Source organism: Buteo buteo, chromosome 6 (genome assembly GCF_964188355.1).
Source record: "Buteo buteo chromosome 6, bButBut1.hap1.1, whole genome shotgun sequence".
In the NCBI taxonomy this organism is placed as follows: Eukaryota; Metazoa; Chordata; class Aves; order Accipitriformes; family Accipitridae; genus Buteo; species Buteo buteo.
In genome coordinates this window covers 5,701,153-5,762,100 of record NC_134176.1, presented here as the reverse complement: position 1 = coordinate 5,762,100, position 60,948 = coordinate 5,701,153, and the positions used below count along the sequence as shown (strand labels likewise).

The 60,948-nt window shown below is 40.1% G+C and overlaps 2 protein-coding genes across 6 annotated transcripts; one reads left to right on the top strand and one right to left on the bottom strand.

The window, feature by feature from the left end:
• Positions 1-372: 372 nt before the first annotated feature.
• Positions 373-10,345, bottom strand: AP5M1 (adaptor related protein complex 5 subunit mu 1). Of its 2 annotated transcripts, none has more exons than XR_012650614.1 (8): positions 10,185-10,334; positions 5,538-6,183; positions 3,762-3,989; positions 3,073-3,212; positions 2,233-2,318; positions 2,014-2,148; positions 1,648-1,744; positions 373-550 (listed from the first exon to the last, which is right to left on the bottom strand). XR_012650614.1 is itself a non-coding variant. In XM_075029545.1 (8 exons), the coding sequence occupies exons 1-8, from the start codon at positions 10,250-10,252 to the stop codon at positions 468-470; spliced, it is 1,464 nt and encodes a 487-aa protein (XP_074885646.1). In that variant the 5' UTR covers positions 10,253-10,345; the 3' UTR covers positions 373-467. The 2 variants fall into 2 exon arrangements, 1 of the variants encoding a protein (XP_074885646.1); XM_075029545.1 differs by having other exon boundaries at positions 2,014-2,129; positions 10,185-10,345.
• Positions 10,346-10,388: 43 nt separating this feature from the next.
• EXOC5 (exocyst complex component 5) lies at positions 10,389-39,433 on the top strand. 4 transcript variants are annotated; one of them, XM_075029541.1, is made up of 19 exons: positions 10,389-10,536; positions 15,348-15,439; positions 18,777-18,924; positions 19,332-19,526; positions 23,710-23,774; positions 24,212-24,240; positions 24,394-24,503; positions 24,987-25,031; positions 25,131-25,271; positions 26,379-26,461; positions 26,917-27,126; positions 27,395-27,430; positions 28,325-28,472; positions 30,663-30,771; positions 31,489-31,609; positions 32,407-32,493; positions 35,180-35,288; positions 36,346-36,561; positions 37,031-39,433. In XM_075029541.1, the coding sequence occupies exons 1-19, from the start codon at positions 10,510-10,512 to the stop codon at positions 37,217-37,219; spliced, it is 2,160 nt and encodes a 719-aa protein (XP_074885642.1). In that variant the 5' UTR covers positions 10,389-10,509; the 3' UTR covers positions 37,220-39,433. The 4 variants fall into 4 exon arrangements, with proteins under 4 accessions (XP_074885642.1, XP_074885643.1, XP_074885644.1 ...); XM_075029542.1 differs by lacking the exon at positions 27,395-27,430; XM_075029543.1 differs by lacking the exon at positions 32,407-32,493.
• Positions 39,434-60,948: the final 21,515 nt, after the last annotated feature.

Here is a 60,948-nt window from a genome sequence, read left to right as displayed (position 1 = left end):
TATACGCATCTTGTGAAAATAACAGAACTCTTGCTTTTAACTGTCCTGTTAATCTGGGGTCTAATCAGATTCTTGTGACTTCAGGCCAGGAGTGAGACACTGAAAGCTTTCATGTCCCGTGAGCTCTCTGGTTTACAAAACCAGTGAAGTAACTGGGAGTTCTCCTGGAAGACATGCCCAGTCATACCAGCCTGTATCTGTATCACCAGTTACCGTTAGAAGGGAAAGTAAAAGTGGCCACAGCAAGTACATTTCAAATTGTCTTGTCTAAGCTGCTATCCAGGACTAAACAATTTAAAACCAACTTATGTATTTAAGAAAGTGACCTCTTCTTTTTTTCCTCCACAGAAATTTTTAAGCAAACATACCAAGTACAAGTGCTAGAGAATATTTATTGTCACTGTATCATGACATTACTCTCATTAGCTGTCTGTTTTGTTTAAATACAAAAATCATTCACAAGCAAATCAGTCAAATAAGGTTTTGTACACCATGGGTGCTGGTGCTTTGGAATTCCAGATGTAGTAATTGGAAGAAATCAGTTCCCGGGCTAAAAGAAAAAAAACAGGCAAGAAAAATAAAGGATTATAGGGTGCCTTACAATCAGACATTCCTTCATCCAAGTTAAGAGATGACTAATCCATCCTTACTAGTTTACAGAAAAGGTATAATGGCCTCTTTAAACTGTAAGGCTCTTATTATTATTTGAAAATCATTTCTGATAATAAGACATTAAAGTCTCAGCTTCAATTACCTTTACTAATGTATCAGTCATGAGCTTAAAATTCAAACAGAGGTTAAGTCAAAAGCAGGTGGATGGGTTGGACTTTGTTCAATGAATATAAATTGCATACTAGATAGAAAACATACACTATGACAATGTTGCTTTTTTGTGTTACAATTTAGCACTGAATGTGACCTGTCACAAAATTAACAGTGTAGATCAGAGTTTTCAAAAGGCATTTACAGACTTCTGCTAACATGACTGACAGAAGTTGCAACAGATAGCTACGAATAAAAAAGCTTCCATTAGACAGTACTGCTCAGATTTAATGAGTGCCTACTGTGTTCCCAATTAGTGTATTTTTGGTGCAGACTTGGAAGTAGTCATGTGTTAACTCAAGAATAAGCAGATTTGGTCTGCTCCACAGATACAACGTGGAGCCACATCCTCCAAGGGATGTTGGTGTGGTGACACTGGCAGCAACAGTCTCACCTTGCATGCCAGGGCCGAGTTCTATAGCTGGGTATTGCCAATCCATGCCTCTCTGACAAAGCGTCCTAAACAAGGGGCCAGACTATGGAGAAGCATTCTCTGCCCCCCCCCACCCCAGTAAAAGTTCTGACATTATGCAGAGCATAGTAAAACATCACAGGGTGAATGGGAGAGAGCCCAAGAGACACTGACTTTGTAACTGAGTAATAAGAGCTTTCATCTGAAAGGGAGATGCCAGTCCCTAGTCCAGCAATGTTTTAAGCATCACAAAAGAAAAAAACACAAAGCAGAGAACAAAATTTCTCAGATGTCGCAAGCAAATCAGGAAAAAGCTTTGTCCAACTTTAGCCACGTAATTTTAGTCATTGACATCCAGTTCATAAGTTCAGTACACAGTTTCAGTTAAATAAATTATATTTTTAGCAACTCACATGCAGTAATTTTGGGTTTTCCTGGTACAAAGATCTGAACAGAATGCTGGTCTACGTAACATCCAGTAAGTGTAAAGTCTGGGATCCTAAAACACAGCTATAGAAAGAGAGGGAAAACATGACCAGATGCATATTGTCATGCTTGCTGTGCAAATATTGGCAATCTGTGTTGCACACTCTTGGTGTGCAAGTACACTCCAAAATGACAGGATGTCAAATCCTGTAAGCAAGAAAACAGAAAACTCCATGCTGAGAACAAAGAGGCTAATAATTATGTCTGATTTAAAATCAAGGTATCTTCATTGCCAATTTAAGATAATAAAAAAATGACTACTAAGGCCTCTTTTGACAGAGCCTGTGACTTACTTTTACATAAGCAGTGTTCCCAGAGCAAACGTAATCAGTTGGGTGCTCTTTGCCTGCGGTGCCAAAAGACACGTTTCCAGTCAGAGAAACTTCCAAAGATTTAGGGAACTTCTGTCCTAAAGCCAGAAAAAGCACCTGTAAGAAATTATACAGCTGTGCCTACACTATACAAAACTGACTTCGGAAGGAAGTAAGAGTGCATGGGGGTATTCTGCTTACCGATGACCCAAACCAGTAGGCTCTTCTCTCGTGACAAATCCAGTTGGCCATAACTAACTTTGTACTCTAATTGAGCGATTGGGCCCCTACAGTATGACAGAGGAGAAATAAAACCATTGGAATTAGTATAATTCAGTATTTGTTAACACCCATTTTGTTAAAGAAAGCAACAAAATGCTGAAAGACATTATTTATGTGCATACAGACAAATCATACCTATCTGAGCACACTGCTAATTTATTTAAAGAAATTACAGAGCAGGAGAAAATGACTGTGGTCTTAACCTAGTAATCATAAAAGAGCTGTTCATATTTTACTGTCTTTAGATCACCGATAGCATTTTACTAACACTATGATCATCAGCAGCAACTTTGTATCGTTTCATCTTTAAATTTTCATTATAATTATGTGACAGCATAGTCATGGCAGTTGTCAGAAAGGCTTAAATGAAAACTATCGTTTTAATTTTAAATAACTATATTTTTGATAAGCTGATCTGTAGCTAGGATTAGCAGTCTTAAGGAAGAGGTAACCCTGGGCTGGAAGTGATTTCAAGACTTAATCCACCTGGAGAATCATGGCAGTGTTTCACATCAAAAAATACCACAAGGAAACAGGAGGCACAACAGAAGTATTCAGAACATTACCAAATATTCTGGTACAATTGTGCATTCTGGAACTTAGGAGCAATTCCAAGGGGGCTTCCCGATATGTGCAAGGTCAGTGTCCACTGGTAGTACTTTGATGGAGCATAATCTGTTCTATTGACTCCTGATAGGTTCACTTCAGGAAGATCACAGAGAAATGGAAGAAATTTATTTAGGTTTTCTTTATTCTTACCTGTTGAAGAAAGGTATATGAGCTTCACAGTACTCAAAAGAATTCTTCACACTTTCATGAAGCTTTAAATTGACTGTTATTTTTAACTGTGATCCCTCTTCAATGAGTTGATAACATCCCAAAATTGGTGGAACAGGAACCTGGGAAAAACTATATTCATTCTCAAGATAAATTAACACCATCATCATAAGATCAATTACATACTGTTTTCATTGCTGAAGTACTTTAAAAAATAACAAATGCATATTAATTGCTGACTGTGCCAAACTCTTCAGGCCACTTGCAATACATAGATTTGTGGTATATGCACTTGACATCTCAGCCTGGATTCATTTTGTCTAATTCAGGCATCTAAGTGGTTCATTTAAAGTAAGAAAAGCTATGCCAAGCAGTCAAAGGTACTGGCACCTCGTGAACGTGACTCAGATGACTCAAGTCCTGAATTGCTTTCCAAGTAGTTCATTATATAAAAAACATTCTACCCGCTCATTCTCCTCAACTAGTAGAAGACATGCATATATCAGACCACTCTTCTGAAAAACAAGCACAGGCCAAAGATCTCCTCCTTCGGTGCAAACTGAATATACCGCCCATATCGGACTGAAACTCATTCAGACATGTTCAACAACACAGGGATTTTCTTTCCCATTTGAAGACTGGAAAACAACAAGGGTCAGGGATGCTATTACCTGGGAAGTGTAGTAACACAAGTTGAATGAATCTGAAGGAGGAATGAAAGGAAATTTGTAAGGTCCGTTATACACAGAATCATCCAGTGGCTCAGCACTACTGGACATCAGCATGGCAGGGTCAACGGAAGTCACACAATGATGGACCACGATATCTTGGAGCGGAGGACCGTTAGTCGGGAGATTCAAAGTGAGGGTTACGTTTGGTGCAGATCCCTCTATGTCACACTTGAAAAAATGAAGTCAAGAAGTTATTCTAAAATATCTCACTCAAGTCAGAATCAGATGTTCAAAAATCGAATACGAGCATTAAAAAAAAAACCAACAAAAAACACACACTAAAAATTTTCAGCTGGCTTCATACATTAGTACTGACAAATACTTTCAAAACAAAGTCCTTTTCCCATTTCTGTAGCCTTTCCCACAGTAGGACTAGTGATGCACTCTTAGCTAAATGTCCCTTAATTGACAAGTACTCTTTAGCAAGAAAATACCAGATAAGCAAGCCCAGGACTTGCTGTATAGCTACATCATTATGAATGTTACATAAACACACTTGGTGATAGTCTAATTAATTCAGTTACTTTTACAACATCCGCTTAATGGATTCAAGCATGCTATTAAAGGCCACTGTGGTCCCATGTCAGCTTTCTCATGGCAACCACGTGCAGTGCATCCATTGTCGCGTCCCTCCGTGTGCCAGCTCAGCAGTGCACGATTACACCAGGGCTTTCTTCTTATGTAAGGCCATCCACCCTGCGAGATGACCTAGAAACTTGTCCCTCTGAGAGCAGGAAGCTGTTCACCCCCATAATCCCTACCAGCATGGCTGGCGGGAAATAACCCAGTCTTTGGAAGCGCAGTACTTAGGTTGGCTTCCTTCGGAGATGAGTATCTCACCTCCTGCAAATAATTAAATTACCAAGATCCACTTTATTAGAAGGTCTTTCTCCTCTTAAAACACTGGCAGTTACAAATACAGTGTACTGGGATAATATAGTGTGCTTCCTAAGCATAATTCAGAACAAAGAATGGTAAATACATCAATTTCAGAAAACACAAATTTTAACGTGTTTCATAATTATTATTGATCTATTTAGTCAATATTCCCCAATTTTTAATATTAAACAATGAATACCATCGTCACATACAAAACCATTCAAAATAATTATACAACCAGTTTCTTTCACCAGATTCTCTATCAACTGTTCTTATGTCAGCCAAACAAACAACATTTGTGGATTCAAAACGTTGTTGTAATAGCATAAAGCAGGATAGAAGATTAAACTTTTGTTTGGTAGGAAAATTAATTAAAAATGCTCATGTACAGACACTTGTGGAAGACTCATTCAAAAATTCTGTTTCTAATCATTATTTAACACATTGCTTATTAGATAGCTGAAAATAAACTTGGTGTTAGCACTACAATTTCTTAGTCTCTGTATGCAAAGACTGTATGAAATGATTTCTCCCTATTTCATTTAAAATAAGAAAAATTTGGTGAAATACATGCAATGAGACTACTGCTGGAAATTAGAGTCTCATAAATAGTTACTGAAAAAATGCATGAAGCGTGTGGGGAAAAAAACCAGTAAAGATCAAAATAAAAACCAGTAACGCATCAGTCTAATATGTAATAGTTTGTTACACTTTGAAATATTATAGTATCAGAAATTTACTCATCACATACCGAAGTAAAATGGCATGAGTATTTACTTTCCGAGTGTGCTTGCGTGAAAAGTACTTTGGTCAGACTTGCACATAAAATGCTCTCACCTTGCAGGTTACAGCTCCATAAACTTGCCACATGTCCACAACATCTCTTTTGTCATACTGCATACACTTGACTTTTTCGGTGATACCGACATTAACCTGAGGTTTGCCTTTATATGTGTTGGATCTCCAAGCTGGTTGACTCTCATCTGTAGGCATTTCCTGAATGTCATCAAACGAGCTGTTTAAGCTGCGTATGTTTGTGTTTAAGGGGGTGCCGAGTGGACAGGCCTGTATAAGCAAATTTCGAAGCTGGCCTATTTTCGCACTCATCTCAGCTTCATTTTTCCGACTTGGAGAGATGTAGTCCACAATGCCTAACAAAAGAGCCAGTCCTTGCGAGAGCCCACTAACGGTAAGGAGGGGTGGCCGTGGCTCCAGGGTCTCCTCAACTAGTGGAAGACACGCATATATCAGACCACTCTTCTGAAAGGCAAGCACGGGCCAGAGATCCCCTCCTTCAGTGCGAACTGAATATACCGATGAATGATTGATGCGAGTACAAGTATCTCGATGCTCCACAAAAATATGGTCATCTATGAGTCTCAGTTCAAAAAGCAAGGCTTTAAGAAAAGCGCTGTCAGACGGTACAGGCACATGTGTTGACCCATTGAATGTCTCGGCGCGTATTTCAACGGTGGGGTAACGTCTGTGACATGGAAATAAGAGCCTCTTAATGCTACGCATCTTTTCCCACCCAAAATGTCATACCAACAGAGCTCCTAGAAGCAGAACCACACAACTCCTTTTCTGGCTATCAGAGAATGCAAAAGCATTATAAATATTGATATAATCAAGGATGGGTTTCTCTTAGGTATTCAGGTAACTCGCAAAGGCCCCCCGGTCCTAAAAGTAACCTTGTGTAAGTGGAAGCCAGCAGCGTCCTGGTAGAAACAGTGATGGGATCAGAATCTAAATCTTTGTCAATAAAACTATTTTATGAGTAACTAGGATTCATTCTAGCAGGTGAATTTTTACTGGAAACTTTGAGCAAATACAGTCATTTTTTTAATCAAATGTGAATCTGTCTGTCTACCCCTCCTGTTGCACAAAGGTATAGGATATTTAAATGACACTAATGAACCCAAGCATGACTCACACCAGTGCAGCGAAACTTCAAGAGCAAAATATTTCTAAGAGGCGAGATCACACTGAAGACAAGTTTTCAGACATTTAAGAAAACAGATGTCCCACGTAATAAAATTCAACAGCTTTTTGCTAGATATAGTATGCTACTGCTGCAGCTTTGCTACTCTACTAAATACTATATTTACAAGACGGTATCATACAAATTACTTATATACAGGTTTTTCATTGCTCTTCTGAGCTTACACAATTGATCTGCAGCAGTTGCTTTAATTGATTAACAAGATTAACTAAAAACCTTTACAATATTATAAATCCAAAAAGATTTCACTGTACATAAGTCCAATTTTTCCAGTGAGGGCTGCATGGTTTGGCGGGGGTGAGAGGGGAGCGAAATGGATTCCACACCGCATGTGCAATATATGTGACTTAAAGCTTTTATGACTGTTTCATAATTTCATTTTTTCAAGTAGTGAGATGTAATCAAATGTCAGAGAGACACAAGGTTTTGTGTATTTTAAAACTGCTATGTTGCATCAACATATATATTTCATCATACTAGCTGTTTAATGCTACATCTAGGATTTTTTTCTTCTGAAGCAGTATTATTTTTTAAAGGAGAGAGGGATGAATTTCTTCTCAAGCTAACCTAAATCTATCAAGAGGAACTGAAGAGTTGTCTTTTAATAAATAGCCGAGAAAAGAAAAATTATTACTTCTATTAATGGATTGGTTTTCATCCTTTTTTGAAACTGCAGACTCCCCTGCATCTCTCTTACATTAAGTTTGATAACAGGCTAGCTTTTCTACATTCTCTTTTGTGGATTCCCTTGGTAGTTATCCATGGACCTTCAAAGTGCATATCACAGGTTACACGCCAGGCAGCTAGTTAAATCACTTTATGAATCATCTTGTAGCAGATCTGTTCTCAGGCTGCATGTTTGTTTGTGCTCAGAGCCATGCTTACACACAAACATGGGAGAAAAACATGCACAGATATACAAATGCCTTCATTTAGTCTCCTTTTTATACCATCTTTTTAAGGACACGTTGACAGTCTGTTTCTTAAATTGCCATGGAACTCGTAATCCCAGCAATGTGGTACTTTGTTTTATCTATGACCTCCATATGTAGCATCCCCCTTCTGCTCCTGAACACTTGCATGGTTCTTATCCTGTTGTCTCTAAGTCCCACCTACACCATCTTTTCTTAACTGAGTAGCAGAGTCTCTTGCCGGAGGCAGCTACACTTCCTCAGGCTTATTTTCAATGACTGTGCTTTTTTGTTTGATTCTTAATCAGGCATCTACAGCTTTTTTTTTTCTTTTTTTTTTTTTTCCAGTAAGGAAAAAGCAAGCATAGGCAGAGAGAAGCCAGAGCTATGAGATCCGTAAACAGGATACAGATGACAGTAAAATGCCTCCCTACAGTCTTGTGTCTATTTTGTAGACCAAGGAAACAGAGTGGTTTTGCAGCTTGAAAATTTATGAAGACTTCCAGTGCAAGGTTGTTGGTTAGAGGCTACATGTAACCTTGGTAAGCACCTCCTATTTTTGGTCGATGTTTTAAAAACAAAGGAAGAGGAGATACTTCAGTCTAGTTTTGTCTTACTTATGGCCTAATCTGCCTGCTCCATTTGCTGAAGCTGTCCCCACACCACAGCAATCTTCTCCTCCTCCCACTGAATCTTCCCAGCTTTAGCCGAGTCATTAGATGATTAGTTAGCCCTTCAGATCTCAGTTTTTCAGTATTGTCTTCTAGAAAGTCATGAAAACTTAAAAAGATGAAAGTTTCCAGGGACGAATGAGCTTTGGTGATTCAAGAGAGAGACCATACTTGTTGCCTGAATTAAGTTATGATCAGCTCAAAAAAAGTGGAATGCTTTGATGTCCCAGATGTCTTCTCTGAGGTTAAAGATCAGGGCTCACGTATCTCCAGCTGAGTGTGTAAGTCCCGAAACCAACAGTTTCCATGTGATCCGGCATTCTTTATATTGTCTGTGCGCTTTGTTGAATTTAAGGTCAGTTAGGAGGATAAACCTGGGGTTTCCACAGCCCTATTATTTCCTCTGGGAACTTGAAAGATCTAAGTCTGGAAATCACTTGAAGTATCAAGTCTAGTTTGCCCTTTTCAAAGGAGCACTATTCCTTGTCTCTGCTGCTTACTGTGTGACAAGTTACTTCACATATCCCTGTCACCAGCCCCCCCTTCATCCATGGTGATTACACTCTCAGATTTTTTGGGACAAGGCTTTCTCTTTCTCTGTGTTTGTAGAGGGGAGGCCTCATCTCTAGTCTTGTAGGTAATACAAGGACTATAATACTAATCCTAAAACAATCAGAGGAATGTCCAATGTAGAGATCTGTCTGCACCTGAAGATGGAAGACAGTCTACTTGCTCTTCCCCCCCCCCCCCCCTTCCTTCTAGGTTCTCTTTTCAGTTTTACTGAATTCAGACTAGGATTGTAGGTCATGTCTACTATCCAGGTCTCTGTATTTTTCCTTTCCCTATCCCCCAGGTATTTTTCCTCTCATTCTTTGGAATTGTGTCCTCAGAAATCACAGAGAATACAAGGAAATGGCAACAATTTTTGCCAGACCAACAAGAGCAGCCTGCCTAGCCCAAAGTCTTGCTTAAAACTCTGTAAGAGTTCTGAATAAAAAGTCGTCCTTCGGTTCACTAACTTAAAAAACCCCTGTCTTTGTATGCAAAAACTTAAAATCAAATGGAAAGTTCAATTTCTGCCTGAAATTACCTCTGCACTGCCAGTTGCTCTGCTTCCATTGCTGTAACCACCCCCACAGGGCATTTGCCACCATCCATGAGTCAGTATAGAGATAGAGCACTGGCCACTTTTCTCTTTCAGCAATATCTAATGCTAGCTGGATGGCTTTCACCTCTGCAAACTGACTCGATTCACCTTCTCCTGTACTTTTCGCACAGTTACATAACAATACGAAGAGCAAATAAGCAAAATACATGCTTTCTACTTTTCCCATTTTGTTCATCTCACAGTATTTTGTAATAACTACCTTATCCTTCTCCATGCTAGGACAGAGAAGAGGTAAGTAAAATCTTTACAGTAGCTAACAAAAAGAGGAACAGAGAAAGGAAAGCCATGCGCCAAACGCAGAAGTTGCAAAAGAAAACAATAAAAAAAAAGATATAGTTAAAAGCGCATTATCCGAACCCAGAAATTTTCAAAATCGGGTTCAGAAACGTACAGCGGCCAAGCGGCGCGCTGGCGAGCGAAGGGATTTATTCAGCATCGGACTATTTCGCTATCTGAAGGGCATCTGTTTTCGGGGCCCGGGGGCAGCCCCGGCTGCTCTGAAAACACCGTCCCCTCCGATTCGACCCCGCCACCCTTCTCCTCTCTCTTCCCAACCTTTACCGGCGCCGGGGAGCGGCCAGAAACCCCCCCCACACCCCCACCCCCGCCGCGGGCCGCCCCGCCGAGCCCCGGCCCGACCCTCGGGCCTACCCAGGCGGCCGGGCCCGCGCTCCGTCCCCGCCTTCCCCCCCTCCCCACACCCCCCCCCCGGCCCGGCCCGCACGCCGTTACCTGGAGAAGAGCACGGCACCGCCGGCCCCGGGGTCGTGCCTGAGGAGCCAGAGCGCCCGCAGGGCCATGGCGGGGTCGCTGCGAAGGGGCGGCCGCCGCCGCCTCCACCGCCACCACCGCGGCCGCCACAGCCGTGCGCAGCTCCCGGCCCCTCCCCGGCGGCGGCCGCCCGGCGCAGGCCCATTTCCGGCGGGCGGAGGCGGCGCCGCGGCGGCTGCTGCTGCTGCTGCTGCTGCCGGGGCGGCGGGACACAATGGGCGGTAGCGGCGGTGGGCCGCCGAGGAGAGAGACCCGCTGAGGAGAGCCGCTGCCTTCCCCTGCGGCCATGGCTACCACGGCCGAGCTCTTCGAGGTGAGCGCGGGCTTCTGTGGGCTTGGGGGGAGGCGGTGGCGGGGCCGGCCGGTTCTCTGAGGGGATGCGTCGGCCTCCCGCCGCGGCCGGGGCGCTGCTTCTCCCGGCCAGCTCCTCCTCGGGCGGGGAGGGAAACAACGGGCCCTGCCGCCCGGGGTGAGGGCGGGGGCGAGGGGTGCCGGGACCTGAGGGAACGGGGCGTCGGGGTGAGGGGCTGGGGGGAGAGCGGGGGTGGTGCGGGATGAAGTCCCTCTCCTTCCCTCGGGCGAGGGCTGGCGGCGCACCCTCACGCGTGGGCCTCCTTCCCCCGGGTCTTCGCAGCGGATGGGGTGCCGCTCTCAAAGCGGGGTGACAGGCCACGCCAGGCCCGGCCGCCGCTCTCCTTCTCCCGAAGGCACGGATTCAGTTGACCCCGGCACCGTGGTATCTGAGCGCGGCTTCTACTTTTTCTGGCGTCGGGAAATAACTTCGCCCTCCCTTTAGCCGCTGCGGAACTGAGGCACGAAGGAACCGAATAGCTCGCCCAAGGCCGCGCAGGAGCAGGGCAGGAATATAGCAGGAGTCTGCCAAATTCTGCTACCACGGGCTCTCATGATATGACCTGGCATTAAGAGAAAGTCTTTGTCCCCACTTGTTAGCGCTTGGGGATGTGGTATCGTTACCAGGTATCCTGTATTTGCTCTCTGAGTCACTCAAGAGCCGGTTGTTCATTTGGTGTTTTAACACCAGGACATGCTTTGCCCAGCCTTCAGGAAAGCTCTTCCTGTTTTTCTGAAGGATCCTATATCTGTGGTTTATACGAATGCATTGTGTGCACTTGTATTTATGAATCACTGTTATGACACATGAGTGTTATGACTCACATCTTTTGGCTTGCATGGTTTAAAAAAATAGCAAGGCTAATATACCATCTTCCAAGTAGCCAGATGCCAGGTTTTATACCCTCTCTACACCTCCCTAACTGCCCTAGGAGTCTGTTGATTTCTCAACGTGATGACAATGTGGTTCTGTTCTTTGTGGGAGGTTGGATGTGGGAAGAAAACTGTATGTTTTGGCTGCTTTGGGTCATGCAACAATTTGTTCCATTTTGCAATAGCAATAAAGATGAAGCTGCAAAATAGGTGAGACCTTTGCCTAGATAGGGCTTGAAATGATGTTTTCCATTATGGAAGCCAGTATTTCTTTCTCTCCTGCTTTTGCTTCTCTTTCACTCCAAAGGCAAGAGAGGTTTTGTTGATGTTCACTAAATTAACGTTGCCTACTATGATAGTTTGAAGTCACTGCCATATAGCTTAGAATCTGAAAATGTGCTTATTATGGGAGTAATCCTTAGCTGTATACTGAGAGTGGTACTTGATTGCCATGTTTTCATGAATGTGTGTTCAAAAGTAATTCTCAATATAGATATGTGACTGTGTAGAAGGAGCTGTGCTGAAATCGGACACAACATGGACTTAATTCTCCCTCAGATAACTCAAAGTGTAATTTAACAATGATTACTTCTAAACTGGTTTTTAATGTGGCTAGGTCCACTTAAGTTTCATTTATACAGAGCAGATCAAACCAAGTTACCATTTACTTCAGGCATATCTCTTATTAAATCAGTACTATTGGCTGAATGGATAGGATCAGGTTAATTCATCTAGAGCTAGAGGGAAGTTCAAAGCTGTGGAGAAATTGACTGTTGGGGCTCATCTGATAACAGGCAAAGGACTTGCAAATGACATTTGTAATAGCTGATTTTCAGCAATTTCTGCAGAACTGGATAGGAGACTTAATGTAGGAATTAGGCTGTCAGCTATAGGTAACCGTATTATCAAGACAGCATTAAAAAGAGCAAATGTATATGGAAGATACGATATACAAACAAAAATAAAAGTTTTGGATTTGCAGTGGAACCTGTGAAATCATGTCTTAAGAAGACACTGTTGAACTTAATTTATTCCTTATAAATCAAGTAGATTATTTTTAGCACATCCTTTGTGAAAATTTGGAGGGAAAAGCTCATTTTGTTTCTCTGTTGGTCAGTATTCTGCACATAATAATATTCCCTGCAGTTACTATTTCTTAAATAATAGAGAACAGGGGTTATATGATTAAAAAGCTGAAGGACACATCTCCTATGTCAGTGTTCTTGAAAAACAGGTATTTTCCAGCTTATTCCCCTTTAAAATATTGCTACACCTGCATATAGCAGTGATTCTGCCATCATTTAGTCTAACTAAACTAATTAACACTCTTTGCTGACGTGTCAGATTGTTGAAACAAAATGCAGGTTTATAAGTTTTTCAGAATAGCAGATGTTGCAGGAGGAGAGAGGCAGACTGGGAGACGGGATGGGCATTGCGGAAGAGGGGGAACTCACGTGAGTGCCCACGCTGTGGGAAGGGCAGCAGAGGGGACTGGGCTGCTGCCGGTTCAGTTTGGCCTCATGGCGGGTTGGGTGGCACTGAGTTTTGGGGTCAACCACAGCATTTGTTGCCAAGTGCCTGGCTGGTTTTGGGGATGCAGGGGAGGAAGCTGCAGGTACTCTCTGTACACATGCACTTGAGAGCTTTAGAGGAGTATAGAGGCATAATGGATAGAGAAAAATTGGTGTGGGCTTTTTTTTTTTTTTGAGCATCTAGGGCATGTGTATCAGATTTCCTTCGGAGATGAGGCTTTGCTAGGCTTACAGAAAAAACTGTAAATGTTGTTTTTGGAAAAAAAAAGTTTTCAAAGTTATGTGTGTGTATGTGAATTATCTTTTAGTGCGAACATCTGAAGGAAGGGAGAAATCTAGAAAGTGTTATATACACACACAGAGCATCAGTTAACAGTGCACCCTTTATATAGGGTTCTTCCATAGCGCTGTACCTGACATTGGTATCCTTGCAACTAGAGTGGTACTCCAGCTGAATTACGGGATCTTCAGAGGAAAGATTATGTTTGTGATTTTCATATAAAGGAGAAGTGCTGCAAAGAGCAATAAGGTAACTGGGAAGCTGGAGGACTCCCCTGAAGGGAATGTTACTGTATTGAATGGCTCATTTCACCTATAATTAAAATTACAAAAATGTTCCCAAACATTTAGATGTAATGATGACCTAAGGAGAGAATTTATACTTGGTCTGAAAACACTGCATTATAACTTTTGATGAAAAGGATTCGCATAAAGGAAACTTAACGTTGTGTATCACGAAGAACTGGGTTAAAGAGATGAGTGACTTGCAGAGAAATGGTTTGTGTGTGGTATCATCCAGTTATATTTGAAGCTTAACCAGGGAGGCTGAGCAAAACACGGTTCCTCTAGTCAGTCTTTGGATGAGGAGTTACTGGGTGATCTGTTGAAAGGGTGAAACTTCTGTCCTGTCTAGCAGGATTCAGGGCATTGCAAAGTATATTTTAAAAACTTTTATCCTTCTGTTTAACAGCTGGGCCTGACTAGATGGGGCATAATGTGTTTCTGAGGAATGACAAACCTTGAACTGGCAATATTTGCTTTTCAACCCTTGGTTTTAGTTAAATTAAATTAAAATAACACTATAATGCTGTTTTTTCCCCTCCTTATTACTTCTGAGAAGGTTTCAGACCTATTGATACAGGAACCAATTTGATACCTGTGAAGGTCTGTTTATTTTTTTTTTAATTCTTTTTTTAAACGAAGCTTTATCAAAAGCAGTGGTCACATGTTTCACTATCAGAAATGAGTTGTGGCAAATACCACTATTAACCAGAGCCGCTCCCAGCTCTGTGTTGGGTTGTGTTTCACAGTTTTAGAATCATTGCTGCATGTAATTTAAAAGCTTTCCATGAAATCCTGGTGGTTGTGAAAACACTTTGCTTACTGATCTTAGATGTGCTTATGTTAGCATCTAAACAATGCTGCTAGATTACCAATGAAACTGAAGTGATAAATACTAGTTTTTTAAAGGATAGGTATTGGACTGTGTTTTGAGTATTTAGTATTAACTAAGTGAAGAAATGTTTGAGCTGGTTTAAGTGTTAGGCCAACTAAAATAGGAGGTCTTGGTTTTATAATGAGGTTTCTGCCTTCAGAAAACATTGCTGGGTGGAGAAATAATCTTAACTCTTCACCATTGTGTGGTGTTTTTATGGAAGATACAGCAAATATGGAAGAAACTTGAGTAACCTTGTGTTTTCAGATCAGTCATGCCATGTTTTTCCTTCTTGGGAAAGTCAAGTGCATCATCTGTTTTTATGCTTGCTTTGTTTTTTTTTCCTTCTTATCCGCTTTGTTTCTGCAGCTGCAGTTTGATGTTGCATAGTGTCGAGTGGCAATCTCTCACTGCTTTTGCTACGGGGCAGTGCCTTGGTCAGTTCTGTTTGTGATGCCGTGTTGTGAACTGCATCAGAGAGTTGAACACCTGCAAAGAAAACTTACTTTGTGACACAATTTTTCGGACAGATCAGTTCTCCTGTCTGATTTGCTGCACAGCTGATGGCTGGGTCTTGTGATGTAATATCTCAAATCACTGTAGCTGCTGCATGGTTCAGACACTTTGTAATGACAAGCCATAAGCTCACCTGGAAATAAGGACAGGTAATGTACAGGCAACTCTTCAGAGACCTGCAGCAAATTCTTTGCGAGTAGTCTGGCAATATATAGACTAGGTGTTCAAACCCACCATATTAAGAACGGTGTTCTCTATATTAAATATGTAAACATAAGAGGTGATGGGGCAATTGTCAGTACTGTACTTGCTCTTATTGTAGTAAAGCTTCTAAACGCTTTCAAAATGATGTGTAAGCAGCTGCTTAGGGAACAACCTGCTGTGGCACATCATAAGGAGTTTTTATTCTGTGGCTAGGAGCCTTTTGTGGCAGATGAATACATTGAACGCCTGGCATGGAGAACACCTGGAGGAGGTTCCAGAGGTGGAGAAGCTTTTGATCCGAAAAGGTAAAATAAAATTGCTTAATGGTCCAAGTGAATGCATCTCTAATTGTACTGTTTTGTTACACATATACCAGAAAGCCTGTATGTAGTGTTGGTGTGTGTCCAAGGAGGTTTTCATTTGGGAGAATTGCTAGAATTTGTGACCATAAGCCAATTATTCAGAACCGATTATTCAGTAACAAGAGTAGGGAAAGGCACTTTCTGATTTAGACCTTTTGAATGAAGGAGAGAATTGATGTTGTTTGTCCTTGTCAGACATGAATGTTCCAAAGCACTAGAGCTGCCAGATTAAAGCATAATATGAGGCTTCATTGCTATGATAGTTAAGTCAATTTAATGAGTTTCTTGCTAGTTTAGCTCCCTGAGCTGGCTTGTAAGACCCAGTGGTTTACAGTTTTGGTGCAAATAAAGAGCACAAACAGGTAGTATGGGAAGAAAAGTGGGAACGTGGCAACGTTGACTTACATTGTTTTGAAATGAATTTGTGTGGTATAGTTTGAATCCAATGAACAGCTTGCTGCTGTGGAATGGAGATGATGGGCTTGTGCCCCTCATCCTTTCTCTTAGCTGCACACTGTGATGGCTCATCTTGAGCTAGGTCTAGGCACTTGATCTCATGATAAGCTAATCTAACTTACTAAAATGCCAGAAAACTAACCTGACAAGAAAAAAAAAAAAAGAAGAGCTTTTTTCTAGTTGTGTTAGCAATTTTGTGGCACTAGAAAAGCCTGGGAGCAGGTGCAAAGGGAAAAGAGGTCGTGTATCTGTGAGCCGGGGGTGAGAAGGAATGTGGGTGTGAAAAGGAGCAAGGCTGGGGAAGTGAGGAAGGAGGAGGTAGTGCAGGACCTTCTTGTGTTTGTGGTGAGCTGGCTTGGCTCCGTTGAGAAACCTCACCCTAAGAAGCCAGATCTCTTGTTACTGGCCTGGCATTGGGTGGTCCATTGGTAACTCAGATGCACAATTTCATACAGCAGTGTTCACATCTAAGCTTCTGTGCTCCAAAGCTCTGAATCTACTTTTGTTTTGAAAAGAGTAATTCTTTCACATAGTGCTACTATTTAGCTTTTGTACCAGTATTGGTAGCCTTTTGAGAGACATAATCAACTTTTCACATGATTGTAACTCGGGAGATGAGCAAGTGCAATAGCTGTTCCTTAGTGACTTCTCATCCACGTGATCTTATTCCAGATTGAGATTGTTTGTAGTAACCTGAGCTAGAACTCTTAAGTTTAGGAATTACTAACTTCATTCTGGGGCCTGTATCCTATGCAGAGCTTTAAAGGTGCTTTAAGTGAGAGGAAGCCTGGAAATATACATTGCTTCCTGTGGGTCTTTCTTCACAGCTGTGCCTAGTATGTACTTTAGGGTAGTTAATGATTTGTACCAATACCAACTCAATTTAACCTATCTTCTATATTTCTGCTGGTTTGCTTGTGTTAACTTCTGTGATGCACTTTCATATTTTTCAGGACAAGTGGGAGAATCCTGCAACAGTAAATATTTTTCCTGTGGGATCTTCTAGTATTGGGCAGGAAGCCAAAATTAATATCAAAAAGAAACAGACCTTTTGGTGTATGTTTTTTCTTTTCTGTTTGTAGAAGATGATGATTTGGTTTCGTAGAAAGAATGTTGGAGTCTTTATTTCTGTTCTGAGAAACCTGACCAGCAGCTACCTCTTCTACTTGAGCATTCTTTCCTCTCTCAGTATATTGAGTACTCTTGCTGAATAAGTGCTGAGTTGGCACAATACCTGTTTAAAAAACAAACCCCAAACTGAACTGAATCAGCTTGTTAAAATGAATAGAAACTGTCTGCACTTCTCTAGGTTTTTCTTTGAAAGTATGCTTTGTGTCACTTACTGTCATTTAAATTTTATTTTAAATATACTTCTGTAAACTTAAGTCTGTTCCTTGTGGTTTTGTGTGGAATCTAATGCAACATGCTTACTCTTGGGCTTCTGGCAAGCAGGAAGTGGAGGAAAGAAGTCATAAACAGCTGCCCCAATCCAGTTTTCTTTAATAAGTTGTGCCTTTAAGTCACTTACTGTTGTAAGGATATCACTTGAAATAGATTTTTAGACCTATACGGTGAAGAAAAAGGCAGTTCGCATGCTCTGAGCAGTAGGGTAAAAGCCAGTCATTTTAGCAGCAGAAGTTAAAACTGAAAATGCAGTGACCCTCCATGCAACTAAAGAGAATCACATTAGTATCATTTAGGTGTTGCTTGGAGAAAGCTCTAGTTGTTGGCCAAGAGAGGTACTGTAGTTGTTACTGGGAAGGAGTCGTGTGAGGGTAGAACAATACGTTCTACTTTTTCCTTCTGGTTGCTGAGCCTCTAGCCTGTGCATGGGGAGCTGAGAGAGGAACACCATGCTCATTCTGCCTTTCAGCTGCAGTATACGTTCTGAACAGAGTACATGTAAAAATGCATATTCCTGAGTAGTCTAGAAATAGTTCCCTGGAAGGGATTCTCATTTCCTCTCCTCTTCTGCTTTGACATTAAACCTGGACAGCAGATTCTCAAATCTTTAATATGTTTTTGGATATTAGCATGAGTTTTATGGCTGTGGAGGATCTGGGAATAATCCATTCCCTGAGCATCAGTGACTGGTACGTTTACAAAAGTGTAAGCTGAAAAGATGACTGGAATTGGATAGAGTGGACAAGAAGAGGAATGAGAGAGAGAGATTGAGAATGGAATGAAAAAGAATAGAGGAAATTTAAGAATGCATTCAGATGTACTGTGTTTGCGAAGAGTAAAATGTGAGTCTGAAAGAAAAATCAAAGTGGTGGGAAGGGGCAGGAAAAAAACCCCTTAAAATGGTATGTGTTACAAGAAGAAAAGAAGTGAAGTCAGGAAGCAACATGGTTATAACCAAAACAACATTATGAGACTATATGATTGTATTCATTGCCTATTAATAGGATGCTGATTTAGAAATTTACAGTAACATGTACAGGGGAAAATATTTTCCTGTTATAGCCTACACATTGAAGGGATGTAGTGGCCTAAGCTCTCTTTGCCCTGATGAGACTTATTTAGGGAAGATGGGGATATAGGGATTTTTGTACCTGTGGCAGAGCCATGTTCTTAAGTGATTGGTATATAGGTATTCCCATCTCCCCTGGCCTACTTTTTATGTGATCACATAGGTTTTTATGTAGGCATAGAGTTCTACACAAGCAGGGCAATGCAATTTAAAACAAAATGGCATTTGTAAGTTAGACATGATTGTATCAGCCTTGTAGGCAAGTTCTTTTCTTAAAGTTTTTTAAGCTCTCTGCAGAAGACAATGTCTTTCGAACTAAATCCTGCTTTCCTGTATTTTATTTTAAATCAGATTATTGGAAGAATTTGTAAATCATATCCAAGAATTACAGGTAATGGATGAAAGGATCCAGAGAAAAGTGGAGAAACTAGAACAGCAATGCCAAAAGGAAGCAAAGGAATTTGCCAAGAAAGTACAAGAGCTGCAGAAAAGCAACCAGGTAAAATCTAACGAGTATAGTTGGTGCTGAGCTGTGCAAGTTTTAAAAGCATCACATGCTCTATTAACATTTCTTGGTACAGCATGCTACTGTTTGAGATAAGAATAAAGAGAGTTTGATGGAAAACAATTTCCCCTGTCAAAGGGGGCTTATCTGCATGTTCCATTAATGAGTGTTAGCTATTCTGAAAGTAGCTAGTCTTCACAATAGTTTAAAGGAAGATACTAAACTTTAAGCAGTTTTGTGTTCTTAATTAGTGGTTCTGAGTAGTTCTGTAGTTCTGAGACACAGCACCTGGAAAGCTGATGCCTGCGTTCACTATGCTTCTTACTGAAGTAAATCTGGTGTTTCCTAAAGTACAGTAAGTGGAAATCATGAGTTTTGTGTCCCTGTCTATGTTCTCCCAGGTTGCCTTCCAACATTTCCAAGAACTAGATGAGCACATCAGCTATGTAGCAACTAAGGTCTGTCACCTTGGCGACCAACTGGAGGGGGTAAACACGCCACGGCAACGGGCTGTGGAGGCTCAGAAGCTGATGAAATACTTTAATGAGTTTCTGGATGGAGAGCTGAAGTCTGATGTTTTTACAAACTCTGAAAAGGTAAGGGCTGTCAGCGGGATGAAAGCAGTTCAAAGCAATAAGCAGTACTGCCCTAATTACAAGCTGCTACCATGACTTACCATGGTCAGACTTCAAACCAGTGAGTGACTGACTTGTTAAAGTTTCATTGTTCTGAAATGTAAATTAACAACACTAGGCTGCAGATTGCTGATAAAGCATTTGTATTCAGTGATGCTTAATGTGGCAATGTTGGCATTTTTCATTTTATGAAATTATTAGAGATTTGAGAAACGCTGGGAGGGCAACTTTAGAGTGCATACAATATCTGCCTTTTTCCTTTGAACCCCTTGCTTCAGATCCACCCTGTAATGCAGAACGTTTCTGAATACAACTTCTTTGTGAAACTTTACTCTGTTGGGTCAGTCCACTGGCCTTGGATACCTTTTTGTCACAGCATGCCTTTGGGCTTTGTATAGTCCTGTGGTTATGTCTCCACCCTCTGAATTTAGAGGAACCGGGCAGGAAAACTTCAAAGAAATGTTAAAGCATTTTGTTTTTCTTATGCTTCAAGAGTATGTTCATAAAGCAAATATAATCTGAATGGTGTGGCTAATAGAAATAAACTGAAGGAAAAGTGTCCAGCTGCAAGCAAAAAGGCACATGTAAAGTTGTTGGTTTGGGTTTTTTTTTGAGGTGTGTCCTAAAGAATTTTCCCGCTCTCCTTAAATTCTGTGCAGTGGTATGATTGTAGTCAGGAAAAAGTTACAGTATATGAGAACAGCAAAAACTTGGTTTGCACATTCAGCAAAAAATATGTGCTTGAAATGCAGCTCATAAAGTACCCGTGAATAGGTTAATAGTCATCCCCTCTCTACTGAGCTGAAGGTATCTCTCAGGGAAATGAAAAACTAATCATTTCATATAGTTGTATTCCCAAGAAGTCAGCTGCATAGTGACTTTCGTTTCATGGTCTGTGGGTATATGGTAATTACCCGTTGATAGTTTGCCCTAATCAAAGAGGGAGCACATAAAAACTTCTTGGACTTCAAGGAAAACAGAAACGTTCCAACGTAACAAAAGTTCTTCTATGGACAGCCTTTTCCAGATCTGTGTAAGTTAGTCTTTTTTTTTTTTCTTTTCTCCCTAAGTAGAAATAAAACATGCATTTTAAAAATATTTAATGGCAATATGGTAAACAACAAAGCATAAGTTAAAAAGAATTATGCCTGCTGAAGAGTCTCATATAGAATTCAACTTTCACTCTACTTATAACTTAAAGTTTCATAATACTTTCTGTTGGAGGATCTGAAAAAACTGGTAGATAAATAGGGTAAACCTGGAAATTGGTAAACAAATTAATCTTTATATACCCTGAAGAATAATAAGATATTCAGCAAATCTGGAGGAAGACAAATGTAGCAAAGGCCAGAAGTCTTGCGTCAGTCTGCAGAGGAAGTGTGTGGGAACATGAACAAGATTTTCTGGATACAAGTTATCTTACTGAGACTAATTTCAGTCAAGGTAGGTTAGTACTGTTCTGTAACTTTTTGCCTCCTGGTTTAAATAGTAAGTAAAGTAGTGTTTATAAAAGAACCTGCCTAGACATGTGTTATCACATCTTAATGCATCTTTGAACTAAGAATAGTTTTAAAGTATGAGATAGTAATAGGTATTCTTAAATGTAAAACCTTAATGCTTTGTCAGTGTCTTCTGATCTTCAAACTGATGTGGGTTTTAGTGTTTTGGAGTATGTTACAATTTTTTGTACTATCGCATCCCTCACAAGTGTGGGTTTTTCTTTGAGACATTGAGGGCAGGGGATACTGTGAAAGGAGAGGCAAGAAAAGAATTATAATGCAGTTATTTCCTAGGTCAGTTCTTAAAATCTGTTGGATTCCTTTTTTTCGCCTACACTCAAGTTGTTGCTTCCCATATTACTTTCTTCTAGCTGTACTGAGCAATTTTTAACTTATCGTCTCTGTGAAGGTTTTTCCTTGCTAGCTTTCCTGTGTTATGTATTGAGTGTCTTCATCCTCTGAATCCTTATCATTTCCCTTGCACTGCCAGCTAACAAGTCCCTCTCCTGTGCTGAAGAGTCTTGAAGTGAGCAGATCCCTCCAGTTAAAACAATTAAGCTATCAAAACAATCTAACAGCTCACTTGTTTATCATGCAATAGCATTGTCCTGTGTTTAATGTTTACTATTATTCTTACATCCTTTTTGCTATTTATGTTCTGCACTCAACATTATTCCGTTATGCCTTTTAACTTGTTCGTAAAAGTATTTTGTTTTAAAATTCTCTCTTGCCATTATTTGTCCACGATTTTTCAGATTTTTTTCCAGATATGTTATAGCCTTTAAGTTGTATTTTATAGAATCTATATTTATTTTGGTTTAATAGTTTACAGAAGCTTGATACAATTAAAAATGAAATATGTCTTGATTTAAGCAGAAACCATGGAGAATTGATTTGTCATGGCTTCTGTTGTGCATAAGAAAAGGCCCTGAATTCAATAAAATCTAAGTTAGTTAATAGCTATTGTGTGAAGAGGAGACAAAGAAAATGTTGTGTTTGTGGGGTGATTTGTTTGGTGGGGTTTTTTTGTTTTTGTTTTTTTTTGTAACATTGGTGAATAACTGCTAATATATACACTATTCTAATGACATCAGTATTGATCACAATTGTTAGGTATTAAAGTTACTGTAAGCTAATAGAAATAGCTGCTGTTTCATTGGATTTATTTGAGGAGCGTAGCTGCTTTTGACTTAAGAGGCTATTGTAAGCTGACAGTTCAAAACATAAGCTGCTCTTAATAAGCAGAATGGATATAATTTATGAGAGCCCCTATTTTTGCTGAACAACCAATCTAGCATGATGTGCTCTGTATTCTTACCTGTGTCTCTTGTTCTATTCTTGAAAAGTTTTAATCCCAACCTGCTCTAAGTGGTGGGAGAATAGGATTTCATTACTTCTCTTACTCTCACTCCAGTTCCCTGGAACATGACTAACAGGAAAAACAAGATAAACTGTATGTTCTCCATGTTCTCTGTTGTATCAACTTATAAAGGTTTTGCTGAATGTAGTAGCTAGAGCTTTCATCGCCCCCTTCGAGGTGCTTTCCAATCACCAAGACAGCATAATAAAGCCTGTAATACAGCCATCCCAGAGCTGTGTCCGGTTTGGGCCAGTCAACACTGTGTGCTTAAATCCACTGAACTTCAGTTGCAACCAGCTGTGTTCCCCACATTTTCAACTTGCTGCTTTTTATAGTTTCAGTCAGCCTAGTGAAACGGTCACTAAGCTCTACTGAGGTGCACTTCCCATGCTGATTGATCGTGGAAGAATAAATGATAAAAGGTTTTGCTGTCCAGGACAGAGCAGAAATTTGCATGCTGCATTAACTTTATTTGGTAGCTTTTGTATTCATGTGACTTTCTTCTTGGTCTTTGCTTTGGTCCTCAGAGTTTATAGTTTCGAATATAGCTTCCATTTCTCCTTCCTTGGGAGAATGTGAGGTACTCCAACTATGCTCTGCTTTGATCCCCTTTTTGCCCTTCCTCCCCTCTCCATGCCGAGCATTGTCATGGCTTTTCTGGATACAGCTACACAGCTAATTTCATCAATTGCAAAGAATTCCCCAGTGCATTTCCCGACATGTATGAAAGGGTTGCTAGCCATTTCACTTCTGAGTTCAACAGAGATCTCTTCTACTTGGGTGTGATTCACTAAGACTTTTATCCTAATCCCTTGTAAAGTATAATGTTGCAGTTCAGCCAGCTCTGTGTTACAGCCATATATTTTATTCCCAAATGGAAGTGTGCAAATTTTCATGAGATTGCTTTAGCCGCATTCTGATCTAATCAGCCCTGAGGAATCTTTGGTCTGCAAGCTGTACAGCTACGTCGGCATAGTGTGGTGATGAGTTACTTGTCCAGGTAGCTTAGACACCTACATAGACATGCAATGTTAACATATAATAAAAGACTTTTAATTATGTTTTGACCTATATAATTTTATGTTAAAAAAAACCCCAAAACCTTAAGCATCGTAAAAGTACATACAGGAAGTTAAAGGGGGTGATCTCTTCCACAGGTATATCAACTCAACCAGCTTTAGTTATAGGAATGGCATGTATGAAAATTGGACAGTGGAGGGAGAGGAGAGGAATAGCCCACAATCAGACCTCCTTTAATAATTCTGTCATGTTTTATTCTTAACAGATTAAAGAGGCAGCTGATATTATTCAGAAACTGCATTTGATTGCACAGGAACTGCCTTTTGACAGGTAAAATTCTATCTGAACATCTTTAAAAAGAAAAAAAAATCTTCGCATAGCTATAATTTTCTGATGCTTCCCTTGTCTACTTTTTTGGTGCTTTACTTAGTGATTCATTTAGCTTTTGAGATGGATTGTGTGCTTATTTCTGTCTCCTCTATTCTCAGATTTGTGTTCACAAACTCATGTTGTAGGATCATCTTTACGTACACATCCTAAACTGCTTAGCAGACTTTTAATGGGATAATTTTGCTGTGCTGACTTAATGCTAGATTTGAATTAGATGCTTGTAGGTTTTTATGGATATAAAGCATAACACAAAGATGACAGAAAAGTTACACGTTTTCATTTTTAAGTAGAGTGCCTGTTACTTGTGATCTAGCATGTCTGTGATTTCTTTTGTGATGTGGATTTGAATTTAATCATGGTGTTTTTGTTGTTAACAGGTTTTCTGAAGTAAAATCAAAGATAGCAAGTAAGTTATCTATGCGGTTCAATCCATATTCCTGTATTTGAATTGTTAAAGGTGATTAAAGAAGTCTGCAACACTGTCAGTATTACAGTTTTTGTCAGTGCTTGTATTATGTAGCCTGATGGGTTTTTGTTGTTATCCCCTTTCCCTCTCCAGGTAAGTACCATGATTTAGAGTGCCAGCTAATTCAAGAGTTCACCAGTGCACAGCGGAGAGGCGAAATCTCAAGAATGAGAGAAGTAGCAGCAGTTTTGCTTCATTTTAAGGTAAAAACTGAGGAGTTTAATTTAAATGCATACATAAAACAACCCACGATACAATAAGTGCCTGTTTTAAATGAGCATATTTGCATGGGCACAACCACCATATTGGATAATACATGTAACTTTAAAAATACTGAGATGTTCCATCTGAAACCAAATGCAGGGGAATAAAAGAGGCAGATGATGGGGATTGGAGGCAGTGTCAGTAGAGCCCATTCTGAGATAATATTTTCTTGTATGTGTGTGAACTGACTTTCATGCTTGAGAAAGAGTATTGAAACCTGTGGTGTATATCCATGTAGAGTGGGTGATAAGTGATGTTACCTTAGGTTTGTGACAAAAATGGGTTTGAAAGAGTCTACGCTTTTGATGAATCTATTTTTTTTGCAATAACTTTTTCATGGGGGTTGTATTTCCTTGATTTCATTCTATACTGAAAGCATGGAGAACCTCCTTTAACACTGAGTTGTTTTGCTCCTTCCATAGGGCTATTCCCATTGCGTTGATGTGTACATAAAACAGTGTCAAGAGGTAATGCATTTTGTTTTACATGTATCTCTTTGGGTGTTGATTTATTTAGTCATATAGGTGGTTGTAAATATATTATGAAATGTGCTTCTAAAACCCTAGGGTGCATTCCTGAGGAACGACGTCTTTGAAGATGCAGCCATTCTCTGCCAGCGAGTGAATAAGCAAGTCGGAGAAGTCTTTAGCAATCCAGAGACTGTGCTAGCCAAACTAATTCAAAATATCTTTGAAGTTAAACTTCAGGTATTTCAATTTTTAACGCTCTGAAGTTCATTGAGGAAGCTTATAATCCAAAAATATTCTATCTAGTAATAACAATTAATGAGAATTTACAATATTTGTAACCTTGTATAAGGATGTAGAATCACAGCTGATTGCTCTGTGATAATTCAGACAGATAATCAAGCCTATATCAAATAAAGCAGCTTGTACTCTGAATACAGTGCAACTGAAGATACTCAAATTGAATATGTAAAATTATAAGAGAATCAGTGTGTTCGTTAGCTAATTTACAAGATGTCATACGCATATTTGATTTCTTCTGTATGCCCCCTACCAAGACTATGTCAGGAAAAGAAGTTTAACATTTAATAAGTATCTTTAATCTGTTAATTCTTGGAATTGAGTTTCATGTGTGAGGTTAGCATTGAATAAGCAAAAATAACTTACGTTGTGAATGCTGTCTCGCAGCTAATGCAATATGTATGTGAAAGTCTGGAATAGCTGAAAATATTAAGTTTACCATCCTGCAGATACACTCATTTAAGTGTGTAACATCAACAACATGACTATTTGTTGCAAAAACCAATTTCTCTGTAGATGTTATTGTCTTTATAGTATAGAGATTGAGCCTGTGTTTCAACCCCAAATTTGTGTGTCAGTTTTGACTTAGTATTTTATGGTGAATAATATTTTTGTCCAAATATTCAATGACAAGAAGGCTCTAAGCTTGTATCTGCTTTGTGTATGTATTATGATAAACAAATATGTAAGCATCTCCTTTGCTTACTGTCAACTGCAGAAATGCCCCTAGGCCTCTGGTGCTTTTGATTCTTAAGAAGAGGGGATTTTGTGTTTGTTGGTCAAGCATATTTTCAAAGCAATCTGTCTTTTGTCTTTGCTTCACACACTACCGCTTTGTATTATTAAATAATTTTCTTCTAAAAGATGCATTTAACTCTATCTGTAGATAATGCAGGATCTGTAAATTAGAGATTTAAAAACAAAGAATATATGAATTACCTTAACTAAGATATACACTTTACAGTAAACTACATATAATCTAGCAAGTAGTGAGAAGGACCTGTGGTTGTTAGTTAATCTTCTAACTGATGTACCCAAATTTTACAGAGTTATGTGAAGGATCAGCTAGAAGAACACAGAAAATCGGATGCGGAACAGTATCTTAAGAATCTCTATGATCTATATACAAGGTATTTATATATTGACGATTAAATTATTGTTGTAGATATTCTCTTATAATAGATTGATTTATTATCAAGATGTAGGAGGAGAAGCCAAAAATGTAAACTTGTCATAAAAATTGAAAATTTTTTATGGCCGTTAACCTTTACAACGATTGCTTTCCTAAAGAATTTAAAATTGGTATTATTATTTTTAATGGGAAGTATTTAGTATAGTGATCTTTGAGAGTAATTTTAAAACTGTGCAAAAGCCACTCCTCTGCATCTCACTGGCAACTTGATTGCAATTGTACTGTATGTAAAAACATTAATTATGAGAAATTCTTTACTTAAGTGTAGAGCTGCTAGAAGTCTTAATCACAATCAGGATTCCGTTGTGCTGTGTACTTTACAAACATGTAATGATGTAATTCATACAAATTCAACCTTTTCCTCCTCTCCCCTTCTTTTTCTTTTGCATAAAGAACTACTAATCTGTCAAGCAAATTGATGGAATTTAACTTGGGTACTGATAAGCAGACTTTCTTGTCTAAGCTTATCAAATCCATTTTCATTTCCTACTTGGAGAATTACATTGAGGTGGAAATTGGTTATTTGAAAAGTAGGAGTGCTATGATTCTGCAACGCTATTATGATTCCAAAAACCATCAGAAGAGGTCCATTGGCACTGGAGGGTAAGTTTCTTCTGTGAAGTTTCGTACTTGTAAAATGGAAGGGAGGTGGTAAGGGGAGAAGCATAGTATTTGCCATGTCAGATGTACAGTGATGAACTGCAAAAGAGCAGGCTTCTAAAATGACCTACAGCTTTTTATAATTTGCTATCACTTTATGTTAACTTCTGCTAAAAAGTGTATTGCTCTCAGTACATGTGAAAGGTGATGCATGGTATTTATACGCTCATGGGAAATGAAAAATACCAGTTAAACCTATGTTTCAACTTAGGATCCAGATCCACAAAAGGACTGAAGCAAAATTAAGGTACCTAAAGCATGTATATGTGTGTATCTAAAAGCATACATTTTTTTTCACCTGCCCAGGTCTTGTGGTCCCCTCCCAAGACCTAGGAAGGGGAAAAGACCATAGCAATGTCAGTGAGAAAGCTCTTAATGAGCCCAGAAGATGCAATGGACTTAGAGAAAGGTAAAACAAGACTTCATTATCCTCAGGGTAGAGAAACTCTAATAAAGGAGTAGTGAGAAGTGGGAAAGAAGAATTAAAACTTGTGTGAAGCAGAGGTGATAAGACTACTGTCCCTTTCAAAGAGCTACTGGGTTCAGTGTGTCAGGAATGAAAAGTGATTTGGAGAGAACAGCAGCAGCAAAGGAATTAAATGAATTAAAAAACAAAGATGAAAATTTAATTTTCTTGGGGAAAATTAAATTGATTGTAGTGACTGACTTTATGGGTTGTTTTATGCATGGAAATGTGTTGGAGCATGCTTGACTAAATCAGGACTGCTGAGGTAGTGGATAAGGATGAGAGTATTTGTGGGTGTGGATGAGACAGAAAGCTCTCATTAGTGTTTTTAAAGTACGATGTGACAGAATGTATGAAGGCTAAACTTTGTCTGCAGGGCATAAGTGCCATAGGATTCAATTGAAATTACTCTTATTCCACAATGGGAAATAGCTGGTCCCATGGTGTGAACACGCCATGGTTGAACACAGTTGACCATGGGATCAGAGGTGGTAGTTTTGCATTTACTGGCAATTTTTTTTAAGCTTGCAAGACTGTCTTAATGCTTGCATATCCTAAACTGTGTCTTGGGTTCTGTTTTTTAAGTTAACAATTAAAATACCTTAAATCATTGTTGAATTTGAGCTTCAAAATTTCCATCCAGTGAAATCTTCTTTTGGTATATCTCTGTTCTAGTATTCAAGACCTCAAAGAGAGAATAAGGCAACGTACAAACTTACCGTTGGGGCCAAGTATTGACACACATGGAGAAACTTTTCTGTCACAAGAAGTGGTGGTTAACCTTTTGCAAGAAACTAAACAAGCTTTTGAAAGATGTCACAGGGTAAGTTTGCTTCCTGTGATCCCCATTAGTGATATAATTTTGTGTGTGAAATTAAATCATGAGGTTCAATTTTCAGCTGAAGTGTGATAGGAAGAAAGGAAGGATGTTATTAAACAAATTAAATCTCTTTTGTGTTCTTCACTGAATCAGGGTCATGGTGGAGGCTAAGGGTTTGATTTTAAATATGGATCCAGTTGTACTTTGTGGCTTATAATACTGTCTATTTTTGGAAGAAGTGGGGAGGGTTAAACCTATTGTCTGCATTGCTGTTCTTACTAAATTAGACCCAAGACTTGAGCAGCCTTTAGTGTATTTTTTTTCCTGCTTTAAAAATACAGAGAATAGTTCAACAGTTGTTTTTCTGTGTGAAGTGCCATTTCCTCTAGCATTAGAGAATATCTCCAATAAAATGCTGGGAGGAATAATCTTTAACATGGTTTACCTTGGTAACTCTCTACTGTTCTTTAATTGCTTTAGTCTAACAAAAAAAGTGTTTTCCCTCTGATTAAATCGCTGGTTTTACTGCCTGTCAATTACTGTTTGTCTGATACTTTAGTGTAAATGAAAACCCTTGAAATTTAATTGCAAACTTAAATGCTAGGGATTTTTTTAGCTCACTGCACTGATTTCTAACAAATTCTAATGCCTGTAACGTTCTAAATTAACTTAGTGCAGAAAAACTTAACATCTTAGATATTTAGAAGTTTTAATATTTTATGTACTTAGAGGGGCCAAAGATATAACAAAATACAGATATAACACTGTTACCTGTATACACTGGGATGACCACCTTCCTAGTGGTGAAAGTCAGTGACTGCAAGACAAGCAGGTAGATCATTGTTTTTCTCAATATGGTAGTTGCTAGAAACACTTGTTATATTCATGATACTAAACTAACCTTTTCTAATTATGTACAACTTTTTTTCTTCCTTTTTTTTTTTCTCTTTCCTGTGGGGATCAGAATTTTTCATACTTGATCTGAAAACAATTGTATGTATTGGGGTGGAAACCAATGCTAAATGGATCTGAGCATATAAGGAGATTTTTAGAATTCCAGGTGTATAACTTCTCTGTTATCATACATGCTGCTAGGGTTTTGTTTGTGGACAGAGCGACTCACTATGCAAAAGAGAAGTTAAACGTGTCCTTGGCTAACTAATTGTAATATTTATATCACATGACAGATGCATGCAAATACACCGTCTGTCCCAGCTGTGACTGCTTTAGGAAAAATAAATTGGTAATTCTGCATGTAACTGTATATTGCAACATTTTGGTGTTTGGAAATCTCTGTAACGGTGTTTTGTTGTTGGGGTTTTTGTTTTGTTTTTTTTGGGAATATAGCAGAAATCTTTGGGTATGTTGTTACGTAAATTAACTTGAATTGCAATAGTAATCTTTCTCACTCCTAGCTTCATAAAGTCTTCACATAATTCCTTATAAACCAAAGCCATATTTCTTATGTGCAAAAGCCCTCTCGCGTTTTTCTTTAGAAAAGGGATTTAGTGACAGGTTTCTGTCCAAAATCCCCTGTTGCTTACAGCTCATGAAGGTACAGATGCTCTGTGTATATGTGGGCATTACTTCACTTAATAAAAATTTTCATGCTCCGTTGACTCCAGCTGAACTGTGGTAAATGTAGCTGAGGTTCAGCCTGTATTATTTTTTCTGCAGCACTGTGGCAATGATAAAAGAACAGCTGCACTGGGTGAAACTGAAGGTCCGTCTAACCCAGTGTCTTGTCTTTGTGGCCAGTGGCAGAAGCTTAGTAAAAGAGAAAAAAGGCAGGGTGTGGATAGAGTCATCTTCTCTGTATACATTTTCCCGGCATCCAGTGGTATGCAGTTTAGGTAATTCCTGAGATTATATCTGTACAATTGTGTTTTAAGGACTATTAATTAATAACTTCCTTTATTATTACTATTATTATTAGAAAAGGTATATACTTCTGCTTTTTGTAGCATCCTGTTGCGTGCTAGCTTCAGTTTACTTGTTAGCGCTGAGGGGTTTATTGATACTAAAGGCTGTTCCTGAATAGTTCTCTGTATGGATACTTTTCATTTAGAATAAAATTCTAATTATTCTGGAATACTTGTTACATTTTAAGCTTATCTTCTACGCAATATCGGATAAACTTTCAAATGTATGTAGAACTGACCTTTAGGATAATTTTTTTCTTCTTCTTTAAAGCTCTCTGATCCATCTGACTTACCGAAGAATGCTTTCAGAATTTTTTCTATGCTTGTAGAGTTCTTATGTACTGAACACATCGATTATGCATTAGAAACAGGCCTTGCTGGTGAGTGTAGTATTTTCTGAGCATTTCATCTCATTGGCCTTTTTGTGCAGATGATCTTTGCAGGTCCTTGCTGTGCCTTATTGATTGGCCTTGTTCGGAGTGTATTGGTTAAATGAAATTTGTTTTGTGCATTTGGGAGTCAGCATTTAATGTCTTCTAAAGTGTAACTTCCATTTGGGGAATTGATGCGCAGATGGAAACATGCTACTGTCTTCAAAAACATTTGTGTCACAGAAATTGGGACATCAGCACTCCCTACCTCTTCTAATTGTTCTCTGTGCCATAGCAGGAGAATATTTTTATATTAAGGCTTAGTGTATTATGTTTTATAAGAATTCCGTGTTTGTTTGTATACCTGTGCATTTTAAAGAGTGGCAGTAAATAAAAAAATTGCTTGTATTAAAGAAGTTAAAATCTTGACAGTGAGAACCTATCTTTCCTACATGAAAGCATAAAACTCGTGTTCTGACAAATTTTTTACATTGACTGTTCCATTTTGCCTTAGAAATTTCTAAAAGCAAGATATTTCTGTGCTCATGGTTATTACCTGATATAGCTATAAGAAGTATTCTATATATGGCACCATGGTAAATTTTTTAAACTCTAAGCCTGTGATTTAAGCATTCATGGAAAAATTCTGCATATTTAAAAAAATCATCATGCTAATTACAAGAACTGCATATCGTTACAATCCTAATGAAACCTTCTTTGCTTTAGGCATTCCCTCTTCTGATTCAAAGAATGCAAATCTTTATTTCTTGGATGTTGTCCACCAGGCCAATACTATTTTCCATTTATTTGACAAGCAGTTCAATGATCATCTGATGCCATTGATCAGGTACCTTTATTTTGATTAACATTTCCTTCGTGAATGGTCATTTTCAGTAGAGAAAGCAATTTTCTTCATTCCTCATTTCTGTTAAGAGGAGTTTGTTCTTGGAGTGGTTCAGCTTGATGTTGTGGGAAGATAAAATACTGTAATGGGAGGGGGAAGAAGGGAAGTTAAACCAACTGGTTCCTGGGAGAACTAATGGGAGAGAGGGAGCTCCAAGAGTATTGATAGGAAGGAGAGACAAGTTGCTCTTTAGAGACTTCACTGCTGCATTACAGGCTGGGACTGGAGGGGGTTTGTGGCTGCGCCTTGGGGTGAGCTGGCGATATCAGGGCTGCTGAGACTCCTGGGGGTACCTCACAGGCTCTGCAGAGGGAGCAGCTGGCCATGGCTTGGGAGCCACACGTGAAGTACATGAAAGCTGCGTGTTGTTGAGAGCCACGGGTTGGATACGCTTGAGGTAGAGCGCACTGATGTGCTGTGAATTAGTGTGCATGCAAGGCTGGGTTTGCTCGCTGGCCTGCCGGGGGCTGACAGCAGCTGAGAGGCATTGCTCGGTAGGCACTGCTGCCTGAAGTGTGTTGCAGTACTGCCCGTCAGCACTCAGCAAATCCTGCTCAGGGTCAGATGGCTGTTCAGGCTGTTGATTTGTTGTTCTGAAGGCAGCTAACTCCATCTAAACTAGTCCTTTCTGGCGGGATGGGAAATCTTCACAGAATCCTGCTGTAAGTAGCAGACCCAGCAGACAAATTTGTTCTGATATTTTAACACTGTCACACGCTCAACCCTCTATATTGTTGCAGTTCTTCTCCTAAATTATCTGAATGCCTTCAGAAGAAAAAGGATATCATAGAACAAATGGAAGTGAAGCTGGATATGGGCATTGATAGGCAAGTAGAGATTTAAGCTTTCTGTTAATCATTACTTCTTGTAAAACTCCTTTGTGATGTACGTTAGCTTTCCTTTTAAGGGTGAATTATTTCTGAACACAAAATTGATTTTTTAAAATTCCGTAAGTATGCATTATTGTGCGTAGGAAATTTAGATTTTGTTTGTTTAGAGGGTCGTATTTTCCATGGCAGATTTCTGACCTGGAAGTACTTCTGGAAGGACGTTAAAGGATTTTGGTTATGTTGAAAGAGTGCAATAATTCAGTTTTACCTTATTGTCTCAAACTACTTTTTTTCTACTTCAAAGGAGGGAGGAATGATGATTGAAATAGGTTAAAGACTTGCAGGATTTCCATTAGGAGCAAAGTTTGGCAAAAATAGGTTAGATGATTTGCTTGAATCTGTGCAGTGCTATGGATTAGACCTAGTCATAGAAGTCTGTAGACCTGGAATAATTTTGGTTCTGACATTGACTTGCTTTGAGGTTGTGAGTGACTTGTTTAATCTCCCCCCCAAGTCCCGCCCCAAATAAAAATATGGGGATAGCTATAAAAATTGTAAATTAAAATCATAGCTGTTTCGCAGCAGAGGAAAATAACAAACTAACATGCTTAATATTAGGAAATGGAGCTATTGTGTGATGCCCTACTTTGGTCCTGGAAGCGTGTAGTGTTCCCGTATTTCAAGGTGGCATTAGTCAACCAAAAACATGTTACCTAAGCTTTCTGTGCCTGTTTTCTCTCTGCAGTAATGGAAATAAGCCATCCTGTGGGTAATGAGGGGCTACTCTGGAAATTATTACTGAGGTTTTTGTAAGGATCACACCATACTGGAGAGGAATGAGAACGGCACTATATGGGAAAAACAGGCATTGCATTTGTGTCCTACTGGGTATTTTCTGCAGAGAGAGGAGGAAGAGATTTGATATGTTATTTGCACCTGTGTTTTCTGTAGGTGCAAAAAGAAAGGTGGAGGTAGGGGATGTGTAAGTAGCAAGTGAGATTTTAGCTGCTTCTGCTGGAAGTGACCTTAGAGGTTTAAACAGAAAGCTTGAAATACTTGAACCATTGAGGCCATAAGCTTAGATCTAGACAAATACAGATTGGTCATCAGCATTAGAATAGTTTGTAACTGTTTGTGTAAAATAATTAATCTCTTAAAAGTGATAGTAAGACTTAGGAGAGCAAGTCCCTGTTGGAAAACGATATGTGGTTGGAGACTTCAAAAAATTTGTGCTGTGGCACATAGAAGAGAGAGGTTAGTTTTTAGTTTAATGTTACATGTAAAATGTGTCTGTGTGCCTGCTTACATGCTGTTTTGTGGTGCCACTGATGCTGTTGAGAATTGATTGTCTTGCTTAAAGGAATGATCAAGTTTTACAAATTTGCTTCTATTTTTTTAAACTTGATGGTTTCAACATTATCCAATCCGAAAAAGTCCAATAGCAGCTTCTTGAATGTCTTTCATAGCAATTGTCTACCTCTGAAAAAGTGATGTATTAGCCAAACAGAATTAGTTCAACTGGTTTTATTTCAGTATGTATTCTGTGTAAACAGCCTTCTGGGAGTATTTATTGAAAATGGAAATTGAGAATGCAAGATACAATTTCTTTAAATTTCTATTGGTATGTGGATTGTTGAATGAATTACACCTGAAATGCAAGTCTGAGCTCTATGAATAGAAAAAACGGAGTTTTATTTCCTCTTAGGATACATATTTTCTTCTTCCCTTCACCCCAGCTTGTATCCCTCAAGGTCCGTAATGGCCTTGACTGTTTTCTTCAGGGAGTTTGGAGGAGTGTGTGGGGGGGGTGTGTGTGAAGAAAAGCGGAGGAATAAAAAAAAGGAAATGCAGAGGGAGGTTCCTGGCAAAGGTAGGCACTGAGAGAGGTATGCAGCCTCTCTTGGCTGCTATGCTGTTTGACCTTTGGTTTGGACTTAAAGTAAACCAGGGCCTTGACCTTAGATAATGTTCTGAAAAGATAAATCCTGTAAGGGAGAAGTAAATGACACTGTTAAAACTCTATTAGATTTCTGAGAACAGAGAAATACCAAGCTCTGGCAAAGGAAGAGGTTTTTGCTTTCCTGCCCCCCTTCATTTTCCAAGTGTTTTCTGATGCAATGTGATAATATGCAATGTGATCTAATTCTACTAAACTCTTTTGAATACTTCCTTCAGCTTTCCGATTCCCTCATTCTTGAAGAGTGCTATCCAATTTCTCTGAATGGATTTGAATGGATTACCTTACAATTAATGTGTCTCCTCTAAAACCAGCTGGCCAGCATGCTGTGTGCTGTGCTCCAAGACACTGAACTTGGAGGAAAGAGTTTTTAGGGTTGTTGGGTTTTTTTTTGGCTGATTCTCCTTTTCCTAACTGCTTACATAAAATCAATTGTATCTTCTCCACAGAATTGCACTGCAACTTCAGAAGATGCATATGTGTGTGTGCATGTCTGTTACATGAAGTACTTCCTTTGACATGTCCTAGTACTGCTTGCTTCTTACAATAAATGTTTGCTTTTAGTGTATCTTCTGTAGATTACTCGAACATTAGGTAGTGGGGGATTTTCCTCATTGCTTTATGCTACTTACTTTTGTATAGGATCATATTAGTATATGTAAATATAAAAATCAAGGAAATTAAAATGTTCCCTTCAAAACCCAATCTGTGTTTGTAACTTTAAAGGACACTGAATTGTATGATTGGACAGATGAAGCACATCTTGGCTGCAGAGCAAAAGAAGACAGATTTTAAACCAGAAGATGAAAACAATGTTTTGATTCAATATACTAATGTAAGTAAACTAAGTCCCAGTTCATCAGTATAGCTTCAAAAGCTCATGAGTATTATCAGGTACTAGATGTCTAACACGTGTTTGGTAAGGAGCAACATGTGCATTTGATTAATTTACTTAGCTATTCCATTTTGCACTAAGCACCTCCAAACTGTTGTGGGCTATTTTCTTAAGCTAAAAAGGAACATTGGCAGTTTTGTATCTAGTGTCAGATACAAATCAGTAGGTGCTGGACAAACTGTCACATTCCTTCCCCTCCCAAGAGGCCCAGATTTGGAAGGGGGTTTTCAGCTGATGATTAGCTTTTAGCTCTTAGTTTCAGAAAATCAATTATCAGGTACTCACTAGTTGCTGGGCACTTTTTCTCCTTAGAATGGCAGGAGCATGACAAAGCATCACAGGTATGGCGTGAACATTCTTTGCTGCAGAATGTTGTCTCTACCACTGAATCTGTCTGAATCCCAGCCTACAGGCTGCTGAGAAGCTGTAGTGCTAGGTTACATTAGGCTCTTGTTAGGGAGCAATGCAGAGAGGAGTAGAGAACAGACTACAATCAATGGGAAGGGAGAGCATTGCCTCAGTGCTGGCAGCCAGGTGGGAAGGTGAGAAGTGGAGCAGTAGGATGTAGAGTCTGGTACTATGTGGGAAGGGTGAAGATGCCTGTATGGCTGTTAATTTGGGTTTATAATTACAGCTGAAAAGAGTTTTTTTTAATCACTCCCTCCTACTTCTTGGTTCATTATTGTTTGAATTAAAAGCCCAAATTAAACTGTTCTATTCTGAACTGATGTGAACTGTAACTTAATTGAATATTGCCTTGCATCTATCTTTCTACTTGCATTTTTGCATCTTTATGTGGCAAATAAAACTGTTGGAAAACTATTAATTGGAAAATGACTAATTTCAGTGATGTGTTGTGGGAAGTTTAAAAACTTGATGACTGATGTTCAGCTGGTGATGTGGAAGCCACTTTGAGAAGAACAGTTTTCTAGAAAGTGAGTGAAAGTAAGTTACCTAATTCTTTTTTCTTTTTTTTTTTTTTTGTGTGTGTGTTTAGGCTTGTGTTAAAGTCTGTGGCTATGTTAGAAAGCAGGTGGAAAAGATCAGAAATTCTATGGATGGTAAGAATGTGGACACAGTTTTGATGGAGCTTGGAGTTCGTTTTCATCGACTTATCTATGAACACCTACAGCAATACTCCTACAGTTGCATGGGAGGCATGTTAGCTATTTGTGATGTGGCTGAATATAGAAAGTGTGCCAAAGACTTCAAGGTAAGCATGTACAGGTTGGTGATGTAAAGCCATGTCAAAATTAGTAGCTGGAGTTTATTTTTAATCAAACATTTTGTCATCAGAAAAATAGTTTGTTTCTGTTTGAACATCACCATTTTGTATACTGATGTCATATACTCTGTTACTATACCAGCAGTTCTTTATCATGTCCTAAAGAGCCATTTCCTGATAGCATTTTATTGCTTGCAAGCTATGTGTGTATACTGAAGAAGTATTGAGTTTGCATTATTACGTGCTCTACGTATAACTTTGCATGTGTGCATATCTCCCTACAGATGTATATGTGCATGTGTCTATATATATTTATGTGTACGAGGACAGAATGATAGATGTGAATCCTCTGTTGGGAGGAAGTATTTTGAAGATCTAGATGGACATTGTATTATAAGACTTCAAGCAACTCTAACTCTTAATACCTGTATTTTTCTTTCTTTTCTCTTAACCACAGATTGCGCTGGTGTTACAACTCTTTGATACCTTGCATGCACTTTGCAATCTTCTGGTGGTAGCCCCGGATAATTTAAAGCAAGTTTGCTCAGGAGAACAACTTGCTAATCTGGACAAGAACATCCTTCACTCCTTCGTTCAGCTGCGTGTTGATTATAGGTCTGCTCGTCTTGCTCGTCACTTCAGCTGAGAGCATGGAAAGAAATGTTGTACCTTTGGGCAGGCCTCAGCTGTTAGAAAGCACAGGGAATAATTTCTTACAAAACCATGGTTGTAACTTTGGTGGGATAATGACTGTTCAGAATAAAGCAGCAGCCATATTTAAACATGACTATGTAGAAGGCGAGCAGGTAGAAATCTGAATTGTATTTCATGTAAGCTAAAGTTCTCCCAGTGAAGAATTTTGCAAATCTACTTGCTACTGATTTTTTTTTTAATTGGAAACATGTCGGTGTAGGAGAGCAAGTGGTGCATTGAAAGTATTTTAGTCTTCAATATTGAATTATCAGATACCATTTGTTAGACTTGAACTACAGAGCATAGCGTAGGTAATGGATTACATAGAATAGACCAGTGTAAAAACATTCTTCATCAATTTTAATGACTTAGACTTCAGCACAGCTAATCATAATCAAATTATCTTTGATTGGTGTTTCTAAGTCATTTCTTTCATTTAAAACGTTATCCTGCTCAATGTAATTTCTTGCTCTAATTAATTAGCTTGGAATTTCTTTGAGATGTAGGAGTAAAAGCAACACTATCCCAGAAAGATGTAATTTATTCATTGTGTAGCATTCTAAACAGAACTAAAGTGGTGAAAAATTTGGGGTTTTTTTGTTTGTTTCTTTGGCTTTGTTTTTTTTCTACCTAATACTCAAGGGCCCACCAGAACGTATTGGCATTGTATAATCTGACATTATTGTTCCTGTTTGATACCAGCACGCTGAATTTTATATATGCTCCTAAAGTAAATGCAGCTGCCTTGCCTAAGGCATTCTTATTACAAGGGGAAGGTGCCCATGATTAGGTTAATATAAGAGAACTTTCTCCTGTCTCTTCTTTTGTGTGTAAATTCAAATTATAACAAAGTGAAAGGATAAAATGTAGCTCAGTTTTTCATATGTGGAAGGAATGGACAGTGGCTCTAGCACAAACCTAGAGTTGAAAATTTCTGTGCTGAAGATAATTGATCCTCAGTGCCTGAGCAATATAAAATGTTGAAGTGTGCGAAAGCTTTTCTTCCACTGATCATAATTTTAATATTGGAGACAGGCTACTTTTGTGTCCGTTATGCTCCAGCGTTTATTCAAGGTGTTTCTGAGGATGGACCCATAGTGTGCATATAGTGAATCAAAGCAACAGTGATGTTTGAAACATCTGGGGTAGCTTTTCCACAAGCAGTTGAAAATTGTTGTAAATAGGCCTTTGTTCAGAGCGAGCTCTTGTGGACAACAAGTTGGAACTGCTGTGGTTTGTGTCTTCAATCTGACTTAAATCATCCCTGAACAAGTCATCTGTAACACTTTATTTCTACTGTGGGCTCTGCATATGTTATGGAAATGTCTTTCTCTCCCATCTTCAGAGCAGCATTTCTATGACTTTACTTTATGGGTCGGTCAAATAAAATTATTTTCCTCTTTTATTAATGAATTCCCAGGTGTAGTCAGTATTTACAGACGTGTGGAATTTCTCTTGGTTAGTTGAGGTTCTTCTGCTTCATTTTATATTTAGCAGAGCATTGTATCAGCAAACAAGAGAACGGATGCCAGACTGTCTCAAAGTATTCGGGGAGACTGGCTGCTTTGTTGAGCTGCGTAGCTCTATTCCTTGGCCATGGCAAAGCCACAAAGAGTTTTGGACACTGGAGGAGGCACATGCTTGTACTGCTGCCATTTTTTTTCAAAAGCTCTGATGTGAATTCAGATGATACCTCTCTGTTACCTCTGTAACTGAAAGCCAACAATTTTAAGGCTGTGGTTTTATTAACCAGTACAAAACCTTTCTACAAAAAAGTGTCAGTTTGTAAACACTTCAGAACAATGAACATCATCTTAAGATTGCAGATCACAGAAGTGCTTCAGAATTTGTTGTATGATTGTTTGAATTATATTAAGGTTGTGTGAAATGTATTTACCATATTTCTTGCTTTATTAGCTGTGTTTTCCATGCATATGCTCAGTGCAATATTTTCATTATGCCTGTTAACAGGAGGCAGCAAAAAGTAGGTGAATACTTAAACTTAGATATGTAAGCTCTTCCTCAATAAAAAGAATTCGCTCCAGGCACTTTTTTCATTTCATTTCCATGTTCTTCAAATATCTTTATACTCAATTGTATAAGCCCTTCTATTTAAAAAAAAAAAATTAAATAAAAAAAATAAAAGTAATTTTACTGACCAAATTTATCACTGGTGTGAGCTTTCCCTTTCCCCTTCCTTTGAAAAACCTCCCCGTGCACATACTGAAAGAGTTTCTATTTCTAGAGAAGACTATGTTGTCAGTCAGTTTACTTTACAATACAAGTTGGATTGGGATGGGGTGGGGAACTATAATTTTCACACGTTTTTAAGTTTAGAGCTCTTATAGCATGTAATTTGGGAAAATATTTCCAGTGGCTTCTGACTACAATAAAGTACTATCCAAAATACAAATATGCCTTTTAATGTTCATGTAATGAGTTAAAGTATTGCCTTTCTAATGTTTGCTCCTAGAACGTAGGCATTTAACAGGCTGGCAGCCAAATGAATGCCTGAGAGGAGGTGTGTGTATGTGTGTGTAATTATGTTGTCTACAATTGGTGAAAATGGCTTTGCAGTAAACTGTTGTAGGCTGGAAAATAAGCTGTGTTTTTACAAGTCCTATAATTTATTAACATGATTTGGTATTGTATTCTGTTCGCGTATGCACAGAGGGCAGGAAGGAGTTGGTGTTCTGGAGGAATACTTCTCAACACAAATAAAAATATGAAAAACTGGGAAATGGAAGTGCTTGGAAAAATAAGATCTAGATATTTAGAAACAGAGGGTAAGAAGCAAGGAAGACATGAACTTAAAAGGATATGGAGAAAAAGCAGTTTTAAATGAAGTAGCATAGCACATGGAAGGAGGAGGTTAAGATGTGATTAATAGAAACCTGACATACACTTCAACCTAGGAGAATAAGCAGGATTGGAATTAAGATCTCCACAGCTACATGCCACCCTGAAATGAAGTGAGCCTTTAGAGAGGGACTGGCTAAAATACTTTTGCCGTGGAGCTGTTTGTTCATCTTGTGACTGTTGGATTCAGCAGGAAGAGGCTCTCTGTACAGGAGCGTGTGTCTGCTGTGAAAGATCGGTAGTGATGCCGTGAATGTGAGCACTGCTTATTCCCACTGTGAGGAGCAGAAATGCATCAGCAATATGCAGTCAGACTGGAGGGAAGGAGAATTTGCCACAGCTGAGCTTTTTTTTTTTTTCTTTGAAGACTGCATTGATCTGGATAATGGTAAGTGACTGCTTGATTTCAGAATGGCATGGTATTGACAGGTGGCAGGTCAGTTTATCTTGCAATCAATAAGAGAACTTGGGTTGGGGTTTGGTGTTGGTTTTTTTTTCCTCTTAGCTTTCACGAAGTCATTTTAAATCACTGGTTGCTTCAGTGTTTAACTGCCACAGATAACTCACAATTGCAGTTGCCAAAGGAGGAATGCTCTGCCATATAGCTGGTGCTGGGGTGTTGTGATTGAGCACTGTCTGAATCGATTGCTCCAGTTCTGTAGGAAATATTGCAAATGTGTGGCAAAAATGCTGCATCTTACAAAGTGCCTTGGAGAGGGTGAGGCCCGTTGGGTTCTTTCACGGGTTGGGTACGCGTTGGCCTGTTCTTCAAAAGCCCGTAGTTCCAGGTTTCTCAATGTGCATGACAGTAAACCTAACATACTCAGTTTTAGATGCCACGACCAATTCCAAAACAGAGGGGTGCTCTTTGCATTAAGGTTTCATGGCAATAACTATCTTAATTTGGTTTTTCCTCTATGAAGGAAGCAGATACCTAAATAATTGCTTGTCTAATTTTAGATGCAGGTAGCAGCTCTTCTTTGCACTTCTTGTCCCAGGAGCCGTAGGGAGGATAAGCCAGCCGTCAGCACCAAAAGCTGCTCTTCTAGAGGACAACTGAAAGGTAGGAGCACCTTTCCTGTCCTCATGTTCTGCTGGGTAATGGCTTGTAGGCATTATTTCCACCACCTCTGTGCTGGTTGTAAGTGGAGACAAGATTTCTGTTTTGCTATCTACGTTGGAGTATTTTCTTTCTGGACATCAAGGCTGGCACGTTGTTTGTTTTTTCTTTCCCTGTGTTTCTACACCTGTTTTAAGAAGGGGAGGGAGCCAGATCTCCTGCCCAGTCATGTTCACTGCTTTGCTTGTCTTTTTTTTCCTCCATTCTAATTTCTTTTGGTGGTAGGAGATTTCTGTACTATGTCTTCTGGTTATCTTAGACTGGGGAAGCAGCTGTGTTTGCCTGTCGTCTTTTCTCTTGTATGGGACACTGCTTAATCTCTGTCAATACAGCCCTTAGTGTATATGGAAGCCTTGGTCTCTACTTTTATTCTATTAGCTTTATGTCCCTATGCCCTGTTTTCCTTTCCAGATCTCAGGATTGTACTATCCCTTCCCCTCTGTTACCACACTATCAGAGAGAGAGAAACCTTTGACTTTGCAGCATGGCTTCTAGGAGACCTTTACGTGTTATCTAGTGGTTCTTCGTCCACATGCGGCCTGGGAGGAGAAGGAGTTTAGCTCCTCTCCCATTTATTCCTCTACCTTCCCCATATTCTCTCATCTCTGCAGGTCTCTGTTTCCACATGCTCTCCCCTGACCTGGCTGTACAGTGCATTGTATTGAAACCTCATGGAAGGGACCAGCCATGGGGGGCAAAAGTGTCAGATATCTTGGCTTCAGCGTCCATTAGGTAATGTGCCAGGAATGTAACATGAAATGTGAAGTTGAGCCATCTCTGCATAGTATCTTTGAGAACAGCTTAATAAATCTTGTAATTTATTTATTTGTAATTTATTTATTTGTAATTTATTTATTTGTAATTTATTTATTTGTAATTTATTTATTTGTAAACAATATTCTTTGAAAGGTAGTATTTTAAAATTTTTCTTCTCAAAGTGTTAAAGCTTCTCTCTCTTTCACCGAAACCCAAAATTGTCCATAAGGCTGCTGGAGCCAGAGCGTGAAGAAACAAATGCTGTTTTGGGAGGCAGCATCACGGCAGCAGTGGCTGTTGCTGAAAGCTTCCTCACGCTGTGTTTTGTTGTTCTCAAACCTGGGTTTAGCAAGGACAGAGGAGAGAGCAGAGTAAGAGATGTCAGTCCTTCTCGTTCCTCCCATTTGTGTGCACAACGGGACTCTCTTAAGTTTTTGGGGCTGTTACTGCTCCCCACCTCTTTGTTGACTGGCTGATTGCACCACAGTCTTCCCTTGCAATTTATTCACCTTAACCCCACCTCATCTGTTCTTAGAGCTGCCCAGGTCCTCCTCAGCTCTATCCCAGCTTCACTTCTAGCCAAGGGCGTATCCTGGCACAAACGAGCCCTTGCAGTGTCTTGGTTGTACATCTGCTTTTCCCATTTTGATCATCGGTCTGTAGGGGACAGGAGCTGTTGTTTTACCAAGTGTCCGACCTCATCAAGGCCACCTCTTTGCTTGGAAAAGAAAAGGTGAGACTGTGGAGAGAAGATATCCCCAGAAATGATTCACAGGTAGATAAACTGCATGGTATCAGGGTAAATAGCTCCAGACATGGTTAAGGTTCATCTCGGTTGATGCTGCCAGTTGAAGATGGTCATTTTGAACTCTACACTGTTTTGACATGTGGTATTTGAGTGTTGTAGAGAAGCCAGCTAACATGAGCTTGTGTTTGAAACATTTTTATAACATTCATTTTAGTGTAAACAATTCATTAAAATGACTTGCTAAGTCTTAGACAAGTGGATTTTTGAAGGTTGCTCATTTTACTTATCCACCCAAAGTCAATTTGAGTATGAATATATAACATTTTACTCATAATAGCAAACAACTTCAGAGAAGAGACATTTATTCTGGAGGCAGAGATTCCAACTAGACAGCAATGATGCATTACAAATATATAATTATTTGCACTAATATTTGAGCAGGTGGAATGGATTAGTACATGGTCAACATTGCACTGCTGATAACATGTATTTTTCTATATTAATATGTACTGTGCAACATGTATTAAAATTGTCAATAATTCATTTTAACAGAGATAGCAATATTTATATTGCTGTGTTCTACAGACAGCAGAGTGAATTGTTAAAATGTGTAAATCTGGGCTAGATTTAACTTAACTTTGTTTCCCTCTGTGTGTGTGTTTTTAATTTCTCATTTAAAAACAACAACAACAACAAAAACAACCCAACAAAAAACCACCCTTCAACCTAGAAAGACTTTTGCTCTTTTGTGGAATTTCTGATCCAAATCCACTCCTGATCTCCCTAGCCTGTTAGGAAACATCTTGAAATGAGACCTCCAAGACCCAGCCCAGCCCCTTGTATTAATACTGGGATACAACCTTGGTTTAGGTGCTTAATAGGTGGATTGCCTCTGTGGATTTTCCTGAATTAACTGAAGATGACTGTTATATTTTTTATTTTTAAGACCTATTTTGTCTTCTGCTATGTTGGCTGTTCTTTTTCCCTCTTAATGCATTTTTCTGGAAGCCTCTGAGGGTAAAGTTAGTCTGTTTAACCAGTAAATGTATCTCCTTTTATAAAGGAGGGTCAGATTCCTCTCTAAGTCTTGTTGTCACTGGAAAATCCCATGCTGCAAAAAGTGCAACACAGGGTGGGCCACTAGTCTTAGAGGGATATCTTGAATCATGTTGTCTGCAAGTGTTTCTTGATAGTTGTTTTGTTCTGAGATGCATATATGGGGTTGTATTCAGGAAAAAATGGATTTTGTTGCTTTTTCCTCCAAGGGATGTCTGTCTGGAGACAGCAACTGGATTGCATGCAGCAGCAGAGTTCAAAGTAGCCAGAATCCATGCATCCATCTGAAGACTTTAAAATTACTTCACTGTTCAGCCAGACACAAGTTCAACTGGGCTAGTGAATCTCTCCCTTTTGTGTGTTTTTGTGGGTTTTTTTTTTGTTTTGTTTTGGTGATTTGTTTTGGTTTTTAGTATGTGCTGATGTATATTAATCTCAGAAGCATCTGTGGGGATGGATTGCTCCTTCCTCTTGTCTAGGTAACTTGTTTATTCTGAAATAGTATATTACATTTGAAAAGCTTCTTTAAAAGTGTGATAGCATCCTTCTGTGGTGTCTGAGCATCTGCCATAAATGCCTGCATGAACTGAGCCCCCAGTTGAGACTAAAGAAAAGAAAGTCCAGCTTAGCGGTTGAGAATTAACTTGCTGTTTTTTAATTTACTTTTTTCTTCCTGCAACAGTGAGAGCCTTAAATAGTAATTTTGAGGCAGGGCTTGAAGTCCAGGTCTTCTGAAGGAGACCAGAAATAGCTGGCTTATGTTCGCTCAACGTATAGGGCACTGTGCCAAATTCACTGCTGGTGTGAGCAGCTGTAACTTTGCCAGCTTCAATGAAAATATGAATGTTTAAAAGTCCATAAGCACGTTAGACACATACCTTTGTCTTTCCACAATTAGTTTTGTTGCTTACATAGCATGAGGCTTTCTGTAGTACATAATCCAATGCCTAAATATAGTAATTCCAATGCACTTGAGATCAATTAGATTTGTACTTTTAAACTCAGTTTTGTCTATAAAGATAATGTTATGTTGCTGAAGGGATTTGGTATTTAAAGTGTCTGAACAAGTCTAAGTGGCTCTTGGGCATTATAATTTTTATTTAGCTGCTTTTAGCCCAATCACTAATCAAATTAAAACCTACCATGACTGGTGTGTAAGTCAGAGCAGACGGTGGAGCGCGTTTAGCTGATAGCACTTAATTTTTTGGCAAGTGAGGTGCGAAGGTGGTGCTTTTGTTAGTGACAAAGAATGCATCTTTTCTGGAAATTGAAAAGTAGGTTAAAGTGGCTTTTGGGGGACAAAGACATACATCCAAGGAGGTGGTAGTCCCTACAAAGATGGGCAAAGATCCCTTTGAAGTCTTTACACTATGAAGGCACTTTGCTTTAAAGGAAATTACTTTATTTGGTCTTGCTAAATAACGATCCTGTAAGAATAGTACTGTCGGTGGTGTGTATAGGGAGGAGGGAAAGGGTGTGAAAGAGCTGTCAGCTTCCCTCTAGGAAATTATTCCAGAACATACCCTCGGATCAGACCACCAGAGGGAGAATGCCTCATGTGGCAGCAATATGATCCAAAATGTAGTTTGTTTCCCATTTAAGACACCGTGCACGTTGAGAGAACCCAAGCTATTCTTTGTGCAACACATAATTCTCTCCATGTTGGTGTTTTCAATTCAGACCCACCGTATGAGGTAACGAACAGGAAGGTGGGCAGTTTTCTGTTTTGTTTCATGTAAAAATGGTACATTTAGCAACGTTAGGGGCCTAGCTTAAAAAGAGAAGGCAGAAAATAATGATTCAACGGGAGTGCTTAGTGCTCAACTGTTCAGTCATGTTGTGAGGGCAGAAATCAACAGCAATATCAGCTAAAGAGAGCTCGTCTTGGTTCTTTATTTCCAGGACTGAATAAGGTCCTAATCAGGCTCAGGAAATGTCCGCCCTTTACTCTTAGAAACTTGTAAAAGTCTGTCAACTTGGTTTAAAAAAATGCATGAGTTGCATAGTGTGCTGTCAGATACACTCTTACACTTGTCTCGAACTTTGAATTGAAGTGTACTTTCCTTCAATTTTAAGTGCCAGCAATTTGCTTCACGCCATAAAAGATGAGAAATGGCTCTCATTCTTGAGCAGAACTTGTTCTGTATAAAATAGACATAGAAAGATCTAGATGTGCTGAGGAAGCTAGGGGAGGGTGATGTAACAATTTTTAATTTTTTGTTTTAATTTAGTGGGATGTTATTTTTGGATGTCAAACTATGTGGATTGCGAGGGGAAAATGGAACAGAGCCAATTCTGCGATGAAACAAAATTGTAGAAGACAACGCAGCTACTCTGCACTGCCATGCAAGACATAACTGGAGCCAAAAGAGGCAAAAGTGGAGCAGTTCTCAAGGCATGGTAACATCAAGGGGGCCTGATATCACCAAATTCCCATTCTGTGAATTTATATGCGTACTGTGCTAGTTGTGTAGGCATAGTTTTCTCCTATGTCATGGACTAAGAGAGAAAGGAGCTATTCCAAAGTCTGATTCATCCTGGCATAGAACTAAATTAGGACAGACGATTTGCTTCCTAGAAGAGTCTCAGTTGCTTCATCAGTTATGAAGGGACGCAAGCCACTTGTTAAAATGTGATGCCTAAAGAGTAAGGTGGCCTCACCTACTTGTAGAGACCAAGGAAGCCCGCTAATACTTGTTATTTTGACCCCTGAAGACTGTAATGAATTTGGCCCTGTCAGCTTGATTGGCTCATTGGATTTCATTTTCCCTGGCAAATGGAAGAATCTAGAGCTGATTTTGTTTCATGTGGAAGTCTGGTGGTAGACTAGAGAACAGAGAATTTGATAGCAGGCAAATACCACCTTTCAGTGTTTAGTAGTTGTCTTCATGAAGGCTGCGCAGTAACGCTGGCCGCTTTGGCAGGGCATTGCTTATGGGTTTATCTCCAGTGACAGTGCTGTGTGAAGAAGCACGTTAGTGTACATGGTGATGCAGGCATGAAAACTGTGCTTCCTAAATTGCTTTGATCTTGGTCTCTTTGGTGATCTCAAAGCCGAGGGATGAGTCTCTTCTGGAGGAGCCATTCTGTTGTGACTGATGAAGAAAACAAGCAAATGGAGGAACAAGAGGAAAGAGGTTAAACTGGACAAAAGGCTTGGACCGAAATCTGAAAAATGCTTCCTTTATTTCTCTTTGCTTTACTCTAAACAAGTCTTTGATTTCTTTAATCTGACACTGGCTAACTTCAAACAAAATGAGTTTTCTTCTAGCTTGGTTCCCTTCTGCTTGGCATCTCTCTCCTTCCACACCTGCTGGTCCTTGGCAGAGAAGAACAGGCCCTCTCATTTTGCTCCCCCTTGGATCCCAGCTCTGCCTGCATGAGTGACAGCTGCTGTCTGACCATTTGGTCGACTGATGATTGTGCATTTGTCGAAGACTGCACAATGAGGTACGATACAAGTTAGACAATCTACAGATGCCATCCATCTGTTCTATCGCTGGCTTCTCGTAGAAACGGACTTTCTTCCATTGTCCTCAGAAGTTTCTTTTCTGGATCTCTTCTTCCGCTCTGAAGACAGTGAGCTTTTCTTCGCAGGTGGAGTTCTGCGGTGCTGGTCCTGGTCTGAGTGACTTCTCAGGCTTTTCGATATTTCAGAGCTACTCTGGCAGTCTGTTGGGGTGCACCTCATGTCTGTCTGCTTCCTGCAGGGCTCTGTTTATGAGCTGCTCTCATATGTCCTCACTACTTTCGCCCTCTTCTTTTCCAGGATCCATCTTCTAGCTAATGCTTCTCCGGTCATTACAGAAATAATGTCTGCTGTCCTTCCTGGGGACGTGAAGAATTAGAGAATTTTTTCCATGTGCAACAATGAATGGTATTTCTAGCCATCATATTTGCTCTTCTCTATGTTATGAACTGTGAACCACAAAACGTTTTTTTGTCCCATCAAAGGAACAATTGGGCTTCCTGGTGATTTTATTACTTTTTTTTTTTTAAAGCGATTCCCTGAGGTTAGGACTTTGAGAGTCCCTAAAGCTGAAGGCTGCCACCAACATCAAGGAGAAATTATTTATCTCCTTCTGAAGAAAATCCTGGGTTTGGCTGGACATCCTCTCAGATGCCCAGTCTCTCCTAGGGTGCTTCCATCTGACCTGCCATTCTCTTTCAACTCTGCCTTGGGTCTACCTTACCTGGAGGCAGTTTTGATCCTCAGCGCTCCCTCCCCTCTCTTCATCCCTCCTCCCCAGCCACCGCACACTCTTCAGCCAAGGCATATTTGGCAGGATAGACAGGAACTATTCCAAGAATAGGATCTTTATCAGTCAAGCAGTTGCTTGTCATCTTGTCCCCTCCTGATTCACAGGTGGCTTTGAGCTTCCCCGTCTGGCAACACAGGAGGCAACTGCTAACAGAGCCTCGTTGATTCAACTCAATAAAACAGAAGAATTTGGAATGACAGGACGAAAGACCCCCTTTTTGCACTGTGGTAAGCTGAAGGCAGGCTTCTTCTTTTGCAAAATCTTGGAAATTGTGGTTGACATCAGCCTTGATGGAATGAAATATGGGTCCTGTCCAGCCCAAGGTCGCCTTGTTGTGTTTAATGTTTGATTAGTTGGTTTGTGGCATCACTACCTGTCTCCTGTACCTGTTGAGAGTATGCCATAGACTCGCTGTGCCAGTTTATCTATGTGAGCTTAATCTTTATTGACTTGAATTTTTCTGTGGTCTAACCTTTGCAGTTGGCCAATTCAGCTATGGCTGTACTTAGCTGCATGGCAAGTATGGGTCTTTCTGCTTGCATTCCTAGCTATATGATAGACATGGGATAATTCAGATTGAAAGGGACCTCAGAAAGTCATCTGGTCCACCCTTCTTGCTTTTAAAGCAGCATCAGCATTGAATTCAGGCCATAAAGAGCAGTGGGGTTAACAGCACTGGAAAGAAGGTGCTGAAGGCTGATTTGATGATTGTGTGTATCCAAGTTGTATTTTGTTGGGGGGTGTTAATTGCTTTTTGGTGCTCTTTGGACAGTGGAGTAAACCAAGTCTGGTTTCCTGGGAAATTATGTCCAACAGGTTCCTCCCCATGAAGACTCCTAAGACTCCCTTAAATCAGTCTGGAGTACCCAATGTGCTATGCTGCGTCCCCCAACTTCTGGGTGGATGAGCAGCCATCTGTTGTGGATTCCTGTGAAATATACATTAACACCTCGTATATCTCTCATATATTAGCATACGTGCTAACCAGACATTAGTTCACACATTTTGACTGGTAAACGGATGGGATAAACAACAAGCTACTGCTGAGCTCACTCTGTAGCCTTTGTTTTAGTGAGGCACTAATTCGTATTTCTGAACTTTGCATTGAATTTTTTGCACAAAATTTATTGGAGCATAATTTTTTAAAAATCTTTTATGCCTCTGCCACATTTGATTAAAATGGACTAATGGCCTAAAAAACCCCACCCTAGAAATTCACGGAGAAGAATCAGTTTGGGTATATCCATGGTGAGATCCTGAGCTTACATTCTGGGTTCAGTTTAGGAAAAAGCTTTAGTTCCTAACATAGGAAATCGTGAAGTCTGTAACGGAGGTGACATGCAAGGCATCGCAAGATCTGTGTGTTAAGGGAACAACTAGTCCTTTAGCAGGTAACTGCTGAAAAGTGCCTTAACTGTTGCCATTAAGTGTTCTTCTAGAAAAAGCACAGTCTATAGGGCTATTGGATATGAACTGGAATAAATTACAAATCCTTGGGTAACAACCCATCTCCAGTTCTCACCAGGTTTTCCAGCTGGCAGCTAGCATTGCCTCAGTCATACCTGGTTTAAAGCTTAGCCAGGTAACTCCACTTGCAAGTGACATTCAGTCAGACACTGACTGAAATAATTGGGGTTCGCTTGGCCAGATAAAACAGAGACACCGACCCCCCCCCATGGAAGGTGATACAGCGTTATTCGTGTGCAGCAGTTCAAAGGCATAAATCTGAAGTAACTCTTTCCCAGGCTTGAGGGCTTAATCTTTATTACAGTGTCCTGTAGCAGCACGGAGCTCAGGGTGGCTTTGTTATGCAGATTTTTACTTGAAATTCTTCGTGGGGGCCCTCTGCTCTATGGGTACCCTCGCAAATGATACGTGTTTCACTTGTCCCAGCACAAAGGACAAAGAATACTCCCTAAAATCAGACGATACTGGGTTGGATACATGAACGAGGGGTTCGTTTGGTGAACAGGCTGATGTGACAGTGAAAGATGTGTTTTGGGGCCACATTATGCAGAAGGGGAAGTGTTGTTAAGCTGCAGAGTAGGAGTTGTGTCCTCTGGAAAGATTCCTATGGGAGTGGGGCACTGATGGGAAGGTCTCTTCCCTCCTTCTCCTTGCCCAAGTGTGATCCAGTGCTATGCTTCTCTCCTGCTCTCTGTCCAGATGGTGATTTCTTGGTCTGCGTTTCTGGTATTCAGGCTAGCTCAACAGTCCCTTTTGTATAGGAACAGAAAAATAGCTTTAAAGCGTATTTAGAATAATATGGTCTTGGTCCAAGATGGACACTAGCTGTTTTTGAAGTTCCTAGGCAAGGAAGGAAAATATGAAACACTTCCCCAAGCATTTAACCACTGAAGTTCCTGATTCTCCAAGGAAAGCTTCCCCCCCCCCCGTGAAATTTGTTTTTTTGCAATGTGGCTGTCATCTGAGGTTGGAGGAGCATGGCTACTGATCTCTTTCCAATGCACAGAGGAGGGAAGGTGCCTCGCTCATAACCCAAGCAGAGAAACAGTTAAGCATCTTAAGCTGTGTAAGCAAAAAAGAGAAAAAAAGTTGCCAACATATTTTTGACAAAAGACAGGAAAATGACAGGCTGTTTGGGGTATGCAAAAAATTTTTCCTTTCATACATATTGACAGCCAGAGGGGGGTTATTATTGAGAATATGGGTAAAGTTACTGCCAGTTTCTGCTGGTACTCATGTTTAAAAAGAAACTATGGAAACCAGGAGTAGGAATATTAATTAAGTTCAAATTTGGAATGCCTTTGCCAGGAGTGGCTGCATGAATTCAATGAAGCAGCCTGTTGGGTTGCAATTCACTATGTTGTTTGCAATTTAATAGAATGCTGAACTTTTCATAAATTAACATGTTGTTTCAATAATCTGATTAAAAGGTTATATGTTGATAAGATTAGCCTTAGCTGAGTTTTTTTCCCCTTCTTGCTTAAAGAACCAGTGTATATTTTCTTTAATCACTGTGCAGCCATAAACTGTACCTTAGGAGCAAGATCATTGACTCATTTAGATTGTGGAAGTGCAGATGAAGTCAGTGCAGCTGTGACAGTTTACACCACCTGAGGGTGTGCCCCCAGATTCTGGTGAGCATCTTAATTATAAAGATATTCCAAAAATATTGATTTTTTGAAAAAGATTTCGATTAGCTGTGGAAGTAGATTTAATCTATTTTTATGGAATAGGATAACACTGATGATACTTTATTCTCTTCTAGTTTGTCTTTTTCTTCCTCATAATTTGACTATATTACATACGGTATGTTTAAAAAAGTTGTAAACATATGTATATTTGTGTATCAATATACATATATACAGAGAGAGAGAAGGGGAGACACACAGGCTCATAAACAGATGCAGGAAGAAACCTTTGCTTGTGGAGGATCCCCTCCTAGGACATTTGAGATACCTGCAATGGAAAGCTGAGTCGACTGAACACTGCAACATCCAGTTTAGAAACTCAGATCCACAAAAGTACCGGGGTGTCTAAATCGCATAGTTTTGAAGAGGCTTTACGTGCCTGAATAACTTTAATGGGTCTGTGCCATCATTTGGCATACCTTAGTGCTCTGCAAGCATTAGCTGATTCCACGAGGATGGATGCGAATGATGGGATGTATATTGTTTTCTCTGGTAGTAGCCAAAGAAATGGAAGCACAGAACCACAGATGGAAATGCCTTCAAACAGAGCAGACAGGTCCTTGTTCATGTAGACAGCTACCTCCTTTGCCTGATTCCTTGCGTACCTTCTCCTCTACATGGATTTAGCCACACTTGAGTCCCACAACTCTTCATCTGTGTCCAACTCTCCATAAAACTTGCATGTGCAGGTACATCAGTTGGCATGACAGTTGTTGAGCAGAAATAACCGAAGACCAAGAATGACATGAATTTTACGTAAAATAAGGAAAACCACATATCTGCTTGCCTGGAAAATCAGGTACTAAGCGATGAGTTAGGGGCCAGAGCAGCCAGTTCTGTTAACTATTCCCATAAACCATTCCCAGCTTATGACCCAATCCTGAGCTCGGTCCACTGAACTGGCATACACATTCAACGTTAACATTTGTTGACCAATCTCGCTCTCACATGGCCTTTTCCAACAGTGAAGGAGACACTTTCGAAGTGGCAACTCTAGCTTTGCCGAAGCATCTTGTAGCTCAACCAGGGGAACGTAGGAGAAGTGGTGGAGGGGAGAGGTGGGGGACAGAGTAAGAAGGCTGAGAGTTGACTGTCTTGTGTGCAGGAGGACAGGCAGAGTTATCCATGGGATGCTGCTCTGTTTTTGGAAGTAGGACAAAATGCATTCCAAGTAATTCTCTCAAGACCCTTCGTGTGAGAGGCAGTGATTCAGGAAGGCTGCCAGGTCTGTATAAGAATAGAGTAGCTGCTCTGGTTTTTAACTGCCTTACATCTTTGTGATAAGAATGGTGAGTGTGTTCAGAAAGCACTTATTAAGCCAAAAATAACCCCCCATTTTTCTGTGAAAAGCGAGTTATAAATATAATCGCAGTCAGCAGTAGTTCTCAAATCTAAATTGTGTGCTTTGCTGAGACTTTTTTTTTCCCCAAACAGAGGTAAGCAGATGGTGAAGATGCACTTCCCTGAGATGGTAGAAGGGAGGCAGCCTTGTTTCAAGTAATGCTGTTTCTGGGCGATAATCCAAAATGCACAGTAGGCAGAAGTTAAAAGGAAGTGCTTGCTTTTAGGTTTTTAAACTATATCCCTTAATCCTGGGTGATGATTGACAATCGTGATTTAGAGTATGAGGTGCCCCTTTCTAATCCGGCAAGTTTGATGTTATTTGCGTATCTAGTATGGCTTTATTCAACTAAAACTAAATGGGAGCCTGTGCAATTGATGCCACATTTCAGAGATGAGTCCTGGACTGGGAGTCTGTTTACAGATTAGTGGATACACAGTATCCATAGTACTGGCCTTTTTTAACGTGTGTGTGTAATTTAAAGACTCCAAAAGGCAAATTTACAATTAAAATGTTTCTTGCTGGGTAAGAATACTAGTGGGAGACTTTTTACATAATTTAATTCACCGTGAAGGGAAGCAATATACAAGATTATATTAATCCTAGTTTGATAATTATAGTAAAATAAGAATACATGTTTGTATTTAATAATGATAAAAAAGCTATCATTTATTGCCTTTGTGTTTTTTATTATAACATATGTGCTTGATCTTAGTTTCAACAGAAATGCTTCTCCTCTTGCTGAAGTTTGCAGTAAGTGAATATAAAATGAAGAGGACAAAACAGTTAATGAGTATTTGCCCATGGTTTGTTATTTGTAAAGGTGAGGTGACACTTCTTATCTTCTGCGATCAGCAGCTTTTAAATCAATTTTGCTTAAAGAAAAGAAGTAACAGATCATGATACATTAGAAATGGCAAATAGAGGAAGCGTTTGAAAAAAGCTGGATAAACTTAAGCATGTAAAGCTTTGCAGCATCTTCTGCATTTTATAGGGTTTACTGTTGATTTACCAAATACAGACTAGCTAAGATGCACACTCTTGCTGATTGAAGCTTGGCATGTATATTTAGCATTAATCACAAGCAGCTGTGGTGGAGGGAAACCTTCTTTCTAGCCAGCCAGATTATATTAGATTAAAATGATCCATATGTAAGGTGTTGCAATACCTACTACTGGGGCAGGAGGGAAATCACATTATACTTGCAACTAGATTAACACAGGGATTGAGCTGACAAATAATTCTCTCCTGCTTTTTATTTTGTCAGGTGGGAGAAATAAAATGTTGCTACACCAGTGAACTGCCTCGACGAGGCATGCTTCTGTAATTGCTTTGGACGCACACGCCGGCTCCTCGAGCCCACGGAGGATCCCGGCAGAGCCCGATGCCGTAGGATATACGTGTTTAAACCCCAGTTACACAACCCCATCCGCAGGGGATGCAGCTGCCTGTAAGCTGCAATGGGCCAATTAGTGGATGATGTTGGGTGCATAGTTTTGCACCTTGGATGCTGGAGAAAGCTGACTGTCAGCCGGCCGAGGGGGGAGCCCGCTGTTGGGACGGTGCCTAGGGTAACATCAGCGGGAGAAATAGGCTGCACTCGATTATAATCTGGTGTACAATCCATCGTGAGAGTGTGCTACCATGAATGGGGCGTAAGCACGTGCTGTGTGCTTGCAAAACTCATCTGTGAGGGCAGGAATATTTTCCTTTGTGGCTTGAGACTGTCAGTGGAGGACAATACGTGATGTTTTCTGTACTGTCCTAGGGAAACAATAGCTCAATAAAATATTGCATGGAGCTAAGGATTGGGGGGCAGGGGGGCTGAGCTGCATTTGCATAAGGCCAGTGTAGGAATTTGGCTGCCAGCGGGGCAGGGGGAAGCAGGGGGCTATAGAATTCAGTCTCTTGATCGTGAATAGCACCGGGGGCTCTGCGCTGAACTACAGGGACGGAGCCGTGGTGGGCCTGGGCATGCTTCCAGCACGCTCTGTCACAGAGGAAATTCCTCTCTTCAGTAGTTTTGTCTGAGCAAAGAGGACAGGGCCAGGATCTTGAATATCTGGGACTCTTGAGGAACCCATCTATATTGTCATCTTGTTTTCCTGATTTGTTTTAATTTATTTTTTTCCCCCATAACCTCTAATTGCATCAGATTTTGGGACACCATTGGACCCTCTCAGAACCAGGTCTAAGGCTGTATTCTGGCATCCATTCATTCCTATGCTAAAAGCACCTCCTTACTAATTTCTAGTCTCGTGCATTGAATGTGAAGCTCAAAGCTGGCTCCTGCTCCCTGAAATGGAAAGCCGGTGTCTCATACACCAGCAGTGCAGTGTTGCTGCCCTGTGCTGCTCTTCTACCTCGTGAGCCAGCTGTAGCTGTCTTGAGAGAAGGGTCTTGGACTGTGAGAAGGGCCGTGGTGCTGTACCGCAGCTTGGGTCCTGTGTCCCCGCGGCATCTTGTGCTCTCCCGGGGAGAGGCATATTGCTGGGTTGCAGCTAAGCACTCAGCTTTTCCTGGTCCTCTAACTCAGCCGGTGAGATGTCGCGTGTTGGGAGAGAAAAGTCCTGAGAGGTCTGGTCTGTTACTAGGAAATAAAGTCCAAGTGGTGAATGCCTGTGGAATGGGCGTTTGCCATCCACACCGAGGTGCTGGGGTAACAACAGGGTGGCCAAAGGAGCAAGGGGGCTTGGTCAGAGCATACCCAGCTGCAGTTTCGATGTTTGTTATTAGACCTTGATCCCTGCATGCAGGGTAGAATGACTAGGATGTATGATTACCCCTGGCCCTCTCAAGGGGAGAGTGTGTTTGGGCCACAGTTCAGCGCTTCTGGTTTGTGCCTTGCCTCCATGCTGCTGGTAACAGACTTTCTCATCTGCTCCTTTTCTTTTCTACTGGTTAGCCAAAAGTTGGCTTCACCCAATAGCAACATGCTTTCCTTTTTTCTGCTTTTTGCTTGTACTGTGCCCTCTCTCTCATCGTCAGTCTGCTTCCTTCATCAATCTGCTTCTCAGCTTATTTTTCATTTTCCACCTGGCTTGCTTCACCTAAGGTCTGGTGGCATAAGAAGTTTGAGTCCTACCACACTCAAAGAGCTCTAACTGCAGATGTATTATTGTACCCTTTCTAACATAAGGTCTGTGTTACGTATTTGAAGAACATAGTAGGGTCTGAGTGTTTATGCTTACAGAGCTGGTATGGTCTCCAACCAAATCCTATGGGTGATAATGCTCAACTAGCAGTTTATTTTAGCTTTAGTGTTCTATACACTAATGCATTTAATTGATGTGACAAAAATCTCTGGGTAGGAATTTTTAAAATGTGAGGCTTGCAGAGGAAGGCTCACTTGGAAGCTAACCAATGTGTACTGCAACATATCTCAAAGATTCTGGCCATCTTCCTACCCTGTCCTGTTAAATATGATACCATGGGACTATGTTTGATGCTTCAGGCCATTTACATGTGAAAAATGCAGGGAATACTTTGGTTTCTACCAGAACTTGGATGTCTGTCGTTTTTTCCAGGCAGTGACTCCATTTTCGATGGGGTCTCAGGCTGCATCTGCAGCGTATTGCTGCAGTATCAGTGTTCAGTAACAACGCTGCAGCTGGAGGCAAAGCAGGGCAGGGACTTCGAAGCACTTTCAATAAGTCAGGAGTGCAAAGATCTGAAAGGCATTGGTGTTTGGACTCCTGATGCCACTCAGGATTCCTTGAAAATGAAATCTGTTGAGCTCAATTAAACCCTTTCCTGTTTAATGAATACTCTGGTTACCTGAAACACATGCCAGTAAACCTTAAAAACATATTCCACAGCTTATGGCTTCTTGTTATCTTTCCTTGCATTTCAGACTATGACAGCAAGCTAGTGTGTGAAGGATCAGCTGAACAACTTTGCGGTAGCATCACTATTTAGGTATGAAATCAGAAAGGGCTTTCAAATGGTGCCTATGAAACATCTGTCCCTGCAATTACTGTCTCTTCAGTTTAAGATGTGTATTTCTCAAGCAGAAGTGGTGGGAAAGAACTTTCGTACTCCTATTTTCATTTGGGCTGGGTTTAGATATGTGTCTACCTGTAAAGCCACATGTCCTTGTATCATAGGTGCAATGCAAGGGCATCTTCAGGAGGATGGAAGTGATAACTACAAGTGCCCAGAGCAACTTTTACAGGTTATAATCAGGAATCTGATCTCTCATAGCCTGGGACATGGCCCCTGCTTATAAGCTTTGGTAATGTGATGAGAAAGGCAAACTCTGATGATGAACTGCTGTTTTCTTTCTGTGTAGGTAATACCTTGAACAGGACTTGCCACTGCTCTAAGATTAAATGTTGTCACCATTCTTCTAGGGTAACTCTGTTTCCACCCATGTGAAAAACATCTGTTTCTTGTGAATTTGTAGATATAAACAGTGGTGGTTTGGACAACTGATGTCTTTAAAAGATGTCTTGTTCTGTACATCTCAATGAGATTTAAAAATAAATCAGTGTCTGAAAACTATATATTCTCCATGAATCTAATGAATGGATGTCTCTATGAGAAATTGCAGCTTGCATTATAGTTTGAATTAATTGGCAAACAGTTACATAAAGAGATCATATTAAGGTCTCTGAAGGAGGAAGCTGGGTTAAGAATGAGCTTTCATCTTTAAATCTCCTTTTTCTGACTTTTTAAAAGCTTGATTTGTCAAGATGTAGTTGACTCTTCTGTTTTGTGTATAGATTTTCTATCTTTGTTTTTCTTTTAAACAAAGCATGTGGCAGGGAAGCCAATATAACATCAAAGCATTAAAATAAAGAGCTTTAAGGGAAGAAAAAGAGAGATGTTAAGATTAGGTGAATGAGGGAAGGCAAAGGTGCGGAGGAGATATAATCAAGTAAATAAAGACATGGCAGTGAACTGCTCTAATGAGACACAAGGCTTATTAAAGAAAAGGAACGGATTTAATTATTCGCAGATATTTTACAAGGCACAAGAATGAGGCTGGCTGAAATCTCAGTCCTGCTGCAACTCCAAATTTTTAATTTTTTAAAAATTTTTTTTTTAATCTTCCCCTATGAAGGCACTGAAAACCTCCCTGAGACCTGGCCTCATGAATCATGTGCTATTTTCCTTCTGGTGATGCTGTTTCAAGACGTAGAGTACGTATTGTTTTCCTGGCCCTGCTTTCCACTTGATGTTTAGGGAACCATATCTGAAACCTGGGTTTCAAACAATCTGCAGCCTCTGCTCCATCAGAAGAGTAGAGCCTGGGTCTCGCATTTATTCCTGGATGAGCCCTATTTTAGGACTCAAACTGTGGGCCATAGCATCAATTCCTATTAATCTGAGCCTACCCAGAAATGAAGTGCCTGTCCCTGTCCCATCGCCCCTATCCTGTGGCAGAGGTAGCAGCTTGGACCCAGTCTGCATCTCTTGGGCTATAGACTGGCCTATGGGCATATCGTTCCTTGACAAATCTCAGGAAAGGATGGAGAAAAATGGAAGTGCGAGTTGTTTGGACCGTGCTGGATAAAGGTCACAGACTTACTGTTTAAAGCATGAGCTGTGAAAGACTCATCAGCCAAATTCCGAGGCCTCCAGCTCTCCCCACCCACTGATGAAGGAACCTAGGCAGGCACTGCGAAGCTGTAGGGTCTCTTGGGACCAAACGCCTGGGTGTTAGGCTTTGCTAACCCCCAATTCATCAGTGCCTAAATGCTTCATTGGGTCAAATGTGTCAGCCTAAAAACCTGAGTGCTTGATCTGCCTCACCTGAAAAGGGAGCAAATTGTAAAGATTAAATTATGAAAATCGGGCTCATTCACACTCAAGGCTGGGGACCGAAGGCACAAGGACTGAAGCTGCCTCTGCAGAAGTTAATGGCAAACCTTCCGTTGCCTTCCATGGTCCAGATTATTGTTGACCTGTTCTGTTATCATCCAAAAGGAAAGGCCTCTCTGACAGGTTCAGCTTTCAGACAATTTCAATTTCTCCCCCCTCGCACTCCTGACCCCCTCCCCCTTCTGTTCCCCTCGTCCTCCAAAGAAAACTTGTGCGCGCTCGCCTCTTTCGCCGCCTTGGCACCGTATGAGAATACGTGCAGCAAAAGGAAAGAAAGGAAAAATCCTGAAAGCCATGCTTTTCCCTGTAGGTTGGCACCATCGCTTCAGCTTTCATCAGCGGGAGCAGCGTGCCAATCTCACGCCAGCACAAACAGATGTGACTCTAGAGCTTTGAGTGTCCAATGAAAGAGGCATTACTCGCTGAACTGCGCTCTGAAAGCGGCCAAATGCACCAGCCTTAGGATTTTCCATTGAGACAGACGGTTTCTCAGAGCTTTGCTTCAAGGTGCCTGGATTTTGGTTTTCTTTATTTATTTATTTTCCCTTCCTTTGTGCGCTGACATTATTCCAACGTTCAGCATATGATTTCTGTTTCATAAGAATGTTATCGGACCAGGGTAAGTGCATGGGAAGGCTGTTTGCCGCTCGCTGAAAACCACTATGTACATAATGCAGGACTGTATATATAGATGGGATGAAATGTATTCCACATGCATTGGGAGCTCACGTGTATTGAAAATTTGTGCAACAGATAAACTGTATTTTAATTTCCACAAAACCAGCCAGTTTTCATGCTATTTGAAATATATAAAGCAGTAAAATACGTACGATTCAGTACGCTCCGCTGAATCAGAAAAAGGAGGTGCTTAGTTGGCAAAACCACTTAATCCAGACATCTACAAGGGAAATCATGTAAGTCCAACGATGCTTAGTGGCAATGAGTGCCACTTAATAGGGATTGTAGTTCTGCTTAACTGGGACACCTCCAGATGCTTTAGTAGGCTTAGTGGAACAGGGTGAACAATTTGCAGGCTGTATTCTTCCGAACACGTCCCTTTTTCTGATATGCAAAAAAAATCACCGAATGGCCTGCAATATTTGGGCTATTTGCTCCTCAGAATTTTGCAAAGGCTTCCCTATGCTTGCTCCTTGCACGGCCTGCATGTTGATATAGTAAGAAATCACTGCTTGCTCATGAGCCTGAGCTGACAGTTGGCCACAGTGGATTAGCCAATTTTTTGTAAGACTAGCAGGATCTACTACGATCATCTGTCCTGACATCTGACCTATATTAGCTGGAGAATTTCATCCTGAAGTCTCTCCATCAGGACCATCAATTTTAAGTTGAAATACAATTCAGCTTTTGTCGGGGTAGGAGTCACAAAACTTCCTTCTTCAGTGATGCCTTCCTGCTGTTCATGCAATAAACATTGAATTAGAGGCGAAATCCCTTCAGACCCAGAAGCCTCATACCAGGGTGAGAGAAGAAACAGTTCTTAAGTGGCAAACCATATTGAGAAGCAATGATGTAGCTGATCCATGGTCTTCCAGACAGGATCAGTTTTGTTTAAAACATTCTGGAGAGGTTTTTTTTTTTGTCTAACCTGGCTTTAAAAGCTGCATACACAATGATATCTTTTGGCATTATTTCACTGGTTTTCACTAATATTGCTACATTGCTTAAGGGCTCCAATGGCATTAGATGTCCTGCTCCACAAAGCAAAAGGTAAATATATGCTAAGAAACTATTTCCTAAATAACTTAGGGTCTGGAGAGACTGAACAGACAACCAAAAGCAAGTGGTATTATCCCCTTTCTACACAGGGAAGGCTGCATCTTGGAGGGATTAAACAAGTTCTTCAAAACTCAGAAGCAAGATCGGGACCCGAACTCCTGTGACTTTGCAGCCTAGTCCTGTCTTAACTGCAAGACTAGCTTTCTCCTGAGATAAGGAATGCTCAAGGTAAGATTAGATCCAGAGACTGGAAAGCAAGTTGAACGCTGAGCTGTATGACAAGATGTTCTTGTGAATTTTTAATCGTTGGCTGTGTAGACATGCGTGTAAGGCAATAACCTGAGGAAGTCTGTCCTACATTTTGGAAACTGTTGTAGTTTTGCAGCTCTTGGAATGAGTCTCAAGTGAAAAATCTGTTCTGTTGCACATTCCCTATCGTGTTCCCTCTAGATAAAGCTTTAAACCTGTCAACTTAGTGGCTGTTATTCCAGGAACTTATCCTTGGAACCAACTGACAATATCCCTAATATTTGGCTAGAAAGAAATCTCTTCTGGGAAAGACTAAGATGGTGCAAGCTGATCACAAATTGATAGTTGTCTGTTTCCTTGTTATACAAATTCAATGCTCTGTGATTTTTCTACCAGAAAAAAAAAAAAAAATTAAGCTAGTCCCTTACAAAATAACTTTGAATCTTTTAGCAGCTTGAAGATAAAAGTTTCTTTTCTCTTTTGCCTGGTTCATACCTATTGGTTTCTTCTTATTACCAGTGTGAGTTTAATTCCCAGAAATTAAAACTGTGTTAACTTGTTTTAAAGAATAC

Coding starts and splice junctions, on each gene's coding strand:
- AP5M1 (XM_075029545.1), bottom strand. CDS start 10,252: ATGGCCCTGCGGGCGCTCTGGCTCCTCAGGCACGACCCCGGGGCCGGC. Junction 6,184..10,184: donor GGTGCCGTGCTCTTCTCCAG/GTAACGGCGTGC, acceptor TCCATGTCACAG/ACGTTACCCCACCGTTGAAA. Junction 3,213..3,761: donor TGTGTTACTACACTTCCCAG/GTAATAGCATCC, acceptor AGTTTTTCCCAG/GTTCCTGTTCCACCAATTTT.
- EXOC5 (XM_075029541.1), top strand. CDS start 10,510: ATGGCTACCACGGCCGAGCTCTTCGAG. Junction 32,494..35,179: donor CTGGATATGGGCATTGATAG/GCAAGTAGAGAT, acceptor GTAACTTTAAAG/GACACTGAATTGTATGATTG. Junction 36,562..37,030: donor AGTGTGCCAAAGACTTCAAG/GTAAGCATGTAC, acceptor TCTTAACCACAG/ATTGCGCTGGTGTTACAACT.